Source organism: Chiloscyllium punctatum, chromosome 15 (assembly GCF_047496795.1).
Source record: "Chiloscyllium punctatum isolate Juve2018m chromosome 15, sChiPun1.3, whole genome shotgun sequence".
NCBI classification, from domain to species: Eukaryota; Metazoa; Chordata; class Chondrichthyes; order Orectolobiformes; family Hemiscylliidae; genus Chiloscyllium; species Chiloscyllium punctatum.
Genome location: NC_092753.1, coordinates 20834613 through 20905939, shown reverse-complemented (window position 1 = coordinate 20905939; position 71327 = coordinate 20834613). Strand labels below are relative to the sequence as shown.

Genomic DNA, 71327 nt, shown 5'->3' with positions numbered 1-71327 from the left:
CTTGTGCCCCAACTCCTGACTACTGTTGGAGGCCTGTACATGACTCCTTTCCCCTTTGTGGTTCCTCAATTCTACCCGTACAGATTCTACACCATCTGACACTACTTCGTTTCTTATTGTGATTTAATTTCATTTCTGACTAATAAGGCAAACCCACCCCCTCTAACTTTTCGATAGGATGTATATCCTTGAATATTCAGCTCCCAATCCTGATCCCCTTGCAGCTATGTCTCCATGTTTTACCTGTCAATTTCTATCTGTGCCATAAGGCTATTTACCCTATTCTTTTATATTGCGAGCGTTCAGATATAACACCTTCAGTCCTGTATTAACTGTCCCTATTATGACTGTCATTCATTGCGCAGCGTGCTTGAAGTTTGTGCTAACCCTTGCCATACGGTTTGCTGTATTTGTCTGTTTCGAGATTTCACTAACCTCCCCTGAGTTCTGCATTCTATCCTCATCTTTTCATTTGGGTTTTCTAATTTCCCCCATAACTGACTTTTTTTTTCCCTCTGGTCTTTTTAAACTTCCCAATTCTCTGGTTTCCTAATGCCCTTCATCACATTATATCCTTTCTCTTTTGCTTTTATGTCAGCCATTGTTACCTCATCCTCCCTGTACCATACATGCGCACACACAATTCGGTAGGACTCTGGTCCTAAATGAAGACCGTCCCATCAGAAGGTCCCTTCTTCCCAGTACTGCTGCCAATCTCTCTTATGAATTCAAACCCCATTTTTCCCCACACCAATCTTTGAGCCGCTTAATCTTATTGATTCTGTGGTAATTATCTCATGGTTCAGGTGGTAATCCAGAGATTATTACCTTTTTGGTTCTGCTTTTGGATTTAGCCTCTAGCTGTTCATACTTCCTTAGCAGAACCTCCACCCTAGTTTTATTGATGGACCACGACCACTGGATCTTTACAGTCCCACGCCAAATTCCTCTGCAGCCCAGATAAGATATTCCAAACCCGAGCACCAAGTCAGCAACACAACCTTTGGGATTCTAAATCCTGGTGACAGAACGATATGTATACCTCTAACTATACTATCCCCAATTACATCAGCATTTACAAGTGCAGCAACTCTACCTTCTGGATCCCTCTACCTGCCTCACAGCAACACCCTCCTGTCCCTGACCTCAGGCTTAATTCAAGTTAACTAGTCTAAGGAATGTGACTGTCTCCTGAAACATAGCATCCAGGTAACTCTCCCCCTTCTTGATGTGTCACAATGTTGGAAGCTCAGACTCCAGTTCATCGGAGTTTTTCCAGCAACCAACATTTACTACAAGCATGGTCACTGGGAACTGCAGTAGGATCCACCAACTTCCACATCATGGAGAAACAAGACACCACCTGACCCCCACTCCTTTTATTTAATTTATTTTTTTAATCCTTAACTGTGTTTGTATTTCTCTTTATGCAAGTTGTAACCAATAAATTAACGAAATTCAGTTTAATACCGATTCAAATTGCACAGACTCCTTATTGGCCAATCAAATCACAGCCCTCTTGTGATTTCACTTTTCTGACCTTTTCAAATCATAATCACCAGATGGCAGTTTTCAGGAAAGTAGAAAAGCCATGGATACAGTTGGGTGGATGGGTTACTTTTAGGAAGGTAGGAGGGATAGGCAGAGTGCAGGAGTGTCATGTGGCTCTCCCTACCTCAAACAGGAATCCTGTTTGGAAATTGTAGGGGGTGATTGACTTTCGGGGGAATGTAGCACTGACAGCCAAGTTTCTGGTACAGAGATTAGCTCTACTGTAACAAAACGTATGTTAGGATCCAAGTGATCGATTCTGAAAGTGGACCCTCTAATCAGAGGTACAGACAGATGTTTCTGCAGCCAGCAATGCATTATCAGAATGGTATGTTGCCTGCCGAGTGCTTGGTCAAGAATATCTCTGAGAGGTTGCAGAATATTCTCAAAGGAGGAAAGGGACTAAAAGGAGGTTGTTGTATACATTGGAACTAATGACACAGGAAAAGAAAAAGATAAGGTTCTGAAGAGAGAATATAGAAAATTAGACAGCAGGTTTAAAAAGTAAGTCCTTGAATAATGTCTGGATTACTCATCGTGTCATGTGAGAGTAGGAACAGGAGGGTAGAGCAGAAGAATACAATAGACAATAGATGCAGGAGTAGGCCATTCTGCCCTTCAAGCCTGCACCACCATTCAATATGATCATGGTTGATCATCCTTAATCAGTGTCCTGTTCCTGCCTTATCTCCATAGCCCTTGATTCCACCATCCTTGAAAGCTCTATCCAACTCTTTCTTAAATGAATCCAAAGATTGGGCCTCCACTGCCCTCTGCGGCAGAGCATTCCACACAGCCACCACTCTCTGGGTGAAGAAGTTTCTCCTCATCTCTGTCCTAAATGGTCTACCCCGTATTTTTAAGCTGTGTCCTCTGGTTCGGCACTCACCCATCAGCGGAAACATGTTTCCTGCCTCCAGATTGTCCAATCCTTTAATAATCTTGTGTCTCAATCAGATCCCCTCTCAGTCTTCTAAACTCAAGGGTATATAAGCCCAGTCGCTCCAGTCTTTCAGTGTAAGGTAATCCCGCCATTTCAGGAATTGACCTTGTGAACCTACGCTGCACTCCCTCAATAGCCAAAATGTCTTTCCTTAAATTTGGCGACCAGAACTGCACACAGTACTCCAGGTGTGGTCTCACCAGGGCCCTGTACAGCTGCAGAAGAACCTCTTTGCTTCTGTACTCAATCCCTATTGTTATGAAGGCCAGCATGCTGTACCTGCATGCTTACCTTCATTGACTGGTGTACAAGAACACCCAGATCTCTTTGTACTGCCCCTTTACCTAAATTGATTCCATTTAGGTAGTAATCTGCCTTCCTTTCCTTGCCACCAAAGTGGATAACCATACATTTATCCACATTAAACTGCATCTGCCATGCATCTGACCACTCACCTAACCTGTCCAGGTCACCCTGTAATCTCCTAACATCCTCATCACATTTCACCCTGCCACCCAGCTTGGTATAATCAACAAATTTGCTAATGTTATTGCTAATACCATCTTCTATATGATTAACATATATTGTAAAAAGCTGCAGTCCCAGTACTGATCCCTGCGGTACCCCACTGGTCACTGCCTGCCATTCTGAAATGGAGCAGTTTATCGCTACTCTTTGTTTCCTATCAGCCAACCAGCTTTCAATCCAAGTTAGTACTTTGCCCCGAATACCATGCACCTTAATTTTGCTCACTAACCTTCTATGTGGGACATTATCAAAAGCTTTCTGAAAGTCCAGGTACACTACATCCACTGGATCTCCCTCGTCCATCTTCAGAGTTACATCCTCAAAAAATTCCAGGAGGTTAGTCAAGCATGATTTCCCCTTCATAAATCCATGCTGACTCTGACCTATCCTGTTACTACTATCCAGATGTGTGAGGAGCTGATGCAGTAGAGAAGGCTATCCATTTTGGGGTAAAAGTGACCTGTATAAGAAGGATGGATTGCACCTGAATTGGAAAGGTGCTAATACGATATACTGGCAGGGAGATTTGCGAGAGCCACCCAGGAAGATTTAAACTAGTAAGGCTGGGATTCGTACCAAATGAGAGAATGAGTAAAGATATCAGTCGGAGGCTGGTGCTGTTGGGTAAAGGAGCAAATAAAATATTCGAGTATAGCGGACAATGAGATAGAACTGATAAATTCAACTGCATTTATTTCAATGCAAGAGGCATGACTGGTAAGGCAGATTAACAAAGGGCATGGTTGGGAACATGGGACTGGAATATCATAGCTATTACAGAGACATAGCTCAGGGATGGACAAGACTGGCGACTCAGTGTTTCAAAGTATAGATGCTACAGGAAGGGTGGGGAGGGGGGGTTGGGTGGGGTGCAAAAGAGAAAGCGGAATGGTGTTTTTACTTAGGGCTTAACATTAAGGCTGTACTTAGGAGGATATTCCATGGAGTAAATCTAAAGATTTACCCACTGGGGCCCATGCGGGTGCCCATGACTCCTCCTATGGTTTGGAGGAAGTGGGAGGATTGGAAAGAGAAGTTGTTCAGAGTGAGGACCAGTTCAGTCAGTCGAAGGAGGGTGTCAGTGGAAGGGTACTGGTTGGTTCGGTGGGAAAGGAAGAAGCAGAGGGCTTTGAGGCCTTCGTGATGGGGGATGGAGGTGTTTAAGAACTGGATATCCATGGTGAAGATAAGGCATTGGGGGCCAGGGAAGCGAAAATCCTGGAGGAGGTGGATGGCATGGGTGGTGTCCCGAACAGAGGTGGGGAGTTCTTGGACTAAGGGGGACAGGACCATGTCAAGGTATGCAGAGATGAGTTCGGTGGGGCAGGAGCAGGCTGAGACAATGGGTCGGCCGGGGCATTCAGGTTTGTGGATTTTGGGCAGGAGGTAGAAACTGGTGGTGAAGGGTTGTGGGATTATGAGGTTGTAGGCGGTGGATGGGAGATCCCCTGAGGTGATGAGGTTATGGATGGTCTGGGAGATGATGGTTTGGTGGTGGGAGGTGGCGTCATGGTCAAGGGGGCAATAGGAGGAGGTGTCCGCGAGCTGGCATTTAACATCAGCAATGTAAAGATCAGTGCGCCAAACTACCACCGCGCCTCCCTTGTCTGCCGGTTTGATAGTGAGGTTGGGGTTGGAGCGGAGGGAGTGGAGGGCTGCACGTTGCGTGGCTGAGAGGTTGGAGTGGGTAAGAGGGCCGGAGAAGTTGAGGCAGTTGATGTCGCGGCGGCAGTTGGCGATGGAGAGATCGAGAACGGGTAAGAGGCGCTATGAAGAGATCGAGGGCGGGTAAGAGGCAGCCATGAAGAGATCGAGCTTGGGTAAGAGGCAGCTGTGAAGAGATAGAGGGCGGGTAAGAGACCTCTCCGCCCCAACCCCCTCTCCGGCTTATCGCCCTCACCTTGTGGGCGGCACGGTGGCACAGTGGTTAGCACTGCTGTCTCACAGCGCCAGAGACCCCGGTTCAATTCCTACCTCGGGCGATTGACTGTGTGGAGTTTGCACGTTCTCCCCGTATCTGCGCGGGTTTGCTCCGCTTTCCTCCCACAGTCCAAAGAGGTGCAGGTCAGGTGAATTAGCCATGCTAAATTGCCCGTAGCGTTAGGTAACGGGGTATGGGTGGGTTATGCTTCGGCGGGGCGGTGTGGACTTGTTGGGACGAAGGGCCTGTTTCCACACTAACCTCCTTCCACCTCTCATATTCCCAAGTCCCTCCTCCCTACCTTTTATCTTAGCCTGCTTGGCACACCCTCCTCATTCCTGAAGTAGGGCTTATGCCCGAAACGTCGATTCTCCTGCTCCTTGGATGCTGCCTGACCTTCTGAGCTTTTCCAGCAACACATTTTTCAGCTGCAATCTTCATTGAAACAGGCTTAAAGTCCTGGTGTGATGGGAAGGGGTTGAGTGAGGGATATGTCAAGCCATGAGGTTGTGGATTGTTTTGGAGTAGAAATCGACTGCTGTCGATGGCCCACAGTGCCTCATGGGTGCCCAGTCTTGAGTGGCCATGTCTATTCAAAGGTAGACAAGCAGGAGGCTGGAAGAGCACAGCAATGCTAGGTACCATTAAGAGGTGGAGAAATCAACGTTTCAAGTTGTTGAAGAAATTCTCCAGACTCAGACATTAGGGAGCTCACCTTTGCTTCATACAGTCCGGTATTACTTCAAAGCGTTCCAGATCACTGTGGATTTATATAGTACAATAGAGAACTAGCTGCCAGTTGCTCAATCAGACACCAACTACAGGACAGTCACTAGAGGGCTACATGACAATACACCAGGCAGAGTCTGAGGTCGGCCTTATCTTAGACGGTACATAACAAGCTATTGTTCTCAGATCTTGAGTCAATGCACATTCCAGAGGCTAGATTTGCCCATTGATAAAATCTGGCAGGGCTGCGCTTTTGCTTAGCAGGTAGCTGCAGATAAAAAGCAGAAGTTCTGTGGGAAGAGTGGAATTTATGTGGTTAATGCAGAATGTACTAGTATGCTAGGGGTCACCCAGGGCAAGGGGCCAAGCCTGGTGAGAACAATATAATGTCTGAGTAAAATGGCTGCAAACAGGCAGGCTTGCAAAAACAGCTTCCACAATCCCTCCTTTTTGATCCAAAGATCAAAGCAACAAGTCAGGATCCCTGCCAAAAGGTGGAATGTACCTGGAGTGTGGGGGATTATCCGTTGGTGGATGCTCAGAATCAAAAGATTAAAGAAGGGCTGAACATGAAACGTTGATTTCTCCACCGTCCTGGTGCTGCCTGCCTCGCTGTGTTGTTCTAGCCTCCTGGTGCTGCCTGCCTTACTGTGTTGTTGCACCCTCCTGGTGCTGCCTGCCTTACTGTGTTTTTCAACGCTCCTGATGCTGCCTGCCTTACTGTGTTGTTGCACCCTCCTGGTGCTGCCTGCCTTACTGTGTTTTTCAACGCTCCTGATGCTGCCTGCCTTACTGTGTTGTTCCTCCCTCCTGGTGCTGTCTGTCTTTTGTGTTGTTCCACCCTCCTGGTCCTGCCAGCCTTGTTGTGCTGTTCCACCCTCCTGTTGCTGCCTGCCTTGCTGTGTTGTTCCACCCTCCTGGTCCTGCCTGCCATGTTGTGTTGTTCCACCCTCCTGGTCCTGCCTGCCTTGTTGTGTTGTTCCACCCTCCTGGTGCTGGCCGGCTTACTGTGTTGTTCCACCCTCCTGGTCCTGCCTGCCTTTCTGTGTTGTTCCACCCTGCTGTTGCTGCCTGCCTTGCTGTGTTGTTCCACCATCCTGGTGCTGCCTGCCTTGCTGTGTTGTTCCACCCTCCTGGTGCTGCCTGCCTTGTTGTGTTGTTCCACCCTCCTGGTGCTGCCTGCCTCACTGTGTTGTTCCACCCTCCTGGTGCTGCCTTGCTGTGTTGTTCCACCCTCCTGGTGCTGCCTGCCTCGTTGTGTTGTTTCACCCTCCTGTTGCTGCCTGCCTTGCTGTGTTGTTCCACCCTCCTGGTGCTGTCTGTCTTGCTGTGTTGTTCCACCCTCCTGGTGCTGCCTGCCTTACTGTGTTGTTCCACCCTCCTGGTCCTGCCTGCCTTACTCTGTTGTTCCAGCCTCCTGTTGCTGTCTGTGTTGTTGTGTTGTTCCACCCTCCTGGTACTGCCTGCCTTGTTGTGTTGTTCCACCCTCCTGGTGCTGCCTGCCTTGCTGTGTTGTTCCACCCTCCTGTTGCTGCCTGCCTTGCTGTGTTGTTCCACCCTCCTGGTGCTGTCTGTCTTGCTGTGTTGTTCCACCCTCCTGGTCCTGCCTGCCTTACTGTGTTGTTCCAGCCTCCTGGTGCTGTCTGTCTTGTTGTGTTGTTCCACCCTCCTGGTACTGCCTGCCTTGTTGTGTTGTTCCACCCTCCTGGTGCTGCCTGCCTTGCTGTGTTGTTCCAGCCTCCTGGTGCTGTCTGTCTTGTTGTGTTGTTCCACCCTCCTTGTACTGCCTGCCTTGTTGTGTTGTTCCATCCTCCTGGTGCTGCCTGCCTTGCTGTGTTGTTCCAACTTGCTGCTTGAATGTGTTGAATTCCAGCATCTGCTGTTTTTTGTCTATATTTTCGAATTCTGTCCCGTCTAGCACTGTGGTGGGGCCACGCAATGCAATAGAGGATATTCTCTCTGTGAAGAGGAGTCTGAGTTTTCAGAAGGATATTAAGGTGAATAAGTCCCCAGGGCCCAATGGTATCTACCCCAGGTTATTGAAAGAGGTAAGCGAAAAGATTGCTGGGGCCTTTACCAAGATCAGTTGCAGTGGAAGGAGCGACAGCAAGGACCAGAGGCCCGATGGAAAGGTGGGAGTAAAGTTTAGAAACTTGCTTCATGTATAGGCAGAGCACACACGAGCCAGAGCAGACACTTGACTGCTGAGTAAGTAAGGCTTTTTAATTGGGCGGTTGCTTTACCTAAAATACTCCTTGGGTAGTGTCGCCCACCCAAACTCCTCCTCTAACCAAAAAAAAAGGTTCTGTGCACCAATTGATAAGGTGACTGGTTTCGTTTTTTTTCAGTTTTCAGTCATCTTGTTGGGAATTTAGAACAGTGGGGATGGAGATTGGGGCAGTTCAATGTTCCTCCTGCAGAATGTGGGAGGTAAGGGTCACCACTTGTGTCCCTGCTGACTACATCTGCGGGAAGTGCATCCAACTCCAGCTCCTCGAAAACCGCGTTAGGGAACTGGAGCTGGAGCTGGATGAACTTCGGATCATTCAGGAGGCGGAGAGGGTTATTGAGAGGAGTTACAGGGAGGTAGTCACACTTCAGGTACAAGAAGGCAGATGGGTTACAGTCAGGGGACGGAAAGGGAACTGACAGGCAGTGCAGAGATCCCCTGTGGCCGTTCCCCTCAACAACAAGTATACCATATTGGAAACTGTTTGGAGGGAGCGACTTACCAGGGGTGAGCAATGTGGCACAGGGCTCTGGCACAGAGTCTGTCCCTGTTGCTCAGAAGGGAAAGGGGAAGAGGAGCAGAGCAGTAGTCATTGGGAACTCCATAGCTGGGGATACAGATAGGAGGTTCTGTGGGCACAGGAGGGACTCACGGTTGGTGTGTTTCCCCCCAGATTCGTGATGTCTCTGATCATGTTTTTGGGATCTTTGAGGGGGAGGAGGAGCAGCCCCAAGTCCACATAGGCACCAATGACATAGGTAGGAAGAGAAATGGGGATTTAAGGCATAACTTCCAGGAGCTAAGATGGAAACTTAGAGCTAGAACAGACAAAGTTGTTAGTTTTGGTTTGTTGCCTGTGCCATGTGCTAGTGAGGCGAGGAATAGAGAGAGAGAAAGAGAGAGAGAGAGAGGAGTTGAACACATGGCTACAGGGATGGTACAGGAGTAAGGGTTTGGTTTCCCGGATAATTGGGACTCATTCTGGGGAAGGTGGGACCTGTACAAACAGGATGGTCTTCACCTGAACCAGAGGGATACCAATATCCTGGGGGTGGGGGCATTTGCCAATGCTCTTCGGGGGAATCTAAACTAATTCAGCAAGAGGATGGTAACTGAAATTATAGTTCAAGTATATGGAAATTGAGATGAGTGAGGTCCGAAATAAGGTTTCAGGGTCACAAGAGGGTACTGGCAAGCAAAGAATTTGTTTGAAGTGTGTCTATTTCAATGCCTGGAGCATCCAGAATAAGGTGGGTGAATTTGCATCATGGGTTGTTACCTGGGATTTCAATGCTGTGACCATTTCAGAGACATGGATAGAGCAGAGACAGGAATGATTATTGCAGGTTCTGGGATTGAGATGTTTCAGGAAGAACAGAGAAGATGGTAAAAGAGGGAAAGGTGTGGCATTGTTAGTCAAGGGCAGTATTACGTTGGCAGAAAGGGCGTTTGATGAGGACTCATCTCCTGAGGTAGCATGGGCTGAGGTTAGAAACAGGAAAAAGAGAGGTCACCCTGTTGAGAGTTTGCTGTAGGCTTCCAAATAGATCCAGAGATGTTGAGGAAAGGATAGCAAAGATGATTCTCGATTGGAGTGAGAGTAACAGGGTAGTTGTTATGGGGACTTTAAGTTCCCAAATATTGACTGGGAATACTATAGTTCAAGTAGCTTGGATGGGTCAGTTTTTGTCCAGTGTGTGCAGGAGGGTTTCCTGACACAGTATGCAGACAGGCCAACAAGGGGCGAGGCCACATTGGATTTGATATTGGGTAACGAACCCAGCCAGGTGTTAGACTTGGAGGTAGGTTAGCATTTTAGTGATAGTGACCACATTTCGGTTATGTTTACCTTAGCGATGGAAAGAGGTAGGAATATACCGCAGGGCAAGAGTTATAGCTGGGGGAAAGGCAATTATGATGCGATTAGACAAGATTTAGGATGCATTGGATGGGGAAGGAAACTACAGGAAATGGACACGTTAGAAATGTGAACTTATTTAGGGAACAGCTCCTGCGTGTCTTAGATAAGTAATCAGCTGTCAGGCAGGGAGGAGGTTTTTGAGCGCGGGAGCCCTGGTTTATGAAGGAAGTTGAATCTCTGGTCAAGAAGCAAAAGGCTTACATCAGGATGAAATGTGATGGTTCAGTTAGGGTGAGTGAGAATTACACATTAGCCAGGAAAGACCTAAAGAGAGAGCTAAGAAGAACCAGGAGGGGACATGAGAAGTCATTGGTGGGTAGGATCAGGGAAAATCCTAAAGCTTTGTATAGGTATATCAGGAATAAAAGAATAACTAGAGTAAGATTCGGGACAATCAAGGGCAGTAGTGGGAAGTTGTGTGTGGAGTCAGAGGATATGGGGAAGTGCTAAATGACCATTTTTCATCAGTATTTACACTGGCAAAAGAAAAGGTTATCGTGGAGGATACAAAAGTGCAGGCTGCAAGACTAGTTAGGATTGCAGTACAGAAGGAGGAGGTGTTTGCAATTCTGGAAAGAGTGAATATAGATAAGTCCCCTGGACTGTATGGGATTTATCCTAGGATTCTCTGGGAAGCCAAGGAGGAGATTGCAGAGCCTTTGACTTTAATCTTTATGTCATCATTGTTGATAGGAGTAGTGCCAGAAGACTGGAGGACAGCAAATGTTGTTCCCTTGTTCAAAAAGGGGAGTAGAGACAACCCTGGAAATTATACACCAGGGAGCCTTACTTCAGTTGTGGATAAAGTGTTGAAAAGGGTAATAAGAGATAGAATTTATAATCATCTCAATAGAAATAAGTTGGTTAGGGATAGTCAACACGGTTTTGTGAAGGGAGGTCACGCCTCACAAACCTAAATGAGTTCTTTGAGAAGGTGACCAAACAGGTAGATGAAGGTAAAGAGGTTGATGTGGTGTATATGGATTTCAGAAAGATGTTTGATAACTTTGCCCATGGTCGGCTATTGCACAAAATACAGAGGCATGGGATTGAGGGTGAGTTAGCTGTTTGGATCAGAAATTGGCTAACTGAAAGAAGACAGAGGGTGGCGGTTGATGGGAAATGTTTATCCTGGAGTTCAGTTACTAGTGGTGTACTGCAAGGATCTGTTTTGGGTCCACAGCTGTTTGTCATTTTTATAAATGACCTGGATAGTTGTAGAAGGATGGTTTAGTAAATTTGCAGATGACACTAAGGTCGGTCGAGTTGTGGATAGTGCTGAAGGATATTGTGAGTTACAGAGAGACATAGATAAGCTGCAGAACTTGGCTGAGAAGTAGCAAATGGAGTTTAATGCAGAAACGTGTGAGGTGATTCACTTTGGAAGGAGTAACAGGAATGCCAAGTATTGGGCGAATGGTAAGATTCTTGGCAGTGTAGATGAGCAGAGAGATCTCGGTGTCCAGGTACATAGATCCTTGAAAGTTGCCACCCAGGTTGACAGGGCTGTTAAGAAGGCATACGGTGTGTTAGCTTTTATTAGTAGAGGGATTGAGTTTTGGAGTCATAAGGTCATGCTGCAGCTGTACAAAACTCTGGAGTGGCCACACTCGAAATATTGCGTACAGTTCTGGTCACTGTACAAAGCTCTGGTGCAGCCCCACTTGGAGTATTGTGTGCTGTTCTGGTCACCGCATTATAGGAAGGATGTGGAAGCTTTGGAAAGGGTTCAGAGGAGATTTACTAGGATGTTTCCTGGTATGGACGGAAAGTCTTACGAGGAAAAGTTGTGACTATTTTCGTTAGAGAGAAGAAGGTTGAGAGGTGACTAAATTGAGACATAGAAGATAATTGGAGGTTTTGATCAGGTGGACAGCAAGAGCCTTTTTCCTCGGATGGTGCTGGCTCGTACAAGGGGACATTGCTTTAAATTGAGGGCTCATAGATTAAGGACAGATGTCAGAGGTTGTTTCTTTACTCAGAGAGTAGGCAGGATGTGGAATGCACGGCCTGCAACATTTGTAGAGTCGCCAACTCTAAAGGGCATTTAAATGGTCTTTGGATATGAAATGGTCATTGGAATAGTGTAGGAATCCTAAAGAAGGGCTCATGCCCGAAACGTCGATTCTCCTGCTCCTTGGATGCTGCCTGACCTGCTGCACTTTTCCAGCAACACATTTTCAGCTCTGATCTCCAGCATCTGCAGTCCTCACTTTCTCTTTAATCAAAGGGAGGACAAGTCTGTCAAATCTGCTAGAATTCTTTGTGGAGGTAGCAAACAGACAATAGACAATAGACAATAGATGCAGGAGTAGGCCATTCTCCCCTTCGAGCCTGCACCGCCATTCAATATGATCATGGCTGATCATTCCTAATCAGTATCCTGATCCAGCCTTATCTCCATACCCCTTGACTCCACTATCTTTAAGAGCTCTATCCAATTCTTTCTTAAAAGAATCCAGAGACTGGGCCTCCACTGCCCTCTGGGGCAAAGCATTCCACACAGCCACCACTCTCTGGGTGAAGTAGTTTCTCCTCATCTCTGTCCTAAATGGTCTACCCCGTATTTTTAAGTTGTGTCCTCTGGTTCGGCACTCCCCCATCAACGGAAATATGTTCCCTCCTGCCAGAGTGTCCAGTCCTTTCATAATCCTATACGTTTCAATCAGATCCCCTCTCAGTCTTCTAAACTCAAGGGTATACAAGCCCAGTCGCTTCAGTCTTTCCGTGTAAGGCAATCCTGCCATTCCAGGAATTGACCTCGTGAACCTACGCTGCACTCCCTCAATAGCCAGAATGTCTTTCCTCAAATTTGGAGACCAGAACTGTACACAGTACTCCAGGTGTGGTCTCACCAGGGCCCTGTACAGCTGCAGAAGCACCTCTTTGCTTCTATACTCAATCCCTCTTGTTATGAAGGCCAGCATGCTATTAGCCTTCTTCACGACCTGCTGTACCTGCATGCTTGCCTTCATTGACTGGTGGACAAGAACACCCAGAACTCTCTGAACAGCCCCTTTACCTAATTTGATACCATTGAGGTAGTAATCTGCCTTCCTGTTCTTGCCACCAAAGTGGATAACCAGACATTTATCCACATTAAACTGCATCTGCCATGCATCTGCCCACTCACCTAACTTGTCCAGGTCACCCTGTAATCCCCTAACATCCTCATCACATTTCACCCTACCACCTAGCTTTGTGTCATCAGCAAATTTGCTAATGTTATTGCTGATACCATCTTCTATATCATTTACATATATTGTAAAAAGCTGCGGTCCCAGCACGGATCCCTGCGGTACCCCACTGGTCACTGCCTGCCATTTCAAAATGGAGCCGTTAATCACTACCCTTTGTTTCCTATTAGCCAACCAATTCTCTATCCAATCTAGTACTTTGCCCCCAATCCCGTGCGCCCTAATTTTACTCACTAACCTCTTGTGTGGGACTTTATCAAAAGCTTTCTGAAAGTCCAGGTACACCACATCCACTGGATCTCCCTCGTCCATCTTCCGAGTTACATCCTCAAAAAATTCAAGAAGATTAGTCAAGCATGATTTCGCCTTCATAAATCCATGCTGACTCTGTCCTATCCTGTTACTATTCTCCAGATGTGCCGTAATTTCATCAGGTTAGAACAAGGAGAGCCAATGGATGTTGTCTGCCTGGACTTCAAGAAGACCTTTAACAAGGTGACACATTGGAGGCTACTGAGTAAGATAAGGGCCCGTGGTGTCAGAGGCAAGGTGCTAGAATAGATAGAAGCCTGGCTTTCTGGCATAAAGCAGAGAGTGGGGATAAAAGGGTCCTTCTCAGGATGGCAGCTGGCGACAAGTGGTGTTCCGCAAGGCTCAGTGTTTGGACTACAACCTTTCACTTTATACATTAATAATCTAGATGAACGATCTGAGGGGATTCTGGCTAAGCTTACAGACAACATAAAGATAGGTAGAGGGACAGGTAGCATTGAGGAGACATGGAGGCTGCAGAAGCATTTGCACAATTTAGGAGAGTGGGCATAGAAGTGGCAGATGGAGTACAACACGGAAAAGTGTGTGGTCATGCACTTTGGTAGGAAGAATAGGGACATGGACTATTTTCTAAAGGTGGAGAAAATTCAGGAACTGGCACTGTGGTTAGCACTGCTGCCTCACACCACCAGAGACTTGGGTTCAATTCCCGCCTCAGGCGACTGAATGTGTGGAGTTTGCACGTTCTCCCCGTGTCTGCGTGGGTTTCCTCTGGGTGCTCCGGTTTCCTCCCACAGTCCAAAGATGTGCAGTTCAGGTGAATGGGCCATGCTAAATTGCCTGTAGTGTTAGGTAAGCGGTAAATGTAGGAGTAGGGTTAGGGGTATGGGTGAGTTGCGCTTTGGTGGGTCGGTGTGGACTTGTTGGGCCGAAGGACCTGTTTCCACACTGTAAGTAATCTAATCTAAAAAAGCCTGAAGTGCAGAGACTTGGGAGTTCTAGTCCAGGATTCTCTCAAGGTAAACTTGCAGGTTGAGTCAGTAGTTAGGAAGGCAAACGCAATTATGGCATTTATTATGAGATGACTTGAATATAAAAGCAGGGTCATACTTCTGAGGCCCTATAACTCTGGTCAGACCATATTTGGAGTACTGTGTGCAGTTTTGGGCCCCATCTTTCAGGAAGGATGTACTGGCCGTGGAGTGTGTTCAGAGGAGGTCCACGAGAATGGTCCCAGGAATGAAAAACCTAACATATGAGGAGTGTTTGAGGTCTCTGGGTTTATAATAGATGGTGTTTAGAAAGATCCGGGGTGGGGGTGGGGGTGGAGGGGCGGTGGGGATCTAATTGAAACATACGGAATACTGAATGGTCTGGACAGAGTGGGTGTTGGGAAAATGTTTCCATTGGCAAGAGAGATTAAGACCTGAGGACATAGCCTTAGAATCAAGGAAAGATTTTAGAATGGAAATAAGGTGAAACGTCTTCAGCCAGAGAGTAGTGCATCTGCGGAATTCATTACCACAGAAGGCTGTGGAGGCCAGGTCAGTGAGTATAAGACTGAGATAGGTTTTTGAGTATCAAGGGGATCAAGGGTTACGGGGAGAGAACAGGAGAATGGGGTTGAGAAACTTATTGGAGCAGACCCGATGGGGTGAATGGCCTAAATTCTGTTCCTATGTCTTATGGTTTTGTGGTCTTATTCTGTCCATAGAAATGGCCCTGACCTTCCTCTTGGTTTCCACGTCAACATATCCCCTTGCTTCCTGGTCAACATCTCTGCCTCAGGCTTACAGCTGTGTTCCAGTGAAGCTCAGCTGGATGAACAGTACCTTATTTTCTGCTTGCGAGCTCGACAGCCCTCTAGACTCAATACCAAGTTCAACAATTTAAGGGCTTGAGGCGCCTTCCCCCAACTCCCAGACATCAGGCTTTATGATCATGTGTTCTGCGATTACACACAACCCATTGGTAGCCATTAATAGATTGGCATGGTGGCTCAGTGGTTAGCACTGCTGCCTCACAGCACCAGGCTCCCAGGTTTGATTCCAGCCTCAGGCGACTGTCTATGTGGAGTTTGCACATTCTCCCTGTGTCTGTGTTGGTTTCCATCCAACGATATGCAGGTAAGGTGAATTGGCCATGCTAAATAGTCCATAGTGTTAGGTACATTAGTCAGAGGGAAATGGGTCTTGGTGGGTTACTCTTCGGGGGGTTGCTGTGGACTTGTTGGGCCGAAGGTCTGTTTCCACACTGCAGGTAATCTAATCTAATCAGCAGCCATTCTTTCTCCCAAGGTGATTGTTAACAACTATCTAACTGCTCCTCTTTTTGGGCTTTGCCTCCACCTATCATTTACTGCTTACGTCCTACCCCAGTCTATCTTCTGCATAAAAACTAACTTTATCTGAACTACCATCAGTTCTGAAGAAGGGTCTACTGGACCTGAAAAGTTAACTCTGATTTCTTATCACAGTTGCTGCCACACGTACTGAGCTTTTCCAGCAATTTCTGTTTCTGTTCCTATCTCATGCTTCCGAATTCCGATCTATTGCGCCCAGTCCTGACCTCTTCCCCTGTCACAATTTTTTCCTCCCCATTCAGGATCACTCCACTGACCTCTTTGCTCACCCCTACCTAGTCCAAGTCTCTATCCCTAGATCTCTTCCTTACTTCTCCACATCTCCCAGTTTCTTTGGCCCTGGACCTGATCAATCCCCACCCTGCTGTGTTCCCCTGAAGTCCGTGCGTACATGTTTTAAAGCGTCACATGGTGAGCATGCTCCATGGTAACAGCAAATGCCACTGTTGAGTCAAAGAAATGTTCAGAGGTCGAATGGTACACGTGTGTTGACATCATTCCAAGATGGCCACCATGTGCATGGTTGGATTTACAAGGAGGTGACACTTGGAGGACCAGAACCATGAGGAAAGAAAAAGGGGCCAGGAAGAGGCATCAGCAGCCACTATCTGAATGAATGACACTGGTTCAGTGTCTTTGAGAAATGTTCCACTGTCTCCCACCCATTGTCCTGTAACAAGATAGTACCTATCCCCAAATCTCCAACATTAATGCTCGAAAGATTCAGGGTTTGTCTGCACAGGTTCATTTCTTAAAATTGTCACTCTATCTCTGCCTGCATCTCTCTATGTCTCGATTAAATGGCTTCTGTCTATGTCCTGATCTTTGTTTCTGTTTCTGTCTAATTTTGTCTCTCTCCCTCTCTCTGTTTCCGTGCCAGTGAGGAGCACATGTACATGCCAAATGCTTCTAACTCTTGTCTGCTGGAGGAAAGATATCTTTGTTTCCCCCCATCTCCAACTCGCCACACCTTGTTAAAGAAGGTTAAAGCAACAATAACATGTAAAATATGGTGTTAATTAGGATGTGAAAGGGAGACTTTTGTGCTCTCTGTTATGTGCTAAGTAGACAAGACACAAACTCTCCACACATGTGGGAGCACGATAGAGGATGTCCAAAAAATGAAGAGCAGATCGAATCTTTTATGTCCACAAATGTTGATAGAACAACAGAATTTCTTAAGCATTATAGAACGTAGAACGGTACAGCACAGTACAGACCCTTCGGCTCTCGATGTTGTGCTGACCTTTTATCCTACTTAAGATCGAACTAACCTACATGCCCCTCGTTGTATCATCTTCCATGTGCCTATCCAAGAGTTGGTTAAATGTCCCTAATGTCTCTGACTCTACCACCACGCCTGGCGGTGCATTCTACACACCCACCACTCTCTGAGAAAAGAACCTCCCTCTGACACCTCCCCTTTACCTTCCTCCAATCACCTTAAAATTATGCCCTCTTGTGATAGCCATTTCTGCCCTGGGAAAAAGTCTCTGGCTATCCACTCTATCTAACCCCCTCAACATCTTGTACATCTCTATCAAATCATCTCTCATCCTTCTTTGCTCCAATGAGAAAAGCTTGAGCTCCCACAACCTCTCTTCATATGACAAGCCCTCCAATCCAGGCAGTATGTTGGTAACCCTCCTCTCCACCCTCTCTAAAGCATCTACATCCTTCCGATAATCAGGCAACCAAGAGTGGTCTAAGTAGGGTTTTATAGAGCTGCAGCATAACCTCATGGCTCTTAAACTCAATCCCCCTGCTGATGAAAACCAATATGCCATCTTAACAACCCTATCAACTTGGGTGGCAACTTTGAGGGACTCCTTAGTTCTACGCGCTAAAGCTTTTCCATGCCCCCTTCTAGCTCTCCTCAGTCCATCCTTCAGTTCCTTCCTGGCTGCCTTGTAGCCCTCTAGAGTCCTGTCTGATCCTTGCCTCCTCAACCTTAAGTAAGCTTATTTCTTCCTCTTGACTGGATGTTCCATATCCCTTGTCACCCAAGATTCCTTCACCCTACCATCCTTTTCTTGCCTCAGTGGGACAAACCTATCCAGCATTTGCAGTAAGTGCTCCTTCCACATTATCGACATTCATTTCCCTGAGAACATCTGTTCCCAATTTATGCTCCACAGTTCATGCCTAATAGCTTTGTAATTCCCCCTTTCCCAAATTAAATACCTCCCCACACTATCTGCTCCAATTCTTCTCCATGACCGTAGTAAAGATCAGGGAGTTAGGATCACTATCACTGAAATGCTCTCCCATTGAAAGATCTGACACCAGACCTGGTTCGTTTCAAGCACCAAATCCAACATGGCCTCCCCTCTTGTCAGCCTATCTACATCCTGGACACACCTGACAAAATCTGCTCCATCCAAACTCTTTGCATTAAGTCAGATCCAATCAATATTGAGGAAGTTGAAGTCACCCATGGTAACAACCCTGCTACTTCTGCACTGTTCCAAAAATCTGCCTCCCAATGTGCTCCTCCGTGTCTCTGTTGCTGTGTGGAGGTCTATAGGAAACTCCCAATAAAGTGACTGCTCCTTTCCTGTTTCTGACTTCCACCATAATTATTCAGTTGGCAAACTCTCTTCAACAACCTACCTTTCTGCAGCTGTGATACTATCCCTGATTAGGAATCCCACTCCCCCACCTCTTTTACCTCCCTCCTTATTCCTTTTGAAACACTTGAACCCTGGAACATCCAACAACCATTCCTGTCCCTGTGATATCCAAGCCTCTATAATGGCCACAGGACTTCAGCTCCAAGTACAGATCCATGCTCTAAGTTCATTATCCTTATTCCTGACACGTCTTGCATTAAAATGGACATACTTCACCCCATCACACCGACTGCAACTTTGTCCTGTCAACTGTCTGTCTTTCCTCACAGACTCTCTGCACACTCTATCTACCTGTACACCTGTTACCCCATCCTCAAATCTGTAACTCTGGTTACCACAACCACTCCCCTCTGAATTCTTTGTTGATGATGGAAGGATATTATCCTGCTTTCAAGCAGAAGAATGAGGGCTTTTTAAAAACTTCTGAGATGAAATCTTAATGACTTCATAGAATCCCTACAGTGTGGAAGGAGGCCATTCGGCCAATTTAGTCCAAACCAACCCTCAGAAGAGAGCCCTGCCCAGAGGTGGCACGGTGGCTCAGTGAGGGGTGGCACGGTGGCTCAGTGGTTAGCGCTGCTGCCTCACAGTGCCAGGGACGCGGCTTCGATTCCATCTTCAGGCGACTGCCTGTGTGGAGTACACACATTCTCCCTGTGTCTGCGTGGGTTTCCTATGGGTTCTCCGGGTTCCACTCACAATCCAAAAGATGTGCCGGCTTGGTGAATTGGTTGTGCTAAATTGCCCATAATGCAAGGTGCATTAGTCAGGTGTAAATATAGGATAGGGGAATGCGTCTGGGTGGGTTACTCTTTGAAGGGTTGGTATGGACTTGTTGGGCCAAAGGACCTGTTCCCACTCTGTAGGAAATCTAATCTAATCTAATCAGACCCAACTCCCACCTTATCCCCGTAACCCTGCATTTCTCAAAGTCAGTCTACCTAGCTTACAGTTCCTTGGCGATTTAGCATGGTCAATCCACCTAAGCTGTGCATCTTTGGACTGTGGGTGGAAACCGGACCACCTGGAAAAAACCCTGCAGATTCGGGGAAAATGTGGAAACTCCACACAATCGCTGGAGGATGGGATCAAGTCCATCTCTCTGGCAGTCCGAACCAGTGAACCATCATGCTACCCACAAACCTTTCACTAAATCTTTTAGTTTCATATCGCACACAATCTGGTTCTGTATGGATGTTGGAAGTGTTTACTCAAGAGTAAGGAGATTTCTCAGAATAGTTGAGAAACCCTCATTTGAAAGTAAGTAACATCAAATAAAATCAGAATCTCTACAGTGTGGAAGCAAACTATTCAGCCCATTATGTCCACACCAACCTTATCCCTGTAATTTCCACAACTAATGGCAATTTAACGTGGCCATCCCACTGAACCTGCACAACTTGGCACTGTGGGAGGAAATCAGAGTATGTGCAAACAAACTGAGGCTAGAATTGAACTTTGCCCCTGGCACTGTGAGGCAGTAGTGCTAACCACTAAGCCACTGTGCTGTCTTGTCACTTTGGTAAGGTCAGAAACTTGTGTTTACATGGGATACCTGAGCTTTGAGTTCATTCTAGTTGTTGGACCCCTCACATTGATCGCCCGAGACACACAACTCCGCCGACTACAACTGCAAAGAGGGACAGGTTCCTGAAACATCGAGAGATACTTGCTTGCCGACATCCAGGTCAGACCAGACCAGACTTGATGTCAGTGTCATCCATCATTTACTTTGGGGAATCAATGGAAAGTTATTGAAAATATAACTTTCAAATAGACCATTTCAGCTCTTATTAAAGAACATTCATGCCATTCCCAACATTCCTTATTGTCAGGTTGTCAGGACGATTGATATTCTCATACAGAAAACCAGATGAAATGTTGTTTTAGTTACAAGATTTTTTTTTTGGTTTGAATTCACATGTTCGTTATTTTTAAAAAAGGATCAAGAAATTATCCCAAGGAGACTTCAGAACATCTCTCAGCTCTTCTCTGAATTTCCTCTGGGTTGCTGCATAAATGCACGTGTTTGTACAGGAACTTAAATACACAAGCAGATATCCTGTTTCCGTGGCGATATATCCTGGATTGGAGTTATCACCTTGATAGTAGACATTGCTTGATAGTCTGGTGGCTGCAAAACTTCCAACAGATGTTAACCACAACAGAATAAAGGTGCCTGACACAGTGAAGAGTAATATGATGGATTTCCTCCGACCTCTCACCTCTGGATCACTCTGACTCTCGGTGCTTTTAGCTCGGAGTCCCTTGAGTGTTCTGTTAGCCAATAAAATACGTCTGACAGTCAAAGAATTAAACAAGGTCATGAGAGCAAAAGGAAGCAGAACAACTGACAATGACTGCATCCAACTCTACACTGACCATGCAGGTATTGTATAAACAGCTGCTTTTGTCCTGCACCCTCAGTGCACATTGTTACTTATTTGTTCAGCTTCATATGAAAACAACATAGGAATACCCTTTAAACAAGTCAAGACTGAAGATGTTGCTATTACTGTAGTTGCAATTCTCTTGGTCCAGTACTTTTCCTTAAAGTCATGACAACAGATCGCCACAAATCGATCAAATGTGAATGTGACTGTGAACCACACTGACATATCCAGCGTAGCAAAAGCTATGTACAAGATAAACTTACAAACAGCAGTGTAAGACAGAAAGGAATATGGAAAGTGATAATTAAATATCAAGTAAACAATCACATTGAAGATCATGACAAATAGATCTGCTACTGCCATGCCCACCATGTAGACAGAGATGCATTTCGAAAGGCCACAATTTCCTCTGGAGAGAATCATAATTGTCATAACATTTGCTGCAAGAAACGGACAGAGAAGTGGAAAATTATTGTGTACTTCACATCGTAAGTTCATGTCTGTTATATCTTACTTAGGCTTTCAGGTGTTCTGCTTAGTCACGTACATTAATACGAAGGTGGAAACTGAAAGTGTTATCAGGATGAAAAGTGGCCTCATAATCTATGCTTGTTCCAGTCGAGTTTGGCTGGAATTTGCCAAGGAAGTGATAATGGATGGACAAATGGTGGCAGATCTCTGAATGCTAAGGTAGTCAGCATATTTCTTCCTCTTCTCTTCATGCCTCAGCTTGTGGCCTTCTGCATAAAGGGTGGTGATCTTCAAAGGTGAGTCACTCAGCAGATACTTACAAATCAGGTGACTTGACCAATACTCCATATAGAATGGTGCTCAATGAGCTACTTTAGCAGACTAGCATGATCTGAGTGGATTTGTGCCACTCAGGTGACATACGATTACTGTCACCAGTAGCACAGAATGTCACCATCTCTGCTTATCATTCAATGACATGAGCATATTTAAATTCCCCATGATAAACATTTAGGCTGGACAAGAAACTGAACTGGACTTATGTTATGGACCCCGTTAAAACATTTAAGAAGGTAGCCTAGACCTTAACATTTTTTGTTAACTTAGGCAGATGGAAGGTGGATATTCCAGGACTCAAGCATCTGGTCAAACCACTCAGTTTTAAACAAAACAGAATTTGTTTACAGCCTCCTGAATGAAACATGAACAGAAAAGAGAACAGAATGTAGAGTGTAGAGTATCAACCAATCTGTAAATCCATCCGAATCTATCTGGAAAACTAGCCATCCGGATACATGAACATGAAAGACATGACCCTCTTTCACTTGGATTCTTTCATGCAGATGAGGAAGGACACCACTTCAACTGGGACAACACATCCATCCTAGGACATGCCCAACAGAGACATGCACGAGAATTCCTAGAAGCATGGCATTCCAACTGGAACTCTATCAATAAACACATTGACTTGGATCATATTTACCAACCCCCTGAGAAAAAGAACAGGAAATGATATCACCATAGGAAATTACATCACCACAGGAAATGGCACTACTAACCCAAGGAAACCTAAACATGTAAATAGAAAGTGGGCTGCACCCCCAGTACTTCATCCGGAGGTTAAAGTATGGTGATGAAATGTCTGACAATGAACATTCCAGCTGAGCGAGCAAACCTACATCCAGAACCTCAACCTGAGCTACAAATCGACTCAAAGACCAGCTGATCTTACTAATTGGTGGAGCAGGCTCGAAGGGCCTACTCTTGCTCCTAGTTCTTATGTTCTTAAAGGCTTTAGTTACTACCTTCCCAGCTTAGTACTTTCCAGCTTATTTCCGCATAATTTCCCAGCTGATCGTAATAACTCTTGCAGGTCATTTTGATTCACTTCCTGAAGGTAACTCAATAATTTACCTCAATTTTTGACAACTTCCTCATTGTCCAATTTAATTTGAGGAATGTCCAATTCAGAATCCTCTGAACTAGTTCTTCACTCTGTGTTGTAACTCGTTTCACATTCCCCTTTTGCTTTCCTTCCTGATCAAAATATCTTTTGATTATATTCACATGACATACTCGACGAGATTTCTTTCAGTCTGGAGTCTTTATCAAATGGGTCACCTCACTCGCTCTCATTTTAACGGAATAAGGTCCATTAAACCTTCATTTAAAAGGTTCACCTACCATTGGAAGTAACTTTATCTCCAATAGCAAAATTGCAAGTTTTTAACTCATTGGCTACTTCCTGTTTCATTATATGTTGTGATGTTTTTTTAAAAGCTATGTAGCCAGCACCCCCACTCCATTTAGTCATTCCATAAAATTTGACACATAGTTCAAACATGTGGTCTCTGAATTCTGGCTTACCAATTTCTCCTTAATCAATTTTAGTGGCCCTCTCACTTCATGCCCAAAAACTAATTCAAATGGATTGAATTTGTTCGATTTACGGATAGTACAAATGGAAATCCTTTACCCTAATCATCTGGGTATTGTTGACTATAAGCCCTGAACATGGTCTTTGATATCAAATGAAACCTTTCCAGCACTCCCTGTGATTCTGGATGGTATGCATTGGATTTGAATTGTTTTATTCCCAAGCTGTCCATTTCTTCCTTGAATAATTTTGATGTGAAGTTTAACCCTTTATCTGATTGTATCTTTTTGGGTAGCCCGTACAGAGTCATAGAGTCATAGAGATGTACAGCATGGAATCAGACCCTTCAGTCCAACTTGTCCATGCCAACCAGATATCCCAATCTAATCTAGTTCCACCTGGGAGCACCTGGCCCATATCCTCCCAACCCTTCCTATTCATATACCCTTCCAGATGCCCTTTAAATGTTATAATTGTATCAGCCTCAATCACTTCCTCTGGCAGCTCATTCCACACATGCACCACCCACTGCATGAAAAAGTTGCCCCTTGAGTCTTATATCTTTCTCCTCTCACCCTAAACCTATGCCCTCTAGTTCTGAACTCCCCCACCTCAGGGAAAAGACCTTGTCTATTTACCGTATCCATGCCCCTCATGATTTTACAAACCTCTATAAGGTCACCCCTCAGCCTCCGATATTCCAGGGAAAGCTGCCCCAACCTATTCAACTTTGCCCTATACCTTAAGTCCTCCAACCTTGACAACATCCTTGTAAATCTTTTCTGAGTCCTTTCAAGTTTCACAACATCTTTGAATCACAGAATTGCACGCAATATTCCAAAAGTGGCTTAACCAATGTCCTGTACAGCCTCAACATGACCTCCCAACTCCTGTACTCAATACTCTGACCAATAAAGGAAAGCATACCAAACGCCTTCTTCACTATCCTATCTACCTGCAACTCCAGTTTCAAGAAGCTATGAACCTGCACTCCAAGGTCTCTTTGTTCAGCAACACTCCCTTGGACCTTACCATTAAGGGCAGTAGTCCTGCTGAGATTTGCTTTCCTAAAATGCAGCACCTCTTATTTATCTAAATTAAACTCCATCTGCCACTCCTCAGCCCATTCTTGTGAAAACTTTGAATAACTCTTCTACAATACTTTTAGCTGTGATATTGCCTCATGGAATGTCTCCAGAAATCTAGTGGACACATCCATCAATGTTACCAAACATTGATTCCCACCTTTTGTTTCAGGTTGGGGTCTTACATAATCAATCAAGACTCTTGTGGAAAGTTCCTCAAATGCAGGAATGGGTATTAAAGGTATAGATTTTATTATTGCCTGTGTTTTTTTCCAAATACTTGACATGTACGGCATGTCTGGAAAAATTCACCTACAGACTTGTGCAGTCCAGGTCAGTAATAATATTTTGTATTTTAGCACAGGTTGGACTGAAGGGTCTGTTTCCATGCTGTACATCTCTATGACTCTATGACTCTAAATGACCTCCTACTGGTAGTTCATGCACCTCCAGTAACACCTCCTTTCTATAACCCACTGTCAATACAACTTGACGAACTTCTGCCCATTTCTCATCCTCCTGAATACGTGATGGTCTCCATTTCCTCATTAAGACATTATTTTTAAGATAGTAGTACACAGGGATACATTCAGTTTCTCTTCTGTGTATGCTTTTCGATACATGTGCTTCAGTTTTTATCTTCCTGCTGTAACTCAGTTAATTTCTCTGAGCTAAAGATGTCTGCTTTGTCATCCATCTGCTCCTGTTTTGTTCTCAACCATCTGATCAAACCAGCGTGTCTGATAATTTCATTTCATATTTCTTACTTCTCTTTGATCTCTCCTGTTTGAACTACTGACATTGTGACCTCCTTACCACACAGTCAGAAACAATCCCAGGGCATGCTTCTTGTAACAGCTCAGTTGCCTGATTGTCCACTGGGCTTATCAACCACAGTAGGCAGCACTCCTACCTGTGAACCAGCTATATCGTTAGCAAGGACAAATTGTATTCCTGGAGCTGAGAGTTTTTCCAGTACTTCGACTGACACTTCTCCACTTTGCACTCTAACCTCACTTTACATACTTGAGCCCTCTTGTCTCACCGTGAGTTCCACTTACTAGCACATTTTCTGGCACTGGTCCTTCAGAGGTATATATCTCATCATTCAAAATCTTGCTGTTCCTGAATATGTGAGTAAACTTTACCTTCACAAGTAGATGGTTTTAGAAGATCTGGCACTTCCTCCTGAACCAACCTCCGATCAGCTTGTACTTTCCGGTCTCCATTGTGCTTTCCTTTACAACTCCAACAAAATTCACTGGCTTATCCGAGTTTCCAGTGCTTTTCTTTACTGACCAACACTGTGAGTTCATGTGGCCTCCTTTATTGCAGTGAAAGCACCAGAGATTTTTAACTTCTCTTTCCCCATCACGGTTTTCTTTTTACCCTGTGGTAGGTTATCCTTACAATCTTCACTGAGGTCTACAGTTCCCTTATCATGTGAGGATTTCTCTCTTCCCCCAGTTTCTATCCCTCATGGGTTGAAATTGTTGGAAACCAAACTTTGATTTATGAACCATCTCGCAATCATCAGCCATTTCAGCTGCTCGTTGTTTTAACTCTCTGTTCTTCCATGAGTTCTCATTATTGCTGGAAGTGCATTTCTGAACTCCTACAAAATAATCATCCCTGGAAGAATGTCATGGGTATGCTCTATTTTTAGTGCCTTTCTCCACCTATCAAATGTACGTTGTTTGATCCTTTAAAACTGAAGAGTATTTTTGACCAAGGTCCCTCCTTAGGATTCCTGAAATGTTATCTGTAGTGTTCTGGCACAAGCTCATATGTACTTAAGATGTCTTTCTTCACATCCTCATATTCCCCAGATGCCTCTTGGGATAGTGATTCAAATACCTCACTAGCTCTACCTACCAGCTTTGTTTGGATCAACAAAACCCACATGGTCACCGGCCACTTCATTTGTTTAGCCACTTGCTCAAATGAGGTGAAAAAGGCTTCTACATCTTTCTCATCAAATTTAGACAATGTTTGTATATATTTGAACAGATCCCCACCAGGCCTTTTGTTATGATGGGTTTGGTCATCCTCATTAAGCTTACCTTCTGCATTCACCTCTACCCTTTTAAGCCAACTTTTCTTTGTAAGTACCAATTTCTGAAGTTCAAACTCTCTCTCTTTCTCCCTTTCCTCTCTCTGTCCTTTTCTTTTTGTTCTGCTCAGGCGATCCATTCTTTTTTTCTTTCCTCTGCTTTTAATTGAAATTCAAACAGTTTCATGTCTTCTTCCTCTTCTTTGTCTTCTAACTGTTGTTGCCTAACTTGCAATTTGAATTTTTCTAACTCCACTGCACTTGCCTCTTTCTTTGATATATCCAAGCACTTGACCAACTCCATGACCATTTCAGCTTTGGTTTTGGGACAAACCCAATCCTAACGTATTTGTTAATTCTAAAAGTATGTCCTTCCTCTGTCTTTCTAAACTTTCTTGGCAAATTTGGGAAACACCTTCAAACCCCAAGATGTCCTTAGTAATGTCAAGAGTCATTTCCAAAGATTCTAATGGCATTTGCAGCACATTTAAATGTTGAGCGATTTTGGTAATAACCACATCCTTTTTCATAGATGCAGCAATTTCAGCTGCAGCTTGACTGTCATTTCCAGCGGCGTTGCCTTTTTCACCTTCTGGAAAGCTTTCCAATCATGCAAATATGAGTCCATCATTACCGTTCACGTTGGTGTCATTATCAATCTAACCTGTTACTTTACCTTGCTACCACACTGTTACATGGGGTCATGGAACTAGAGACAGTTTATAGCAAAGAAAGAAGCATTGTCATTGTGTCAGTAAAAACCAAATCAACTCTTGTCCAACACCAGGTCAGATCTTCAGGCTAACGTTCTCACAACTGAGCTATTTCAGACAATATTCCACTATTCCTGTGATCCGTTTGACTAACATCACAAATGCTATCTCAATTAATAATCTTGTTGCTTCAAAGATAATCAGTTCAGTTCATCAGTCACGATCTTCTCTTAACGAGTCCATGCTGACTCTCCTGGATTAAAATTTCACACTCTATTTGATCATTTCTATTGTAGCTCAGAGATTTTCCAATCATTTTCTCACCACAGAAAATATAATAGCAGCTGGTCTCCACTCATTATTTCTAACTTGAACTGTCCGATACAAGGGGAACAAACCAGGGTGGGCTGTCCTAGAGGAGGCCGGAAGGTGTGTCAGGGTGGACTGAGAGCTGGAAGGGGCATGAGGTAGACCGAGAGCTGGAAGAGGTGTAGGGGCAGGCTGCTTAGAGTGGCTGGGAGGTGGGAGGGACTGGTGGGTTGCTTGTGGTTTATATTGTATACATTTTTAAAAACGTAATTCGACTGTCTTGTATGTACAAATATTATTGGTAGTGTTTTGTAATGATTGAAAGTGGGATTTGAGGTTTGTCCTCATTTCCCTGAAAACTGGTTGAACTGGGAGGGTTGGGGCCTGGCTTTGCCACTCCTTTCCCTCGTAAAATTGCTGTTTCTCTGTGTACAGCTGTTAATGTTAATTCTTTTGCAAACTGCGTATTGTTTAAGAAGACAAAAACAAATATAGACTACAGGGAAATAAATGGTGACATCTTGCAAAATGTTGAGATTACAGAGGAGGAAGTGCTGGATGTCTTGAAACGGTTAAAGGTGGATAAATCCCTAGGACCTGATCAGGTGTACACGAGAACTCTGTGGGAAGCTGGAGAAGTGATTGCTGGGCCTCTTGCTGAGATAGTTGTATCATCGATAGTCACAGGTAAGATGCCAGAAGACTGGAGATTGGCAAACGTGGTGTCACTGTTTAAGAAGGGTGGTAAAGACAAGCCAGGGAACTATAGACTGGTCAGCCTGAACTCAGTGGTGGGCAAGTTATTGGAGGGAATTCTGAGGGACAGGATGTACATGTATTTGGAAGGGCAAGGACTGATTAGGAATAGTCAACATGGCTTTGTGTGAGAGAAATCATGTCAGGCAAACTTGATTGAGTTTTTTTGAAGCAGTAACAAAGAGGATTGACGAGGACAGAGTGGTAGATGTAATCTATATGGACTTCAGTAAGGCATTCGACAAGGTTCCCCATGGGAGACTGGTTAGCAAATTTAGATCACAAGGAATACAGGGAGAACGAGCCATTTGGATACAGAACTGGCTCAAGGGTAGAAGACAGAGGGTGGCGTGGGTGGTTGTTTTTTAGACAGGAGGCCTGTGACCAGTGGAGTGCCTCAAGGATCGGTGCTGGGTCCACTACTTTTTGTCATTTACATAAATGATTTGGATGTGAGCATAAGAGGTACAATTAGTAAGTTTGCGGATGACACCAAAATTGGAGATGTAGTGGACAGCAAAGAGCGTTACCTCAGATTACAACAGGATCTGGACCAGATGGGCCAATCGACTGAGAAGTGGCAGATAGAGTTTAATTCAGAAAAATGTGAGGTGCGGCATTTTCGGAAAGCAAATCTTAGCAGGACTTATACACTTAATGGTAAGGTCCTAGAGAGTGTTGTTGAACAAAGAGACCTTGGAGTGCAGGTTCATAGCTCCAAAAAAGTGGAGTCGCAGGTAGACAGGATAGCAAAGGAGGCGTTTCGTACGCTTTCCTTTATTGGTCAGAGTATTGAGGACAGGAGTTGGGAGGTCATGTTGCGGCTGTTGGAATATTGCGTGCAATTCTGGTCTCCTTCCTATCAGAAAGATTTTGTGAAACTTGAAAGGGTTCAGAAAAGATTTACAAGGATGTTGCCAGGGTTGGAAGATCGGAGCGACAGGGAGAGGCTGAACAGGCTGGGGCTGTTTTCCCTGGAGCGTCGGAGGCTGAGGGGTGACCTTATAGAGGTGTATAAAATTATGAGGGGCATGGATAGGATAAATAGACAAAGTCTGCTCCCTGGGGTCGAGGAGACCAGAAGTAGAAGGCATAGGTTTAGGGTGACAGGGGAAAGATATAAAAGTGACTGAAGGGGCAACATTTTATGCAGAGGGTGGTACGTGTATGGAATGAGCTGCCAGAGGATGTGGTGGACACTGGTATAATTGCAACATTTAAGAGGCATTTGGGTGGGTATATGAATAGGAAGGGTTCGGAGGGATATGGGCCGGGTGCTGGCAAGTGGGACTAGATTGGGTTGGGATATCTGGCCGGCATGGACGGGTTGGACCAAAGGGTCTGTTTCCATTCAGTACATCTCTGTGACTCTATGACTCTAACTTAAACATCATACACCAGGTTATAGTCCAACAGATTTAATGGGAAGCTCTAGATTTTGGACAACCACCTGATGAAGGAGCAGCGCTCCGAAAGCTAGTGCTTCCAATTAAACGTGTTGGACTATAACCTGGTGTTGTGTGATTTTTAACTTTCTATGCCCCAGTCCAACACTGGCTTCTCCAAATCATGCCCTCCTGTGAAAACCACTTACTGCTGACTGACACCTCCCCCTCTTTTACAAAGTAAAAGAGAAAACTGCAAATCTATCATCGGGATCGAACTTCAAATTAAATATTCCTCGAGAGAGTTTTGTTTCTGGAACTGTTACCCGGAATCCCCTCCTCTCCACAATTACTGCAGCGAGGTCTCATTCTGACAGATCCTTTTGTCTTCCAAAAACCCTTCCTAAGTTTTAACACCCGAAAGAACTACGGACGCTGTAAGTCAGAAACCAAACCCGAAGTTGGTGGTAAAGCTGTATGAAGAGAAATCAGAGTTCACGTTTCAGTCCGGTGAACCTTTCTGAGATCTTCACAAGTTTTAATTGTGTGATCGTTCCAGGTTTGGCCTGGGATTTTTGTGCTATTTTTCTTATTGATTGATTTCACATGATGAGAAATCCAAAATGCTGCTTTGTGTGTATTAAAAAGTGAGGCGGGGCATCATGAGACCAACCCTCACAGTAATTCTCAATTCTACCATTTCGCTGCAAAATTTCCAACCAAACAACAACGAAATTTAGAGTCAAGAACTATTATTGCACATCAGCTGATTTGTCGGGCATTGTGGGCTGTTGTGATGGTGGTATAGTGGTGAGCATAGTTTCCTTCCAAGGAGTTGCCTTGGGTTCTATTCCCAGCCATCGCAAGCTGCCAACTTTAAACCACTCAACAATAAAACACAAAAAGAGCCGGTGCATTCAGTGGTAATTAAACACTTCCATCTGCCAGACCTTTGTAGTGAAACCACAATTTTGAAGTTGATGTTGCGCCCTAGCGGATTCAGGAGTCAGGTCAATACACGGTTCAAATAGACTGGAGTCAGGGCAGCATTCCTTGGTTTTTCATTTTATTTCAAAAGAAATGTTTCCGGATTTCACTCCTTTCAACATAACTCTCAGGTTTTTTTGTGAAATACAGCTTAATATCAAGTGAAATGTGGGTGGGAAGTTCACAAATATCCAAAGAACATTATTTATTACATCGAATCGGTAATTTTATTTTTTAATTGAAATGTACACCAATCTGATTGTGTCGTGCACAGACAGAATCTGTTTTGCTCACTTCATTCACCCGGACAGACTCTTGAGTATTTCTGCGGGTTGGTTGCAATTCCCACTTGTGGCCAGTAGTGGTCACTAACTTGTGGAACAATGAAGTTCCCTGATCAGAGAGAATGAGAGAACAGACAATAATTGTTGCCCTTGTGTTGGATGGTGCAGGTCAGAAACAAAAGACTGCACCATGTTCTTCGCAGACTGCAACACATTGTCGCTGAGGATGCGCACCTCGCCAAGACCTTCCCTCTGCCTCCACTGCTCAGCTTTAGATCGCCACCAAACCTGAAACAGATCATTGTTCACAGCAAACTGCCTAGCCTTCAGGACCACATTGACCATGACACCATATAACCCTGTCAGGGCAGCTGCTGCAAGATGTGTCAGAGTGTCAACACAGATACCACCATTGCACGTGGGGACACACCCACCATGTACGCGGCAGGTACTTGGCCAAAATTGCCTATCTCAGAAGATGCAGGCAGCCTCAATGTCATGTAGAGATGGAAGTGTTTAATTACCACTGAATGCACTGGCTCTTTTTGTTTATTATTGTTGAGTGGTTCAAAGCTCAGAGCATGCGATAGCGAGGAATTGAACCCAAATCAACTGCTTGGAAAACAGCTATGCTCACCTTTATACCACCATCGCGACAGCCAGCAGCGCCCAAGAAATCAGCTGATGTGCAAAAATAGTTCTTGACTCTAAATTTCGTTGTTGTTTTGTTGGAAATTTTGCAGTGAAATATTAGAATTGAGAAGTCATCAAAGACCGAGTTTTACTGAGTGGATCGGTCTCCTGATGCCCCGCCTCACTTTTTAATACACACAAAGCAGCATTTCGGATTTCTCATCATCTGAAATCAATCGATAACAAAATTAGCACGAAAATCCCAGGGCAATCCTGGAATGATCACACAATTAAAACTTTTTAAATTCACAGAAAATTGGCAGAACAGTGTCGAGAGTGTGTTGCTGGAAACGCACAGCAGGGAAATCGATGTTTCGGGCTCCAGCATCTGCAGACCTCCCTGTCTCCGAGCAGAACAGTGTTATCCGCTCAGGTTTAAGCAGAACGTCCGCAGCTACTCCCGCGGGTCCAACGAAACACAAAGCGCTATCCGGGAGGGCAAACGTAGTGGGTGGGGTCAGCAAGCACAGAGTAGGGTGATCCCGGTTCGTGAGGGGAAAAAGAAAACGTAGTGCGGTGAAATTGACATAGGAAGTGAAATTGACAAAGGACGTGAAATTGACATTGTCAGAGCAACCCTGCGCAGGAAGGAGGTAGAGGGGCATGGAGGGGCGGTGGGCAAGATGAAAAGGACGGGGTCAAGGGAGGGCACAGACGGATGCGTAAGGGAATGAACAAGTGTTAACCTTGATGGTGTAGTGGGAAGATGAAGGTCGGATCTGCTGGCAATGATAGTCTCCACTGGATTAGTGGTGCTGGAAGAGCACAGCAGTTCAGGCAGCATCCAACGAGCAGCGAAATCAACGTTTCGGGCAAAAGCCCTTCATCAGGAATAAAGGCAGTGAGCCTGAAGCATGGAGAGATAAGCTAGAGGAGGGTGGGGGTGGGGAGAGAGTAGCACAGAGTACAATGTGTGAGTGGGGGAGGAGATGATGGTGATAGGTCAAGGAGGAGAGGGTGGAGTGAATAGGTGGAAAAGAAGATTGGCAGGTCGGACAAGTCAAGGAGTTAGTAACTGAGCTGCAAGTTTGAAACTAGGATGAGGTGGGGGAAGGGGAAATGAGGAAGCTGTTGAAGTCCACATTGATGCCCTGGGGTTGAAGTGTTCCGAGGCGGAAGATGAGGCGTTCTTCCCCCAGTCGTCTGGTGGTGAGGGAGCGGTGGTGAAGGACGCCCAGGACCTCCATGTCCTCGGCAGAGTGGGAGGGGAAGTTGAAATGTTGGGCCACGGGGCGGTTTGGTTGATTGGTGCGGGTGTCTCGGAGATGTTCCCTGAAGCGCTCTGCTAGGAGGCGCCCAGTCTCCCCAATGTAGAGACCACATCGGGAGCAACGGATACAATAAATGATATTGGTGGATGTGCAGGTGAAACTTTAATGGATGTGGAAGGCTCCTTTAGGGCCTTGGATAGAGGTGAGGGAGGAGGTGTGGGCACAGGTTTTACAGTTCCTGCGGTGGCAGGGGAAAGTGCAAGAATGGGAGGGTGGGTCATAGGGGGGAGTGGACCTGACCAGGTAGTCACGGAGGGAACGGTCTTTGCGGAAGGCGGAAAGGGGTGGGGAGGGAAATATATCCCTGGTGGTGGGGTCTTTTTGGAGGTGGCGGAAATGCCGACAGATGATTTGGTTGATGCGAAGGTTGGTAGGGTGGAAGGTGAGCACCAGGGGCGTTCTGTCCTTGTTACGGTTGGAGGGGTGGGGTCTGAGGGCGGAGGTGCGGGATGTGGACGAGATGCGTTGGAGGGCATCTTTAACCACGTGGGAAGGGAAATTGCGGTCTCTAAAGAAGGAGGCCATCTGGTGTGTCCTATGGTGGAACTGGTCCTCCTGGGAACAGATACGGCAGAGGCGGAGAAATTGGGAATACGGGATGGCATTTTTGCAAGAGATAGGGTGGGAAGAGGTGTAATCCAGGTAGCTATGGGAGTCAGTGGGTTTGTAAAAAATGTCAGTGTCAAGTCAGTCGTCACTAATGGAGATGGAGAGGTCCAGGAATGGGAGCGAGGTGTCAGAGATAGTCCAGGTAAATTTAAGGTCAGGGTGGAATGTGTTGGTGAAGTTGATGAATTGCTCAACCTCCTCACGGGAGCACGAGGTGGCGCCAATGCAGTCATCTATGTCGCGGAGGAAGAGGTGGCGAGTGGTTTCCCTTCCCACGTGGTTAAAGATGCCCTCCAACGCATCTCGTCCACATCCCGCACCTCCGCCCTCAGACCCCACCCCTCCAACCGTAACAAGGACAGAACGCCCCTGGTGCTCACCTTCCACCCTACCAACCTTCGCATCAACCAAATCATCCGTCGGCATTTCCGCCACCTCCAAAAAGACCCCACCACCAGGGATATATTTCCCTCCCCATCCCTTTCCGCCTTCCACAAAGACCGTTCACTCCGTGACTACCTGGTCAGGTCCACACCCCCCTACGACCCACCCTCCCATTCTGGCACTTTCCCCTGCCACCGCAGGAAAAGTAAAACCTGTGCCCACACCTCCTCCCTCACCTCTATCCAAGGCCCTAAAGGAGCCTTCCACATCCATCAAAGTTTCACCTGCACATCCACCAATATCATTTATTGTATCCGTTGCTCCCGATGTGGTCTCCTCTACATTGGGGAGACTGGGCGCCTCCTAGCAGAGCGCTTTAGGGAACATCTCCGAGACACCCGCACCAATCAACCAAACCGCCCCGTGGCCCAACATTTCAACTCCCCCTCCCAATCTGCCGAGGACATGGAGGTCCTGGGCCTCCTTCACCGCCGCTCCCTCACCACCAGACGACTGGGGGAAGAACGCCTCATCTTCCGCCTCGGAACACTTCAACCCCAGGGCATCAATGTGGACTTCAACAGCTTCCTCATTTCCCCTTCCCCCACCTCATCCTAGTTTCAAACTTGCAGCTCAGTTACTAACTCCTTGACTTGTCCGACCTGCCTATCTTCTTTTCCACCTATTCACTCCACCCTCTCCTCCTTGACCTATCACCTTCATCTCCTCCCCCACACACCCATTGTACTCTGTGCTACTCTCTCCCCACCCCCACCCTCCTCTAGATTATCTCTCCATGCTTCAGGCTCACTGCCTTTACTCCTGATGAAGGGCTTTTGCCCGAAACGTTGATTTCGCTGCTCGTTGGATGCTGCCTGAACTGCTGTGCTCTTCCAGCACCACGAATCCAATGATAGTCTCCAGCTTAGCGTCATGAGAACCCGGAATCAGTGTGTGTGTGTGGCGGGGGGGGGGGGCGGGGAGCTGTCTGTGTGTGTGGGTGCATGTTTGGGTGTGTGTGTCTGCCTGTGTGGGTGCATGCGTGTGTGTGTGGCTGCATGAGTGTGAGTGGGTGCATGTGTGGGTGTGTGTCCTGTGTGTGTGTGTCTGCATGTGGGGGTGCATGCGTGTGTGTGTTTCTGTGTGTGTGTTGCTGCATGTGTGTGTGTGTGTGGGTGGGTGGGTGGGTGCATGTGTGGGTGTGTGTGGGTGTGTGTGTGTGTCTGTGTGTGTGTGCATGTAGGGATATGCGGGTCATTGAGAGTGTGTGTAGTTGCATGTGTGTGAGTGTACTGGGGTATCAGTTTGTGAGAAGGTGCGTGAGTGGCTGTGAATGTGGAAGTGTTTGAGTGAGTTTATGAGAGAGAGCTTGTGTTTGAGAGAGGGTATGCATGTGTGTGTGGGTCGGTAGGAGTGTGCTTTTGTGTGTGTGCGTGTACTTGTGAGTGTCCGTGAAATAGTATACAGTGCAGTGTTGTCACGTGTCGTGTGACGTGAACCAAAGTGCCCAATAAAGTCATCCCCATGGGTACTGAACTTGACTATCAGCCTCTGCTTGGCCACTTTGCATTGTTGGCTGTCCCATAGTCTGCCTTGGAGGATTGTCACCCAGGGGTCCGAGACCGAAAGGCACAGAGCGCTGAAGTGCTCTCCGACTGGGAGGCTAGAACCAGTCTGACTCAAGATTGGGACACAGACAGACTTTAACCTCACACCTTTAGTGCATTGTCTGAGCTGAGATGGCATCTCTTGTTAGACAACCTGAAGTTATCTCGACAACGTAACTTTGAAAAGATTCTGAGGTAATTATATTAAAGAACGGATACTAGTAAACCCATTATAAAAGATGAAAGGCTTAACCTAAATGTGTTTAATATATCATTTCAGCTGCATTAAACTGTAATCCTTTTGCTATAAATACTGCGTCTTATGGTCCTTCTTATCATCAGGTTGATCTACATCGGATACACTCCATCCATTCTTTATCCTTCAAAGAAAATAAGTCACCTTCATCAGACACTACCTTCCCGAAACAAATCCATGATGACTATATCGGATGATGACGTGAAGGAGCCTGTGGTGGACTGGGGAGGACAAAGTTTAAAATCACACAATACCAGGTTATCGTCCAAGTAGCTTTCGGAGCACTCCTAAAACTAGTGCTTCCAAGTAAAGCTGTTGGACTGTAATCTGGTGTTGTGTGATTTTTAACTTTATCCTGGATTAAACTTTCACTCACTGTGTGGTCACTTCTATCATCTCTCAGAGTTTTATCGAATCATTTTCTCATACTGGAAATATAAAAGCAGCTGGTGTCCACTCCTCCTATTTCTGACCTGCACCTAAAACAATAACATTACCGATTCGATATGAGAAATAAGGTTGTTTGGATATTTGTGAACTGTCCACCCACATTTCACTTGATATTAGGCTGTAGTTCACAAAAAACAAAATGAGAGTAATGTTGAAATGAGTGAAATCCGGAAACATTTCTTTCGAAATAAGATGGAAAACCAAGGAATTCTGCCATGACTCGTGTTTCTTTGAACCGTGTTCGACTTGACTCCTTAATCCTCCTGGGCACATCCTCAACTTCAAAGTTGTGTCTGCACTCCAGAGGTCTGGCAGACTCAATGTGATGTGCAGACGGAGGTGTTTCATTCCCACTGAATCGATCGGCTCTTTTGGTTGTGGAGTGGTGTTAAAATGCACTGCTTGCGATGGCCGGGAATCGAACCCGGGTCAACTGCTTGGAAGGCAGCTATGCTCACCACTATACCACCATCGCTACAGGCTGAAGCGCTCTAGAAATCAGCTGATGTGCCATAATAGTTCTTGACTCGAAATTTCGTTGTTGTTTTGTTGGAAATTTTGCAGTGAAATATTAGAATTGAGAAGTCATCAAAGACCGAGTTTTACTGAGTGGATCGGTCTCCTGATGCCCCGCCTCACTTTTTAATACACACAAAGCAGCATTTCGGATTTCTCATCATCTGAAATCAATCAATAACAGAAATAGCACGAAAATCCCAGGGCAACCCTGGAACGATCACACAATTAAAACTTGTCAAGTTCTCAGAAAGGTTCACCGGACCGAAACGTGAACTCTGATTTCTCTTCATACAGCTTTACCACCGACTTCGGGTTTGGTTTCTGATTTACAGCGTAGACATAGTCATCGAGATAGAGATGTGCAGCTCGGAAACAGACCCTTCGGTCCAACCTGCCCATGCCGACCAGATATCCCAACCCAATCTAGTCCCACCTGCCAGCACCCGGCCCATATCCTTCCAAACCCTTCCTATTCATATATCCATCCAAATGCCTGGAAAATGTTGCAATTGTACCAGCCTCCGCCACTTCCTCTGGCAGCTCATTCCACACACGTACCACCCTCTGGATGAAAGCGTTGACCCTTTGGTCGCTTTTATATCTTTCGCCTCTCACACTAAACCTATGCCCTCTAGTTCTGGACTCCCCGACCCCAGGGAAAAGACTTTGTCTATTTATCCTATCCATGCCCCACGTAATTCTGCAGTTCTTTCAGTTTCTAAAACTTCTCAAGAGTTTTCTTAGAAAACAAAAACGGCAAAAACAGAGGAACCATTAGACTGAGGCCACGCTGCAGTAATTGTGGAGAGGAGGGAATTCCGGGTAACAGTTCGGGAAGCAGAACCCTCTCGAGGAATATGTATTAATTTGAAGTTCGATCCCGTTGATAGATTTGCAGGTTTCTCTTTTACTTTGTAGAAGAGGGGGAGGTGTCAGTCAGCAGTAATGGGTTTTCACAGGAGGGCATGATTTGGAGATGCCAGTGTTGGACTGGGGTATAGAAAGTTAAAAATCACACAACACCAGGTTATAGACCAACAGGTTTAATTGGAAGCACTAGCTTTCGGAGCGCTGCTCCTTCATCAGGTGGTTGTCCGAAATCTAGAGCTTCCAATTAAATCTGTTGGACTATAACCTGGTGTCGTGTGATGTTTAACTTCACAGCAAGGGGTAGTCATGGGCAGCTGTTTAGTGAAGGTCGCTTCCACTGATGTGGGAAGGCAGTGCACGCAAAACCCTCCCTGCCCTAGATAGGTAACCTGAACCAAGATGGGCTTTCCAAGGTCAGGGGGTGCAGAGTGCTGAGGCCGCTGTCATCGTTTAGTTCCCATGGGTCCCAAGTCCTTGGGATGCCGTGGCGCCTTAATGATGAATGGGATTGTGTGCAACCGAGACAGGGTCGTGGCAGAACAGTGTCGAGAGTGTGTTGCTGGAAACGCACAGCAGGGAAATCGATGTTTCGGGCTCCAGCATCTACAGACCTCCCTGTCTCCGAACACAACAGTGTTATCCGCTCAGGTTTAAGCAGATCGTCCGCAGCTACTCCTGCGGTTCCAACGAAACACAAAGCGCTATCCGGGAAGGCAAACGTAGGGGGTGGGGTCAGCAAGCACAGCGTAGGGTGATCCCGGTTCGTGAGGGGAAAAAGAAAACGTAGTGCGGTGAAATTGACATAGGAAGTGAAATTGACAAAGGACGTGAAATTGACATTGTCAGAGCAACCCTGCGCAGGAAGGAGGTAGAGGGGCATGGAAGGGCGGTGGGCAAGATGGAAAGGACGGGGTCAAGGGAGGGCACAGACGGCTGTGTAAGGGCATGAGCAAGTGTTACCCTTCATGGTGTCGTGGGGGGATGAAGATCGGGTCTGCAGGCAATGATAGTCTCCAGCTGAGAGTCGTGAGAACCCGGAATCAGTGTGTGTGGTGGGGGGGCGGGGGGGACTGTGTGTGTGTGTGTGTGTGTATATGTGTGTGTGTGTGTGTGTGTGTCTGCGTGTGTGGGTGCATGCGTGTGTGTGTGGCTGCATGTGTGTGTGTGTGTGTGGGTGCATGTGTGGGTGTGTGTGGCTGTGTGTGTGTGTGTCTGTGTGTGTGTGTATGCATGTAGGGATATGCGGGTGTGTGAGAGTGTGTGTAGGTGCATGTGTGTGAGTGTACTGGGGTATCAATTTGTGAGAATGTGCGTGAGTGGCTGTGAATGTGGAAGTGTTTGAGTGAGTTTATGAGAGAGAGCTTGTGTTTGAGAGAGGGTATGCATGTGTGTGTGGGTCGGTAGGAGTGTGCTTTTGTGTGTGTGCGTGTACTTGTGTAGTGTCCGTGAAATAGTATACAGTGCAGTGTTGTCACGTGTCGTGTGACATGAACCAAAGTGCCCAGTTAAAGTCATCCCCATGGGTACCGAACTTGACTATCAGCCTCTGCTTGGCCACTTTGCATTGTTGGCTGTCCCATAGTCTGCCTTGTAGGATTGTCACCCAGGGGTCCGAGACCGAAAGGCACAGAGCGCTGAAGTGCTCTCCGACTGGGAGGCGAGAACCAGTCTGACTCAAGATTGGGACACAGACAGACTTTAACCTCACACCTTTAATGCATTGTCTGAGCTGAGATGGCATCTCTTGTTAGACAACCTGAAGTTATCTCGACAACGTAACTTTGAAAAGGTTCTGAGGTTCTTATATTAAAGAACGGAAACTAGTAAACCCATTATAAAAGATGAAAGGCTTAACCTAAATGTGTTTAATATATCATTTCAGCTGCATTAAACTGTAATCCTTTTGCTATAAATACTGCGTCTTATGGTCCTTCTTATCATCAGGTTGATCTACATCGGATACACTCCATCCATTCTTTATCCTTCAAAGAAAATCAGTCACCTTCATCAGACACTACCTTCCCTTAACAAATCCATGATGACTATATCGGATGATGACGTGGAGGAGCCTGTGGTGGACTGGGGAGGACAAAGTTCAAAATCACACAATACCAGGTTATCGTCCAAGTAGCTTTCGGAGCACTCCTAAAATTAGTGCTTCCAAGTAAAGCTGTTGGACTGTAATCTGGCGTTGTGTGATTTTTAACTTTATCCTGGATTAAACTTTCACTCACTGTGTGGTCACTTCTATCATCTCTCAGAGTTTTATCGAATCATTTTCTCATACTGGAAATATAAAAGCAGCTGGTGTCCACTCCTCCTATTTCTGACCTGCACCTAAAACAATAACATTACCGATTCGATATGAGAAATAACGTTGTTTGGATATTTGTGAACTGTCCACCCACATTTCACTTGATATTAGGCTGTAGTTCACAAAAAACAAAATGAGAGTAATGTTGAAATGAGTGAAATCCGGAAACATTTCTTTCGAAATAAGATGGAAAACCAAGGAATTCTGCCATGACTCGTGTTTCTTTGAACCGTGTTCGACTTGACTCCTTAATCCTCCTGGGCACATCCTCAACTTCAAAGTTGTGTCTGCACTCCAGAGGTCTGGCAGACTCAATGTGATGTGCAGACGGAGGTGTTTCATTCCCACTGAATCGATCGGCTCTTTTGGTTGTGGAGTGGTGTTAAGATGCACTGCTTGCGATGGCCGGGAATCGAACCCGGGTCAACTGCTTGGAAGGCAGCTATGCTCACCACTATACCACCATCGCGACAGGCTGAAGCGCTCTAGAAATCAGCTGATGTGCCATAATAGTTCTTGACTCGAAATTTCGTTGTTGTTTTGTTGGAAATTTTGCAGTGAAATATTAGAATTGAGAAGTCATCAAAGACCGAGTTTTACTGAGTGGATCGGTCTCCTGATGCCCCGCCTCACTTTTTAATACACACAAAGCAGCATTTCGGATTTCTCATCATCTGAAATCAATCAATAACAGAAATAGCACGAAAATCCCAGGGCAACCCTGGAACGATCACACAATTAAAACTTGTCAAGTTCTCATAAATGTTCACTGGACCGAAACGTGAACTCTGATTTCTCTTCATACAGCTTAACCACCGACTTCGGGTTTGGTTTCTGATTTACAGCGTAGACATAGTCATCGAGATAGAGATGTACAGCTCGGAAACAGACCCTTCGGTCCAACCTGCCCATGCCGACCAGATATCCCAACCCAATCTAGTCCCACCTGCCAGCACCCGGCCCATATCCTTCCAAACCCTTCCTATTCATATACCCATCCAAATGCCTGGAAAATGTTGCAATTGTACCAGCCTCCGCCACTTCCTCTGGCAGCTCATTCCACACACGTACCACCCTCTGGATGAAAGCGTTGACCCTTTGGTCGCTTTTATATCTTTCGCCTCTCACACTAAACCTATGCCCTCTAGTTCTGGACTCCCCGACCCCAGGGAAAAGACTTTGTCTATTTATCCTATCCATGCCCCACATAATTCTGCAGTTCTTTCAGTTTCTAAAACTTCTCAAGAGTTTTCTTAGAAAACAAAAACGGCAAAAACAGAGGAACCATTAGACTGAGGCCACGCTGCAGTAATTGTGGAGAGGAGGGAATTCCGGGTAACAGTTCGGGAAGCAGAACCCTCTCGAGGAATATGTATTAATTTGAAGTTCGATCCCGTTGATAGATTTGCAGGTTTCTCTTTTACTTTGTAGAAGAGGGGGAGGTGTCAGTCAGCAGTAAGGGGTTTTCACAGGAGGGCATGATTTGGAGATGCCAGTGTTGGACTGGGGTATAGAAAGTTAAAAATCACACAACACCAGGTTATAGACCAACAGGTTTAATTGGAAGCACTAGCTTTCGGAGCGCTGCTCCTTCATCAGGTGGTTGTCCGAAATCTAGAGCTTCCAATTAAATCTGTTGGACTATAACCTGGTGTCGTGTGATGTTTAACTTCACAGCAAGGGGTAGTCATGGGCAGCTGTTTCGTGAAGGTCGCTTCCACTGATGTGGGAAGGCAGTGCACGCAAAACCCTCCCTGCCCTAGATAGGTAACCTGAACCAAGATGGGCTTTCCAAGGTCAGGGGGTGCAGAGTGCTGAGGCCGCTGTCATCATTTAGTTCCCATGGGTCCCAAGTCCTTGGGATGCCGTGGCGCCTTAATGATGAATGGGATTGTGTGCAACCGAGACAGGGTCGTGGCAGAACAGTGTCGAGAGTGTGTTGCTGGAAACGCACAGCAGGGAAATCGATGTTTCGGGCTCCAGCATCTACAGACCTCCCTGTCTCCGAGCAGAACAGTGTTATCCGCTCAGGTTTAAGCAGAACGTCCGCAGCTACTCCTGCGGTTCCAACGAAACACAAAGCGCTATCCGGGAAGGCAAACGTAGGGGGTGGGGTCAGCAAGCACAGCGTAGGGTGATCCCGGTTCGTGAGGGGAAAAAGAAAACGTAGTGCGGTGAAATTGACATAGGAAGTGAAATTGACAAAGGACGTGAAATTGACATTGTCAGAGCAAACCTGCGCAGGAAGGAGGTAGAGCGTCATGGAGGGGCGGTGGGCAAGATGGAAAGGACGGGGTCAAGGGAGGGCACAGACGGCTGTGTAAGGGCATGAGCAAGTGTTACCCTTCATGGTGTCGTGGGGGGATGAAGGTCGGGTCTGCAGGCAATGATAGTCTCCAGCTGAGAGTCGTGAGAACCCGGAATCAGTGTGTGTGGGGGGGGCGGGGGGGACTGTGTGTGTGTGTGTGTGTATATGTGTGTGTGTGTGTGTGTGTGTGTCTGCGTGTGTGGGTGCATGCGTGTGTGTGTGGCTGCATGTGTGTGTGTTTGGGTGCATGTGTGGGTGTGTGTGGCTGTGTGTGTGTGTGTCTGTGTGTGTGTGTATGCATGTAGGGATATGCGGGTGTGTGAGAGTGTGTGTAGGTGCATGTGTGTGAGTGTACTGGGGTATCAATTTGTGAGAATGTGCGTGAGTGGCTGTGAATGTGGAAGTGTTTGAGTGAGTTTATGAGAGAGAGCTTGTGTTTGAGAGAGGGTATGCATGTGTGTGTGGGTCGGTAGGAGTGTGCTTTTGTGTGTGTGCGTGTACTTGTGTAGTGTCCGTGAAATAGTATACAGTGCAGTGTTGTCACGTGTCGTGTGACATGAACCAAAGTGCCCAGTTAAAGTCATCCCCATGGGTACCGAACTTGACTATCAGCCTCTGCTTGGCCACTTTGCATTGTTGGCTGTCCCATAGTCTGCCTTGCAGGATTGTCACCCAGGGGTCCGAGACCGAAAGGCACAGAGCGCTGAAGTGCTCTCCGACTGGGAGGCTAGAACCAGTCTGACTCAAGATTGGGACACAGACAGACTTTAACCTCACACCTTTAATGCATTGTCTGAGCTGAGATGGCATCTCTTGTTAGACAACCTGAAGTTATCTCGACAACGTAACTTTGAAAAGGTTCTGAGGTTCTTATATTAAAGAACGGAAACTAGTAAACCCATTATAAAAGATGAAAGGCTTAACCTAAATGTGTTTAATATATCATTTCAGCTGCATTAAACTGTAATCCTTTTGCTATAAATACTGCGTCTTATGGTCCTTCTTATCATCAGGTTGATCTACATCGGATACACTCCATCCATTCTTTATCCTTCAAAGAAAATCAGTCACCTTCATCAGACACTACCTTCCCTTAACAAATCCATGATGACTATATCGGATGATGACGTGGAGGAGCCTGTGGTGGACTGGGGAGGACAAAGTTCAAAATCACACAATACCAGGTTATCGTCCAAGTAGCTTTCGGAGCACTCCTAAAACTAGTGCTTCCAAGTAAAGCTGTTGGACTGTAATCTGGTGTTGTGTGATTTTTAACTTTATCCTGGATTAAACTTTCACTCACTGTGTGGTCACTTCTATCATCTCTCAGAGTTTTATCGAATCATTTTCTCATACTGGAAATATAAAAGCAGCTGGTGTCCACTCCTCCTATTTCTGACCTGCACCTAAAACAATAACATGACCGATTCGATATGAGAAATAACGTTGTTTGGATATTTGTGAACTGCCCACCCACATTTCACTTGATATTAGGCTGTAGTTCACAAAAAACAAAATGAGAGTAATGTTGAAATGAGTGAAATCCGGAAACATTTCTTTCGAAATAAGATGGAAAACCAAGGAATTCTGCCATGACTGATGTTTCTTTGAACCGTATTCGACTTGACTCCTTAATCCTCCTGGGGACATCCTCAACTTCAAAGTTGTGTCTGCACTCCAGAGGTCTGGCAGACTCAATGTGATGTGCAGACGGAGGTGTTTCATTCCCACTCAATCGATCGGCTCTTTTGGTTGTGGAGTGGTGTTAAAATGCACTGCTTGCGATGGCCGGGAATCGAACCCGGGTCAACTGCTTGGAAGGCAGCTATGCTCACCACTATACCACCATCGCTACAGGCTGAAGCGCTCTAGAAATCAGCTGATGTGCCATAATAGTTCTTGACTCGAAATTTCGTTGTTGTTTTGTTGGAAATTTTGCAGTGAAATATTAGAATTGAGAAGTCATCAAAGACCGAGTTTTACTGAGTGGATCGGTCTCCTGATGCCCCGCCTCACTTTTTAATACACACAAAGCAGCATTTCGGATTTCTCATCATCTGAAATCAATCAATAACAGAAATAGCACGAAAATCCCAGGGCAACCCTGGAACGATCACACAATTAAAACTTGTCAAGTTCTCAGAAAGGTTCACCGGACCGAAACGTGAACTCTGATTTCTCTTCATACAGCTTTACCACCGACTTCGGGTTTGGTTTCTGATTTACAGCGTAGACATAGTCATCGAGATAGAGATGTGCAGCTCGGAAACAGACCCTTCGGTCCAACCTGCCCATGCCGACCAGATATCCCAACCCAATCTAGTCCCACCTGCCAGCACCCGGCCCATATCCTTCCAAACCCTTCCTATTCATATACCCATCCAAATGCCTGGAAAATGTTGCAATTGTACCAGCCTCCGCCACTTCCTCTGGCAGCTCATTCCACACACGTACCACCCTCTGGATGAAAGCGTTGACCCTTTGGTCGCTTTTATATCTTTCGCCTCTCACACTAAACCTATGCCCTCTAGTTCTGGACTCCCCGACCCCAGGGAAAAGACTTTGTCTATTTATCCTATCCATGCCCCACGTAATTCTGCAGTTCTTTCAGTTTCTAAAACTTCTCAAGAGTTTTCTTAGAAAACAAAAACGGCAAAAACAGAGGAACCATTAGACTGAGGCCACGCTGCAGTAATTGTGGAGTGGAGGGAATTCCGGGTAACAGTTCGGGAAGCAGAACCCTCTCGAGGAATATGTATTAATTTGAAGTTCGATCCCGTTGATAGATTTGCAGGTTTCTCTTTTACTTTGTAGAAGAGGGGGAGGTGTCAGTCAGCAGTCAGGGGTTTTCACAGGAGGGCATGATTTGGAGATGCCAGTGTTGGACTGGGGTATAGAAAGTTAAAAATCACACAACACCAGGTTATAGACCAACAGGTTTAATTGGAAGCACTAGCTTTCGGAGCGCTGCTCCTTCATCAGGTGGTTGTCCGAAATCTAGAGCTTCCAATAAAATCTGTTGGACGATAACCTGGTGTCGTGTGATGTTTAACTTCACAGCAAGGGGTAGTCATGGGCAGCTGTTTAGTGAAGGTCGCTTCCACTGATGTGGGAAGGCAGTGCACGCAAAACCCTCCCTGCCCTAGATAGGTAACCTGAACCAAGATGGGCTTTCCAAGGTCAGGGGGTGCAGAGTGCTGAGGCCGCTGTCATCGTTTAGTTCCCATGGGTCCCAAGTCCTTGGGATGCCGTGGCGCCTTAATGATGAATGGGATTGTGTGCAACCGAGACAGGGTCGTGGCAGAACAGTGTCGAGAGTGTGTTGCTGGAAACGCACAGCAGGGAAATCGATGTTTCGGGCTCCAGCATCTACAGACCTCCCTGTCTCCGAACAGAACAGTGTTATCCGCTCAGGTTTAAGCAGAACGTCCGCAGCTACTCCTGCGGTTCCAACGAAACACAAAGCGCTATCCGGGAAGGCAAACGTAGGGGGTGGGGTCAGCAAGCACAGCGTAGGGTGATCCCGGTTCGTGAGGGGAAAAAGAAAACGTAGTGCGGTGAAATTGACATAGGAAGGGAAATTGACAAAGGACGTGAAATTGACATTGTCAGAGCAACCCTGCGCAGGAAGGAGGTAGAGCGTCATGGAGGGGCGGTGGGCAAGATGGAAAGGACGGGGTCAAGGGAGGGCACGGACGGCTGTGTAAGGGCATGAGCAAGTGTTACCCTTCATGGTGTCGTGGGGGGATGAAGGTCGGGTCTGCAGGCAATGATAGTCTCCAGCTGAGAGTCGTGAGAACCCGGAATCAGTGTGTGTGGTGGGGGGGCGGGGGGGACTGTGTGTGTGTGTGTGTGTATATGTGTGTGTGTGTGTGTGTGTGTCTGCGTGTGTGGGTGCATGCGTGTGTGTGTGGCTGCATGTGTGTGTGTGTGGGTGCATGTGTGGGTGTGTGTGGCTGTGTGTGTGTGTGTCTGTGTGTGTGTGTATGCATGTAGGGATATGCGGGTGTGTGAGAGTGTGTGTAGGTGCATGTGTGTGAGTGTACTGGGGTATCAATTTGTGAGAATGTGCGTGAGTGGCTGTGAATGTGGAAGTGTTTGAGTGAGTTTATGAGAGAGAGCTTGTGTTTGAGAGAGGGTATGCATGTGTGTGTGGGTCGGTAGGAGTGTGCTTTTGTGTGTGTGCGTGTACTTGTGTAGTGTCCGTGAAATAGTATACAGTGCAGTGTTGTCACGTGTCGTGTGACATGAACCAAAGTGCCCAGTTAAAGTCATCCCCATGGGTACCGAACTTGACTATCAGCCTCTGCTTGGCCACTTTGCATTGTTGGCTGTCCCATAGTCTGCCTTGCAGGATTGTCACCCAGGGGCCCGAGACCGAAAGGCACAGAGCGCTGAAGTGCTCTCCGACTGGGAGGCGAGAACCAGTCTGACTCAAGATTGGGACACAGACAGACTTTAACCTCACACCTTTAATGCATTGTCTGAGCTGAGATGGCATCTCTTGTTAGACAACCTGAAGTTATCTCGACAACGTAACTTTGAAAAGGTTCTGAGGTTCTTATATTAAAGAACGGAAACTAGTAAACCCATTATAAAAGATGAAAGGCTTAACCTAAATGTGTTTAATATATCATTTCAGCTGCATTAAACTGTAATCCTTTTGCTATAAATACTGCGTCTTATGGTCCTTCTTATCATCAGGTTGATCTACATCGGATACACTCCATCCATTCTTTATCCTTCAAAGAAAATCAGTCACCTTCATCAGACACTACCTTCCCTTAACAAATCCATGATGACTATATCGGATGATGACGTGGAGGAGCCTGTGGTGGACTGGGAGGACAAAGTTCAAAATCACACAATACCAGGTTATCGTCCAAGTAGCTTTCGGAGCACTCCTAAAACTAGTGCTTCCAAGTAAAGCTGTTGGACTGTAATCTGGTGTTGTGTGATTTTTAACTTTATCCTGGATTAAACTTTCACTCACTGTGTGGTCACTTCTATCATCTCTCAGAGTTTTATCGAATCATTTTCTCATACTGGAAATATAAAAGCAGCTGGTGTCCACTCCTCCTATTTCTGACCTGCACCTAAAACAATAACATGACCGATTCGATATGAGAAATAACGTTGTTTGGATATTTGTGAACTGCCCACCCACATTTCACTTGATATTAGGCTGTAGTTCACAAAAAACAAAATGAGAGTAATGTTGAAATGAGTGAAATCCGGAAACATTTCTTTCGAAATAAGATGGAAAACCAAGGAATTCTGCCATGACTGATGTTTCTTTGAACCGTATTCGACTTGACTCCTTAATCCTCCTGGGGACATCCTCAACTTCAAAGTTGTGTCTGCACTCCAGAGGTCTGGCAGACTCAATGTGATGTGCAGACGGAGGTGTTTCATTCCCACTGAATCGATCGGCTCTTTTGGTTGTGGAGTGGTGTTAAAATGCACTGCTTGCGATGGCCGGGAATCGAACCCGGGTCAACTGCTTGGAAGGCAGCTATGCTCACCACTATACCACCATCGCTACAGGCTGAAGCGCTCTAGAAATCAGCTGATGTGCCATAATAGTTCTTGACTCGAAATTTCGTTGTTGTTTTGTTGGAAATTTTGCAGTGAAATATTAGAATTGAGAAGTCATCAAAGACCGAGTTTTACTGAGTGGATCGGTCTCCTGATGCCCCGCCTCACTTTTTAATACACACAAAGCAGCATTTCGGATTTCTCATCATCTGAAATCAATCAATAACAGAAATAGCACGAAAATCCCAGGGCAACCCTGGAACGATCACACAATTAAAACTTGTCAAGTTCTCAGAAAGGTTCACCGGACCGAAACGTGAACTCTGATTTCTCTTCATACAGCTTTACCACCGACTTCGGGTTTGGTTTCTGATTTACAGCGTAGACATAGTCATCGAGATAGAGATGTGCAGCTCGGAAACAGACCCTTCGGTCCAACCTGCCCATGCCGACCAGATATCCCAACCCAATCTAGTCCCACCTGCCAGCACCCGGCCCATATCCTTCCAAACCCTTCCTATTCATATACCCATCCAAATGCCTGGAAAATGTTGCAATTGTACCAGCCTCCGCCACTTCCTCTGGCAGCTCATTCCACACACGTACCACCCTCTGGATGAAAGCGTTGACCCTTTGGTCGCTTTTATATCTTTCGCCTCTCACACTAAACCTATGCCCTCTAGTTCTGGACTCCCCGACCCCAGGGAAAAGACTTTGTCTATTTATCCTATCCATGCCCCACGTAATTCTGCAGTTCTTTCAGTTTCTAAAACTTCTCAAGAGTTTTCTTAGAAAACAAAAACGGCAAAAACAGAGGAACCATTAGACTGAGGCCACGCTGCAGTAATTGTGGAGAGGAGGGAATTCCGGGTAACAGTTCGGGAAGCAGAACCCTCTCGAGGAATATGTATTAATTTGAAGTTCGATCCCGTTGATAGATTTGCAGGTTTCTCTTTTACTTTGTAGAAGAGGGGGAGGTGTCAGTCAGCAGTAAGGGGTTTTCACAGGAGGGCATGATTTGGAGATGCCAGTGTTGGACTGGGGTATAGAAAGTTAAAAATCACACAACACCAGGTTATAGACCAACAGGTTTAATTGGAAGCACTAGCTTTCGGAGCGCTGCTCCTTCATCAGGTGGTTGTCCGAAATCTAGAGCTTCCAATTAAATCTGTTGGACTATAACCTGGTGTCGTGTGATGTTTAACTTCACAGCAAGGGGTAGTCATGGGCAGCTGTTTCGTGAAGGTCGCTTCCACTGATGTGGGAAGGCAGTGCACGCAAAACCCTCCCTGCCCTAGATAGGTAACCTGAACCAAGATGGGCTTTCCAAGGTCAGGGGGTGCAGAGTGCTGAGGCCGCTGTCATCATTTAGTTCCCATGGGTCCCAAGTCCTTGGGATGCCGTGGCGCCTTAATGATGAATGGGATTGTGTGCAACCGAGACAGGGTCGTGGCAGAACAGTGTCGAGAGTGTGTTGCTGGAAACGCACAGCAGGGAAATCGATGTTTCGGGCTCCAGCATCTACAGACCTCCCTGTCTCCGAGCAGAACAGTGTTATCCGCTCAGGTTTAAGCAGAACGTCCGCAGCTACTCCTGCGGTTCCAACGAAACACAAAGCGCTATCCGGGAAGGCAAACGTAGGGGGTGGGGTCAGCAAGCACAGCGTAGGGTGATCCCGGTTCGTGAGGGGAAAAAGAAAACGTAGTGCGGTGAAATTGACATAGGAAGTGAAATTGACAAAGGACGTGAAATTGACATTGTCAGAGCAAACCTGCGCAGGAAGGAGGTAGAGCGTCATGGAGGGGCGGTGGGCAAGATGGAAAGGACGGGGTCAAGGGAGGGCACAGACGGCTGTGTAAGGGCATGAGCAAGTGTTACCCTTCATGGTGTCGTGGGGGGATGAAGGTCGGGTCTGCAGGCAATGATAGTCTCCAGCTGAGAGTCGTGAGAACCCGGAATCAGTGTGTGTGGGGGGGGCGGGGGGGACTGTGTGTGTGTGTGTGTGTATATGTGTGTGTGTGTGTGTGTGTGTCTGCGTGTGTGGGTGCATGCGTGTGTGTGTGGCTGCATGTGTGTGTGTGTGTGGGTGCATGTGTGGGTGTGTGTGGCTGTGTGTGTGTGTGTCTGTGTGTGTGTGTATGCATGTAGGGATATGCGGGTGTGTGAGAGTGTGTGTAGGTGCATGTGTGTGAGTGTACTGGGGTATCAATTTGTGAGAATGTGCGTGAGTGGCTGTGAATGTGGAAGTGTTTGAGTGAGTTTATGAGAGAGAGCTTGTGTTTGAGAGAGGGTATGCATGTGTGTGTGGGTCGGTAGGAGTGTGCTTTTGTGTGTGTGCGTGTACTTGTGTAGTGTCCGTGAAATAGTATACAGTGCAGTGTTGTCACGTGTCGTGTGACATGAACCAAAGTGCCCAGTTAAAGTCATCCCCATGGGTACCGAACTTGACTATCAGCCTCTGCTTGGCCACTTTGCATTGTTGGCTGTCCCATAGTCTGCCTTGCAGGATTGTCACCCAGGGGTCCGAGACCGAAAGGCACAGAGCGCTGAAGTGCTCTCCGACTGGGAGGCTAGAACCAGTCTGACTCAAGATTGGGACACAGACAGACTTTAACCTCACACCTTTAATGCATTGTCTGAGCTGAGATGGCATCTCTTGTTAGACAACCTGAAGTTATCTCGACAACGTAACTTTGAAAAGGTTCTGAGGTTCTTATATTAAAGAACGGAAACTAGTAAACCCATTATAAAAGATGAAAGGCTTAACCTAAATGTGTTTAATATATCATTTCAGCTGCATTAAACTGTAATCCTTTTGCTATAAATACTGCGTCTTATGGTCCTTCTTATCATCAGGTTGATCTACATCGGATACACTCCATCCATTCTTTATCCTTCAAAGAAAATCAGTCACCTTCATCAGACACTACCTTCCCTTAACAAATCCATGATGACTATATCGGATGATGACGTGGAGGAGCCTGTGGTGGACTGGGGAGGACAAAGTTCAAAATCACACAATACCAGGTTATCGTCCAAGTAGCTTTCGGAGCACTCCTAAAACTAGTGCTTCCAAGTAAAGCTGTTGGACTGTAATCTGGTGTTGTGTGATTTTTAACTTTATCCTGGATTAAACTTTCACTCACTGTGTGGTCACTTCTATCATCTCTCAGAGTTTTATCGAATCATTTTCTCATACTGGAAATATAAAAGCAGCTGGTGTCCACTCCTCCTATTTCTGACCTGCACCTAAAACAATAACATGACCGATTCGATATGAGAAATAACGTTGTTTGGATATTTGTGAACTGCCCACCCACATTTCACTTGATATTAGGCTGTAGTTCACAAAAAACAAAATGAGAGTAATGTTGAAATGAGTGAAATCCGGAAACATTTCTTTCGAAATAAGATGGAAAACCAAGGAATTCTGCCATGACTGATGTTTCTTTGAACCGTATTCGACTTGACTCCTTAATCCTCCTGGGGACATCCTCAACTTCAAAGTTGTGTCTGCACTCCAGAGGTCTGGCAGACTCAATGTGATGTGCAGACGGAGGTGTGTGTGTCTGTGTGTGTGTGTATGCATGTAGGGATATGCGGGTGTGTGAGAGTGTACTGGGGTATCAATTTGTGAGAATGTGCGTGAGTGGCTGTGAATGTGGAAGTGTTTGAGTGAGTTTATGAGAGAGAGCTTGTGTTTGAGAGAGGGTATGCATGTGTGTGTGGGTCGGTAGGAGTGTGCTTTTGTGTGTGTGCGTGTACTTGTGTAGTGTCCGTGAAATAGTATACAGTGCAGTGTTGTCACGTGTCGTGTGACATGAACCAAAGTGCCCAGTTAAAGTCATCCCCATGGGTACCGAACTTGACTATCAGCCTCTGCTTGGCCACTTTGCATTGTTGGCTGTCCCATAGTCTGCCTTGCAGGATTGTCACCCAGGGGTCCGAGACCGAAAGGCACAGAGCGCTGAAGTGCTCTCCGACTGGGAGGCTAGAACCAGTCTGACTCAAGATTGGGACACAGACAGACTTTAACCTCACACCTTTAATGCATTGTCTGAGCTGAGATGGCATCTCTTGTTAGACAACCTGAAGTTATCTCGACAACGTAACTTTGAAAAGGTTCTGAGGTTCTTATATTAAAGAACGGAAACTAGTAAACCCATTATAAAAGATGAAAGGCTTAACCTAAATGTGTTTAATATATCATTTCAGCTGCATTAAACTGTAATCCTTTTGCTATAAATACTGCGTCTTATGGTCCTTCTTATCATCAGGTTGATCTACATCGGATACACTCCATCCATTCTTTATCCTTCAAAGAAAATCAGTCACCTTCATCAGACACTACCTTCCCTTAACAAATCCATGATGACTATATCGGATGATGACGTGGAGGAGCCTGTGGTGGACTGGGGAGGACAAAGTTCAAAATCACACAATACCAGGTTATCGTCCAAGTAGCTTTCGGAGCACTCCTAAAACTAGTGCTTCCAAGTAAAGCTGTTGGACTGTAATCTGGTGTTGTGTGATTTTTAACTTTATCCTGGATTAAACTTTCACTCACTGTGTGGTCACTTCTATCATCTCTCAGAGTTTTATCGAATCATTTTCTCATACTGGAAATATAAAAGCAGCTGGTGTCCACTCCTCCTATTTCTGACCTGCACCTAAAACAATAACATGACCGATTCGATATGAGAAATAACGTTGTTTGGATATTTGTGAACTGCCCACCCACATTTCACTTGATATTAGGCTGTAGTTCACAAAAAACAAAATGAGAGTAATGTTGAAATGAGTGAAATCCGGAAACATTTCTTTCGAAATAAGATGGAAAACCAAGGAATTCTGCCATGACTGATGTTTCTTTGAACCGTATTCGACTTGACTCCTTAATCCTCCTGGGGACATCCTCAACTTCAAAGTTGTGTCTGCACTCCAGAGGTCTGGCAGACTCAATGTGATGTGCAGACGGAGGTGTTTCATTCCCACTGAATCGATCGGCTCTTTTGGTTGTGGAGTGGTGTTAAAATGCACTGCTTGCGATGGCCGGGAATCGAACCCGGGTCAACTGCTTGGAAGGCAGCTATGCTCACCACTACACCACCATCGCTACAGGCTGAAGCGCTCTAGAAATCAGCTGATGTGCCATAATAGTTCTTGACTCGAAATTTCGTTGTTGTTTTGTTGGAAATTTTGCAGTGAAATATTAGAATTGAGAAGTCATCAAAGACCGAGTTTTACTGAGTGGATCGGTCTCCTGATGCCCCGCCTCACTTTTTAATACACACAAAGCAGCATGTCGGATTTCTCATCATCTGAAATCAATCAATAACAGAAATAGCACGAAAATCCCAGGGCAACCCTGGAACGATCACACAATTAAAACTTGTCAAGTTCTCAGAAAGGTTCACCGGACCGAAACGTGAACTCTGATTTCTCTTCATACAGCTTTACCACCGACTTCGGGTTTGGTTTCTGATTTACAGCGTAGACATAGTCATCGAGATAGAGATGTGCAGCTCGGAAACAGACCCTTCGGTCCAACCTGCCCATGCCGACCAGATATCCCAACCCAATCTAGTCCCACCTGCCAGCACCCGGCCCATATCCTTCCAAACCCTTCCTATTCATATACCCATCCAAATGCCTGGAAAATGTTGCAATTGTACCAGCCTCCGCCACTTCCTCTGGCAGCTCATTCCACACACGTACCACCCTCTGGATGAAAGCGTTGACCCTTTGGTCGCTTTTATATCTTTCGCCTCTCACACTAAACCTATGCCCTCTAGTTCTGGACTCCCCGACCCCAGGGAAAAGACTTTGTCTATTTATCCTATCCATGCCCCACGTAATTCTGCAGTTCTTTCAGTTTCTAAAACTTCTCAAGAGTTTTCTTAGAAAACAAAAACGGCAAAAACAGAGGAACCATTAGACTGAGGCCACGCTGCAGTAATTGTGGAGAGGAGGGAATTCCGGGTAACAGTTCGGGAAGCAGAACCCTCTCGAGGAATATGTATTAATTTGAAGTTCGATCCCGTTGATAGATTTGCAGGTTTCTCTTTTACTTTGTAGAAGAGGGGGAGGTGTCAGTCAGCAGTAAGGGGTTTTCACAGGAGGGCATGATTTGGAGATGCCAGTGTTGGACTGGGGTATAGAAAGTTAAAAATCACACAACACCAGGTTATAGACCAACAGGTTTAATTGGAAGCACTAGCTTTCGGAGCGCTGCTCCTTCATCAGGTGGTTGTCCGAAATCTAGAGCTTCCAATAAAATCTGTTGGACTATAACCTGGTGTCGTGTGATGTTTAACTTCACAGCAAGGGGTAGTCATGGGCAGCTGTTTAGTGAAGGTCGCTTCCACTGATGTGGGAAGGCAGTGCACGCAAAACCCTCCCTGCCCTAGATAGGTAACCTGAACCAAGATGGGCTTTCCAAGGTCAGGGGGTGCAGAGTGCTGAGGCCGCTGTCATCGTTTAGTTCCCATGGGTCCCAAGTCCTTGGGATGCCGTGGCGCCTTAATGATGAATGGGATTGTGTGCAACCGAGACAGGGTCGTGGCAGAACAGTGTCGAGAGTGTGTTGCTGGAAACGCACAGCAGGGAAATCGATGTTTCGGGCTCCAGCATCTACAGACCTCCCTGTCTCCGAACAGAACAGTGTTATCCGCTCAGGTTTAAGCAGAACGTCCGCAGCTACTCCTGCGGTTCCAACGAAACACAAAGCGCTATCCGGGAAGGCAAACGTAGGGGGTGGGGTCAGCAAGCACAGCGTAGGGTGATCCCGGTTCGTGAGGGGAAAAAGAAAACGTAGTGCGGTGAAATTGACATAGGAAGGGAAATTGACAAAGGACGTGAAATTGACATTGTCAGAGCAACCCTGCGCAGGAAGGAGGTAGAGCGTCATGGAGGGGCGGTGGGCAAGATGGAAAGGACGGGGTCAAGGGAGGGCACGGACGGCTGTGTAAGGGCATGAGCAAGTGTTACCCTTCATGGTGTCGTGGGGGGATGAAGGTCGGGTCTGCAGGCAATGATAGTCTCCAGCTGAGAGTCGTGAGAACCCGGAATCAGTGTGTGTGGTGGGGGGGCGGGGGGGACTGTGTGTGTGTGTGTGTGTATATGTGTGTGTGTGTGTGTGTGTGTCTGCGTGTGTGGGTGCATGCGTGTGTGTGTGGCTGCATGTGTGTGTGTGTGGGTGCATGTGTGGGTGTGTGTGGCTGTGTGTGTGTGTGTCTGTGTGTGTGTGTATGCATGTAGGGATATGCGGGTGTGTGAGAGTGTGTGTAGGTGCATGTGTGTGAGTGTACTGGGGTATCAATTTGTGAGAATGTGCGTGAGTGGCTGTGAATGTGGAAGTGTTTGAGTGAGTTTATGAGAGAGAGCTTGTGTTTGAGAGAGGGTATGCATGTGTGTGTGGGTCGGTAGGAGTGTGCTTTTGTGTGTGTGCGTGTACTTGTGTAGTGTCCGTGAAATAGTATACAGTGCAGTGTTGTCACGTGTCGTGTGACATGAACCAAAGTGCCCAGTTAAAGTCATCCCCATGGGTACCGAACTTGACTATCAGCCTCTGCTTGGCCACTTTGCATTGTTGGCTGTCCCATAGTCTGCCTTGCAGGATTGTCACCCAGGGGTCCGAGACCGAAAGGCACAGAGCGCTGAAGTGCTCTCCGACTGGGAGGCGAGAACCAGTCTGACTCAAGATTGGGACACAGACAGACTTTAACCTCACACCTTTAATGCATTGTCTGAGCTGAGATGGCATCTCTTGTTAGACAACCTGAAGTTATCTCGACAACGTAACTTTGAAAAGGTTCTGAGGTTCTTATATTAAAGAACGGAAACTAGTAAACCCATTATAAAAGATGAAAGGCTTAACCTAAATGTGTTTAATATATCATTTCAGCTGCATTAAACTGTAATCCTTTTGCTATAAATACTGCGTCTTATGGTCCTTCTTATCATCAGGTTGATCTACATCGGATACACTCCATCCATTCTTTATCCTTCAAAGAAAATCAGTCACCTTCATCAGACACTACCTTCCCTTAACAAATCCATGATGACTATATCGGATGATGACGTGGAGGAGCCTGTGGTGGACTGGGAGGACAAAGTTCAAAATCACACAATACCAGGTTATCGTCCAAGTAGCTTTCGGAGCACTCCTAAAACTAGTGCTTCCAAGTAAAGCTGTTGGACTGTAATCTGGTGTTGTGTGATTTTTAACTTTATCCTGGATTAAACTTTCACTCACTGTGTGGTCACTTCTATCATCTCTCAGAGTTTTATCGAATCATTTTCTCATACTGGAAATATAAAAGCAGCTGGTGTCCACTCCTCCTATTTCTGACCTGCACCTAAAACAATAACATGACCGATTCGATATGAGAAATAACGTTGTTTGGATATTTGTGAACTGCCCACCCACATTTCACTTGATATTAGGCTGTAGTTCACAAAAAACAAAATGAGAGTAATGTTGAAATGAGTGAAATCCGGAAACATTTCTTTCGAAATAAGATGGAAAACCAAGGAATTCTGCCATGACTGATGTTTCTTTGAACCGTATTCGACTTGACTCCTTAATCCTCCTGGGGACATCCTCAACTTCAAAGTTGTGTCTGCACTCCAGAGGTCTGGCAGACTCAATGTGATGTGCAGACGGAGGTGTTTCATTCCCACTGAATCGATCGGCTCTTTTGGTTGTGGAGTGGTGTTAAAATGCACTGCTTGCGATGGCCGGGAATCGAACCCGGGTCAACTGCTTGGAAGGCAGCTATGCTCACCACTATACCACCATCGCTACAGGCTGAAGCGCTCTAGAAATCAGCTGATGTGCCATAATAGTTCTTGACTCGAAATTTCGTTGTTGTTTTGTTGGAAATTTTGCAGTGAAATATTAGAATTGAGAAGTCATCAAAGACCGAGTTTTACTGAGTGGATCGGTCTCCTGATGCCCCGCCTCACTTTTTAATACACACAAAGCAGCATTTCGGATTTCTCATCATCTGAAATCAATCAATAACAGAAATAGCACGAAAATCCCAGGGCAACCCTGGAACGATCACACAATTAAAACTTGTCAAGTTCTCAGAAAGGTTCACCGGACCGAAACGTGAACTCTGATTTCTCTTCATACAGCTTTACCACCGACTTCGGGTTTGGTTTCTGATTTACAGCGTAGACATAGTCATCGAGATAGAGATGTGCAGCTCGGAAACAGACCCTTCGGTCCAACCTGCCCATGCCGACCAGATATCCCAACCCAATCTAGTCCCACCTGCCAGCACCCGGCCCATATCCTTCCAAACCCTTCCTATTCATATACCCATCCAAATGCCTGGAAAATGTTGCAATTGTACCAGCCTCCGCCACTTCCTCTGGCAGCTCATTCCACACACGTACCACCCTCTGGATGAAAGCGTTGACCCTTTGGTCGCTTTTATATCTTTCGCCTCTCACACTAAACCTATGCCCTCTAGTTCTGGACTCCCCGACCCCAGGGAAAAGACTTTGTCTATTTATCCTATCCATGCCCCACGTAATTCTGCAGTTCTTTCAGTTTCTAAAACTTCTCAAGAGTTTTCTTAGAAAACAAAAACGGCAAAAACAGAGGAACCATTAGACTGAGGCCACGCTGCAGTAATTGTGGAGAGGAGGGAATTCCGGGTAACAGTTCGGGAAGCAGAACCCTCTCGAGGAATATGTATTAATTTGAAGTTCGATCCCGTTGATAGATTTGCAGGTTTCTCTTTTACTTTGTAGAAGAGGGGGAGGTGTCAGTCAGCAGTAAGGGGTTTTCACAGGAGGGCATGATTTGGAGATGCCAGTGTTGGACTGGGGTATAGAAAGTTAAAAATCACACAACACCAGGTTATAGACCAACAGGTTTAATTGGAAGCACTAGCTTTCGGAGCGCTGCTCCTTCATCAGGTGGTTGTCCGAAATCTAGAGCTTCCAATTAAATCTGTTGGACTATAACCTGGTGTCGTGTGATGTTTAACTTCACAGCAAGGGGTAGTCATGGGCAGCTGTTTCGTGAAGGTCGCTTCCACTGATGTGGGAAGGCAGTGCACGCAAAACCCTCCCTGCCCTAGATAGGTAACCTGAACCAAGATGGGCTTTCCAAGGTCAGGGGGTGCAGAGTGCTGAGGCCGCTGTCATCATTTAGTTCCCATGGGTCCCAAGTCCTTGGGATGCCGTGGCGCCTTAATGATGAATGGGATTGTGTGCAACCGAGACAGGGTCGTGGCAGAACAGTGTCGAGAGTGTGTTGCTGGAAACGCACAGCAGGGAAATCGATGTTTCGGGCTCCAGCATCTACAGACCTCCCTGTCTCCGAGCAGAACAGTGTTATCCGCTCAGGTTTAAGCAGAACGTCCGCAGCTACTCCTGCGGTTCCAACGAAACACAAAGCGCTATCCGGGAAGGCAAACGTAGGGGGTGGGGTCAGCAAGCACAGCGTAGGGTGATCCCGGTTCGTGAGGGGAAAAAGAAAACGTAGTGCGGTGAAATTGACATAGGAAGTGAAATTGACAAAGGACGTGAAATTGACATTGTCAGAGCAAACCTGCGCAGGAAGGAGGTAGAGCGTCATGGAGGGGCGGTGGGCAAGATGGAAAGGACGGGGTCAAGGGAGGGCACAGACGGCTGTGTAAGGGCATGAGCAAGTGTTACCCTTCATGGTGTCGTGGGGGGATGAAGGTCGGGTCTGCAGGCAATGATAGTCTCCAGCTGAGAGTCGTGAGAACCCGGAATCAGTGTGTGTGGGGGGGGCGGGGGGGACTGTGTGTGTGTGTGTGTGTATATGTGTGTGTGTGTGTGTGTGTGTCTGCGTGTGTGGGTGCATGCGTGTGTGTGTGGCTGCATGTGTGTGTGTGTGGGTGCATGTGTGGGTGTGTGTGGCTGTGTGTGTGTGTGTCTGTGTGTGTGTGTATGCATGTAGGGATATGCGGGTGTGTGAGAGTGTGTGTAGGTGCATGTGTGTGAGTGTACTGGGGTATCAATTTGTGAGAATGTGCGTGAGTGGCTGTGAATGTGGAAGTGTTTGAGTGAGTTTATGAGAGAGAGCTTGTGTTTGAGAGAGGGTATGCATGTGTGTGTGGGTCGGTAGGAGTGTGCTTTTGTGTGTGTGCGTGTACTTGTGTAGTGTCCGTGAAATAGTATACAGTGCAGTGTTGTCACGTGTCGTGTGACATGAACCAAAGTGCCCAGTTAAAGTCATCCCCATGGGTACCGAACTTGACTATCAGCCTCTGCTTGGCCACTTTGCATTGTTGGCTGTCCCATAGTCTGCCTTGCAGGATTGTCACCCAGGGGTCCGAGACCGAAAGGCACAGAGCGCTGAAGTGCTCTCCGACTGGGAGGCTAGAACCAGTCTGACTCAAGATTGGGACACAGACAGACTTTAACCTCACACCTTTAATGCATTGTCTGAGCTGAGATGGCATCTCTTGTTAGACAACCTGAAGTTATCTCGACAACGTAACTTTGAAAAGGTTCTGAGGTTCTTATATTAAAGAACGGAAACTAGTAAACCCATTATAAAAGATGAAAGGCTTAACCTAAATGTGTTTAATATATCATTTCAGCTGCATTAAACTGTAATCCTTTTGCTATAAATACTGCGTCTTATGGTCCTTCTTATCATCAGGTTGATCTACATCGGATACACTCCATCCATTCTTTATCCTTCAAAGAAAATCAGTCACCTTCATCAGACACTACCTTCCCTTAACAAATCCATGATGACTATATCGGATGATGACGTGGAGGAGCCTGTGGTGGACTGGGGAGGACAAAGTTCAAAATCACACAATACCAGGTTATCGTCCAAGTAGCTTTCGGAGCACTCCTAAAACTAGTGCTTCCAAGTAAAGCTGTTGGACTGTAATCTGGTGTTGTGTGATTTTTAACTTTATCCTGGATTAAACTTTCACTCACTGTGTGGTCACTTCTATCATCTCTCAGAGTTTTATCGAATCATTTTCTCATACTGGAAATATAAAAGCAGCTGGTGTCCACTCCTCCTATTTCTGACCTGCACCTAAAACAATAACATGACCGATTCGATATGAGAAATAACGTTGTTTGGATATTTGTGAACTGCCCACCCACATTTCACTTGATATTAGGCTGTAGTTCACAAAAAACAAAATGAGAGTAATGTTGAAATGAGTGAAATCCGGAAACATTTCTTTCGAAATAAGATGGAAAACCAAGGAATTCTGCCATGACTGATGTTTCTTTGAACCGTATTCGACTTGACTCCTTAATCCTCCTGGGGACATCCTCAACTTCAAAGTTGTGTCTGCACTCCAGAGGTCTGGCAGACTCAATGTGATGTGCAGACGGAGGTGTTTCATTCCCACTCAATCGATCGGCTCTTTTGGTTGTGGAGTGGTGTTAAAATGCACTGCTTGCGATGGCCGGGAATCGAACCCGGGTCAACTGCTTGGAAGGCAGCTATGCTCACCACTATACCACCATCGCTACAGGCTGAAGCGCTCTAGAAATCAGCTGATGTGCCATAATAGTTCTTGACTCGAAATTTCGTTGTTGTTTTGTTGGAAATTTTGCAGTGAAATATTAGAATTGAGAAGTCATCAAAGACCGAGTTTTACTGAGTGGATCGGTCTCCTGATGCCCCGCCTCACTTTTTAATACACACAAAGCAGCATTTCGGATTTCTCATCATCTGAAATCAATCAATAACAGAAATAGCACGAAAATCCCAGGGCAACCCTGGAACGATCACACAATTAAAACTTGTCAAGTTCTCAGAAAGGTTCACCGGACCGAAACGTGAACTCTGATTTCTCTTCATACAGCTTTACCACCGACTTCGGGTTTGGTTTCTGATTTACAGCGTAGACATAGTCATCGAGATAGAGATGTGCAGCTCGGAAACAGACCCTTCGGTCCAACCTGCCCATGCCGACCAGATATCCCAACCCAATCTAGTCCCACCTGCCAGCACCCGGCCCATATCCTTCCAAACCCTTCCTATTCATATACCCATCCAAATGCCTGGAAAATGTTGCAATTGTACCAGCCTCCGCCACTTCCTCTGGCAGCTCATTCCACACACGTACCACCCTCTGGATGAAAGCGTTGACCCTTTGGTCGCTTTTATATCTTTCGCCTCTCACACTAAACCTATGCCCTCTAGTTCTGGACTCCCCGACCCCAGGGAAAAGACTTTGTCTATTTATCCTATCCATGCCCCACGTAATTCTGCAGTTCTTTCAGTTTCTAAAACTTCTCAAGAGTTTTCTTAGAAAACAAAAACGGCAAAAACAGAGGAACCATTAGACTGAGGCCACGCTGCAGTAATTGTGGAGAGGAGGGAATTCCGGGTAACAGTTCGGGAAGCAGAACCCTCTCGAGGAATATGTATTAATTTGAAGTTCGATCCCGTTGATAGATTTGCAGGTTTCTCTTTTACTTTGTAGAAGAGGGGGAGGTGTCAGTCAGCAGTAAGGGGTTTTCACAGGAGGGCATGATTTGGAGATGCCAGTGTTGGACTGGGGTATAGAAAGTTAAAAATCACACAACACCAGGTTATAGACCAACAGGTTTAATTGGAAGCACTAGCTTTCGGAGCGCTGCTCCTTCATCAGGTGGTTGTCCGAAATCTAGAGCTTCCAATTAAATCTGTTGGACTATAACCTGGTGTCGTGTGATGTTTAACTTCACAGCAAGGGGTAGTCATGGGCAGCTGTTTCGTGAAGGTCGCTTCCACTGATGTGGGAAGGCAGTGCACGCAAAACCCTCCCTGCCCTAGATAGGTAACCTGAACCAAGATGGGCTTTCCAAGGTCAGGGGGTGCAGAGTGCTGAGGCCGCTGTCATCATTTAGTTCCCATGGGTCCCAAGTCCTTGGGATGCCGTGGCGCCTTAATGATGAATGGGATTGTGTGCAACCGAGACAGGGTCGTGGCAGAACAGTGTCGAGAGTGTGTTGCTGGAAACGCACAGCAGGGAAATCGATGTTTCGGGCTCCAGCATCTACAGACCTCCCTGTCTCCGAGCAGAACAGTGTTATCCGCTCAGGTTTAAGCAGAACGTCCGCAGCTACTCCTGCGGTTCCAACGAAACACAAAGCGCTATCCGGGAAGGCAAACGTAGGGGGTGGGGTCAGCAAGCACAGCGTAGGGTGATCCCGGTTCGTGAGGGGAAAAAGAAAACGTAGTGCGGTGAAATTGACATAGGAAGTGAAATTGACAAAGGACGTGAAATTGACATTGTCAGAGCAAACCTGCGCAGGAAGGAGGTAGAGCGTCATGGAGGGGCGGTGGGCAAGATGGAAAGGACGGGGTCAAGGGAGGGCACAGACGGCTGTGTAAGGGCATGAGCAAGTGTTACCCTTCATGGTGTCGTGGGGGGATGAAGGTCGGGTCTGCAGGCAATGATAGTCTCCAGCTGAGAGTCGTGAGAACCCGGAATCAGTGTGTGTGGGGGGGGCGGGGGGGACTGTGTGTGTGTGTGTGTGTATATGTGTGTGTGTGTGTGTGTGTGTCTGCGTGTGTGGGTGCATGCGTGTGTGTGTGGCTGCATGTGTGTGTGTGTGGGTGCATGTGTGGGTGTGTGTGGCTGTGTGTGTGTGTGTCTGTGTGTGTGTGTATGCATGTAGGGATATGCGGGTGTGTGAGAGTGTGTGTAGGTGCATGTGTGTGAGTGTACTGGGGTATCAATTTGTGAGAATGTGCGTGAGTGGCTGTGAATGTGGAAGTGTTTGAGTGAGTTTATGAGAGAGAGCTTGTGTTTGAGAGAGGGTATGCATGTGTGTGTGGGTCGGTAGGAGTGTGCTTTTGTGTGTGTGCGTATACTTGTGTAGTGTCCGTGAAATAGTATACAGTGCAGTGTTGTCACGTGTCGTGTGACATGAACCAAAGTGCCCAGTTAAAGTCATCCCCATGGGTACCGAACTTGACTATCAGCCTCTGCTTGGCCACTTTGCATTGTTGGCTGTCCCATAGTCTGCCTTGCAGGATTGTCACCCAGGGGTCCGAGACCGAAAGGCACAGAGCGCTGAAGTGCTCTCCGACTGGGAGGCTAGAACCAGTCTGACTCAAGATTGGGACACAGACAGACTTTAATCTCACACCTTTAATGCATTGTCTGAGCTGAGATGGCATCTCTTGTTAGACAACCTGAAGTTATCTCGACAACGTAACTTTGAAAAGGTTCTGAGGTTCTTATATTAAAGAACGGAAACTAGTAAACCCATTATAAAAGATGAAAGGCTTAACCTAAATGTGTTTAATATATCATTTCAGCTGCATTAAACTGTAATCCTTTTGCTATAAATACTGCGTCTTATGGTCCTTCTTATCATCAGGTCGATCTACATCGGATACACTCCATCCATTCTTTATCCTTCAAAGAAAATCAGTCACCTTCATCAGACACTACCTTCCCTTAACAAATCCATGATGACTATATCGGATGATGACGTGGAGGAGCCTGTGGTGGACTGGGAGGACAAAGTTCAAAATCACACAATACCAGGTTATCGTCCAAGTAGCTTTCGGAGCACTCCTAAAACTAGTGCTTCCAAGTAAAGCTGTTGGACTGTAATCTGGTGTTGTGTGATTTTTAACTTTATCCTGGATTAAACTTTCACTCACTGTGTGGTCACTTCTATCATCTCTCAGAGTTTTATCGAATCATTTTCTCATACTGGAAATATAAAAGCAGCTGGTGTCCACTCCTCCTATTTCTGACCTGCACCTAAAACAATAACATTACCGATTCGATATGAGAAATAACGTTGTTTGGATATTTGTGAACTGTCCACCCACATTTCACTTGATATTAGGCTGTAGTTCACAAAAAACAAAATGAGAGTAATGTTGAAATGAGTGAAATCCGGAAACATTTCTTTCGAAATAAGATGGAAAACCAAGGAATTCTGCCATGACTCGTGTTTCTTTGAACCGTGTTCGACTTGACTCCTTAATCCTCCTGGGGACATCCTCAACTTCAAAGTTGTGTCTGCACTCCAGAGGTCTGGCAGACTCAATGTGATGTGCAGACGGAGGTGTTTCATTCCCACTGAATCGATCGGCTCTTTTGGTTGTGGAGTGGTGTTAAAATGCACTGCTTGCGATGGCCGGGAATCGAACCCGGGTCAACTGCTTGGAAGGCAGCTATGCTCACCACTATACCACCACCGCTACAGGCTGAAGCGCTCTAGAAATCAGCTGATGTGCCATAATAGTTCTTGACTCGAAATTTCGTTGTTGTTTTGTTGGAAATTTTGCAGTGAAATATTAGAATTGAGAAGTCATCAAAGACCGAGTTTTACTGAGTGGATCGGTCTCCTGATGCCCCGCCTCACTTTTTAATACACACAAAGCAGCATTTCGGATTTCTCATCATCTGAAATCAATCAATAACAGAAATAGCACGAAAATCCCAGGGCAACCCTGGAACGATCACACAATTAAAACTTGTCAAGTTCTCAGAAAGGTTCACCGGACCGAAACGTGAACTCTGATTTCTCTTCATACAGCTTTACCACCGACTTCGGGTTTGGTTTCTGATTTACAGCGTAGACATAGTCATCGAGATAGAGATGTGCAGCTCGGAAACAGACCCTTCGGTCCAACCTGCCCATGCCGACCAGATATCCCAACCCAATCTAGTCCCACCTGCCAGCACCCGGCCCATATCCTTCCAAACCCTTCCTATTCATATACCCATCCAAATGCCTGGAAAATGTTGCAATTGTACCAGCCTCCGCCACTTCCTCTGGCAGCTCATTCCACACACGTACCACCCTCTGGATGAAAGCGTTGACCCTTTGGTCGCTTTTATATCTTTCGCCTCTCACACTAAACCTATGCCCTCTAGTTCTGGACTCCCCGACCCCAGGGAAAAGACTTTGTCTATTTATCCTATCCATGCCCCACGTAATTCTGCAGTTCTTTCAGTTTCTAAAACTTCTCAAGAGTTTTCTTAGAAAACAAAAACGGCAAAAACAGAGGAACCATTAGACTGAGGCCACGCTGCAGTAATTGTGGAGAGGAGGGAATTCCGGGTAACAGTTCGGGAAGCAGAACCCTCTCGAGGAATATGTATTAATTTGAAGTTCGATCCCGTTGATAGATTTGCAGGTTTCTCTTTTACTTTGTAGAAGAGGGGGAGGTGTCAGTCAGCAGTAAGGGGTTTTCACAGGAGGGCATGATTTGGAGATGCCAGTGTTGGACTGGGGTATAGAAAGTTAAAAATCACACAACACCAGGTTATAGACCAACAGGTTTAATTGGAAGCACTAGCTTTCGGAGCGCTGCTCCTTCATCAGGTGGTTGTCCGAAATCTAGAGCTTCCAATTAAATCTGTTGGACTATAACCTGGTGTCGTGTGATGTTTAACTTCACAGCAAGGGGTAGTCATGGGCAGCTGTTTCGTGAAGGTCGCTTCCACTGATGTGGGAAGGCAGTGCACGCAAAACCCTCCCTGCCCTAGATAGGTAACCTGAACCAAGATGGGCTTTCCAAGGTCAGGGGGTGCAGAGTGCTGAGGCCGCTGTCATCATTTAGTTCCCATGGGTCCCAAGTCCTTGGGATGCCGTGGCGCCTTAATGATGAATGGGATTGTGTGCAACCGAGACAGGGTCGTGGCAGAACAGTGTCGAGAGTGTGTTGCTGGAAACGCACAGCAGGGAAATCGATGTTTCGGGCTCCAGCATCTACAGACCTCCCTGTCTCCGAGCAGAACAGTGTTATCCGCTCAGGTTTAAGCAGAACGTCCGCAGCTACTCCTGCGGTTCCAACGAAACACAAAGCGCTATCCGGGAAGGCAAACGTAGGGGGTGGGGTCAGCAAGCACAGCGTAGGGTGATCCCGGTTCGTGAGGGGAAAAAGAAAACGTAGTGCGGTGAAATTGACATAGGAAGTGAAATTGACAAAGGACGTGAAATTGACATTGTCAGAGCAAACCTGCGCAGGAAGGAGGTAGAGCGTCATGGAGGGGCGGTGGGCAAGATGGAAAGGACGGGGTCAAGGGAGGGCACAGACGGCTGTGTAAGGGCATGAGCAAGTGTTACCCTTCATGGTGTCGTGGGGGGATGAAGGTCGGGTCTGCAGGCAATGATAGTCTCCAGCTGAGAGTCGTGAGAACCCGGAATCAGTGTGTGTGGGGGGGGCGGGGGGGACTGTGTGTGTGTGTGTGTGTATATGTGTATGTGTGTGTGTGTGTGTCTGCGTGTGTGGGTGCATGCGTGTGTGTGTGGCTGCATGTGTGTGTGTGTGGGTGCATGTGTGGGTGTGTGTGGCTGTGTGTGTGTGTGTCTTTGTGTGTGTGTATGCATGTAGGGATATGCGGGTGTGTGAGAGTGTGTGTAGGTGCATGTGTGTGAGTGTACTGGGGTATCAATTTGTGAGAATGTGCGTGAGTGGCTGTGAATGTGGAAGTGTTTGAGTGAGTTTATGAGAGAGCTTGTGTTTGAGAGAGGGTATGCATGTGTGTGTGGGTCGGTAGGAGTGTGCTTTTGTGTGTGTGCGTGTACTTGTGTAGTGTCCGTGAAATAGTATACAGTGCAGTGTTGTCACGTGTCGTGTGACATGAACCAAAGTGCCCAGTTAAAGTCATCCCCATGGGTACCGAACTTGACTATCAGCCTCTGCTTGGCCACTTTGCATTGTTGGCTGTCCCATAGTCTGCCTTGGAGGATTGTCACCCAGGGGTCCGAGACCGAAAGGCACAGAGCGCTGAAGTGCTCTCCGACTGGGAGGCTAGAACCAGTCTGACTCAAGATTGGGACACAGACAGACTTTAACCTCACACCTTTAATGCATTGTCTGAGCTGAGATGGCATCTCTTGTTAGACAACCTGAAGTTATCTCGACAACGTAACTTTGAAAAGGTTCTGAGGTTCTTATATTAAAGAACGGAAACTAGTAAACCCATTATAAAAGATGAAAGGCTTAACCTAAATGTGTTTAATATATCATTTCAGCTGCATTAAACTGTAATCCTTTTGCTATAAATACTGCGTCTTATGGTCCTTCTTATCATCAGGTTGATCTACATCGGATACACTCCATCCATTCTTTATCCTTCAAAGAAAATCAGTCACCTTCATCAGACACTACCTTCCCTTAACAAATCCATGATGACTATATCGGATGATGACGTGGAGGAGCCTGTGGTGGACTGGGAGGACAAAGTTCAAAATCACACAATACCAGGTTATCGTCCAAGTAGCTTTCGGAGCACTCCTAAAACTAGTGCTTCCAAGTAAAGCTGTTGGACTGTAATCTGGTGTTGTGTGATTTTTAACTTTATCCTGGATTAAACTTTCACTCACTGTGTGGTCACTTCTATCATCTCTCAGAGTTTTATCGAATCATTTTCTCATACTGGAAATATAAAAGCAGCTGGTGTCCACTCCTCCTATTTCTGACCTGCACCTAAAACAATAACATTACCGATTCGATATGAGAAATAACGTTGTTTGGATATTTGTGAACTGTCCACCCACATTTCACTTGATATTAGGCTGTAGTTCACAAAAAACAAAATGAGAGTAATGTTGAAATGAGTGAAATCCGGAAACATTTCTTTCGAAATAAGATGGAAAACCAAGGAATTCTGCCATGACTCGTGTTTCTTTGAACCGTGTTCGACTTGACTCCTTAATCCTCCTGGGGACATCCTCAACTTCAAAGTTGTGTCTGCACTCCAGAGGTCTGGCAGACTCAATGTGATGTGCAGACGGAGGTGTTTCATTCCCACTCAATCGATCGGCTCTTTTGGTTGTGGAGTGGTGTTAAAATGCACTGCTTGCGATGGCCGGGAATCGAACCCGGGTCAACTGCTTGGAAGGCAGCTATGCTCACCACTATACCACCACCGCTACAGGCTGAAGCGCTCTAGAAATCAGCTGATGTGCCATAATAGTTCTTGACTCGAAATTTCGTTGTTGTTTTGTTGGAAATTTTGCAGTGAAATATTAGAATTGAGAAGTCATCAAAGACCGAGTTTTACTGAGTGGATCGGTCTCCTGATGCCCCGCCTCACTTTTTAATACACACAAAGCAGCATTTCGGATTTCTCATCATCTGAAATCAATCAATAACAGAAATAGCACGAAAATCCCAGGGCAACCCTGGAACGATCACACAATTAAAACTTGTCAAGTTCTCAGAAAGGTTCACCGGACCGAAACGTGAACTCTGATTTCTCTTCATACAGCTTTACCACCGACTTCGGGTTTGGTTTCTGATTTACAGCGTAGACATAGTCATCGAGATAGAGATGTGCAGCTCGGAAACAGACCCTTCGGTCCAACCTGCCCATGCCGACCAGATATCCCAACCCAATCTAGTCCCACCTGCCAGCACCCGGCCCATATCCTTCCAAACCCTTCCTATTCATATACCCATCCAAATGCCTGGAAAATGTTGCAATTGTACCAGCCTCCGCCACTTCCTCTGGCAGCTCATTCCACACACGTACCACCCTCTGGATGAAAGCGTTGACCCTTTGGTCGCTTTTATATCTTTCGCCTCTCACACTAAACCTATGCCCTCTAGTTCTGGACTCCCCGACCCCAGGGAAAAGACTTTGTCTATTTATCCTATCCATGCCCCACGTAATTCTGCAGTTCTTTCAGTTTCTAAAACTTCTCAAGAGTTTTCTTAGAAAACAAAAACGGCAAAAACAGAGGAACCATTAGACTGAGGCCACGCTGCAGTAATTGTGGAGAGGAGGGAATTCCGGGTAACAGTTCGGGAAGCAGAACCCTCTCGAGGAATATGTATTAATTTGAAGTTCGATCCCGTTGATAGATTTGCAGGTTTCTCTTTTACTTTGTAGAAGAGGGGGAGGTGTCAGTCAGCAGTAAGGGGTTTTCACAGGAGGGCATGATTTGGAGATGCCAGTGTTGGACTGGGGTATAGAAAGTTAAAAATCACACAACACCAGGTTATAGACCAACAGGTTTAATTGGAAGCACTAGCTTTCGGAGCGCTGCTCCTTCATCAGGTGGTTGTCCGAAATCTAGAGCTTCCAATTAAATCTGTTGGACTATAACCTGGTGTCGTGTGATGTTTAACTTCACAGCAAGGGGTAGTCATGGGCAGCTGTTTCGTGAAGGTCGCTTCCACTGATGTGGGAAGGCAGTGCACGCAAAACCCTCCCTGCCCTAGATAGGTAACCTGAACCAAGATGGGCTTTCCAAGGTCAGGGGGTGCAGAGTGCTGAGGCCGCTGTCATCATTTAGTTCCCATGGGTCCCAAGTCCTTGGGATGCCGTGGCGCCTTAATGATGAATGGGATTGTGTGCAACCGAGACAGGGTCGTGGCAGAACAGTGTCGAGAGTGTGTTGCTGGAAACGCACAGCAGGGAAATCGATGTTTCGGGCTCCAGCATCTACAGACCTCCCTGTCTCCGAGCAGAACAGTGTTATCCGCTCAGGTTTAAGCAGAACGTCCGCAGCTACTCCTGCGGTTCCAACGAAACACAAAGCGCTATCCGGGAAGGCAAACGTAGGGGGTGGGGTCAGCAAGCACAGCGTAGGGTGATCCCGGTTCGTGAGGGGAAAAAGAAAACGTAGTGCGGTGAAATTGACATAGGAAGTGAAATTGACAAAGGACGTGAAATTGACATTGTCAGAGCAAACCTGCGCAGGAAGGAGGTAGAGCGTCATGGAGGGGCGGTGGGCAAGATGGAAAGGACGGGGTCAAGGGAGGGCACAGACGGCTGTGTAAGGGCATGAGCAAGTGTTACCCTTCATGGTGTCGTGGGGGGATGAAGGTCGGGTCTGCAGGCAATGATAGTCTCCAGCTGAGAGTCGTGAGAACCCGGAATCAGTGTGTGTGGGGGGGGCGGGGGGGACTGTGTGTGTGTGTGTGTGTATATGTGTATGTGTGTGTGTGTGTGTCTGCGTGTGTGGGTGCATGCGTGTGTGTGTGGCTGCATGTGTGTGTGTGTGGGTGCATGTGTGGGTGTGTGTGGCTGTGTGTGTGTGTGTCTTTGTGTGTGTGTATGCATGTAGGGATATGCGGGTGTGTGAGAGTGTGTGTAGGTGCATGTGTGTGAGTGTACTGGGGTATCAATTTGTGAGAATGTGCGTGAGTGGCTGTGAATGTGGAAGTGTTTGAGTGAGTTTATGAGAGAGCTTGTGTTTGAGAGAGGGTATGCATGTGTGTGTGGGTCGGTAGGAGTGTGCTTTTGTGTGTGTGCGTGTACTTGTGTAGTGTCCGTGAAATAGTATACAGTGCAGTGTTGTCACGTGTCGTGTGACATGAACCAAAGTGCCCAGTTAAAGTCATCCCCATGGGTACCGAACTTGACTATCAGCCTCTGCTTGGCCACTTTGCATTGTTGGCTGTCCCATAGTCTGCCTTGGAGGATTGTCACCCAGGGGTCCGAGACCGAAAGGCACAGAGCGCTGAAGTGCTCTCCGACTGGGAGGCTAGAACCAGTCTGACTCAAGATTGGGACACAGACAGACTTTAACCTCACACCTTTAATGCATTGTCTGAGCTGAGATGGCATCTCTTGTTAGACAACCTGAAGTTATCTCGACAACGTAACTTTGAAAAGGTTCTGAGGTTCTTATATTAAAGAACGGAAACTAGTAAACCCATTATAAAAGATGAAAGGCTTAACCTAAATGTGTTTAATATATCATTTCAGCTGCATTAAACTGTAATCCTTTTGCTATAAATACTGCGTCTTATGGTCCTTCTTATCATCAGGTTGATCTACATCGGATACACTCCATCCATTCTTTATCCTTCAAAGAAAATCAGTCACCTTCATCAGACACTACCTTCCCTTAACAAATCCATGATGACTATATCGGATGATGACGTGGAGGAGCCTGTGGTGGACTGGGAGGACAAAGTTCAAAATCACACAATACCAGGTTATCGTCCAAGTAGCTTTCGGAGCACTCCTAAAACTAGTGCTTCCAAGTAAAGCTGTTGGACTGTAATCTGGTGTTGTGTGATTTTTAACTTTATCCTGGATTAAACTTTCACTCACTGTGTGGTCACTTCTATCATCTCTCAGAGTTTTATCGAATCATTTTCTCATACTGGAAATATAAAAGCAGCTGGTGTCCACTCCTCCTATTTCTGACCTGCACCTAAAACAATAACATTACCGATTCGATATGAGACATAACGTTGTTTGGATATTTGTGAACTGTCCACCCACATTTCACTTGATATTAGGCTGTAGTTCACAAAAAACAAAATGAGAGTAATGTTGAAATGAGTGAAATCCGGAAACATTTCTTTCGAAATAAGATGGAAAACCAAGGAATTCTGCCATGACTCGTGTTTCTTTGAACCGTGTTCGACTTGACTCCTTAATCCTCCTGGGGACATCCTCAACTTCAAAGTTGTGTCTGCACTCCAGAGGTCTGGCAGACTCAATGTGATGTGCAGACGGAGGTGTTTCATTCCCACTGAATCGATCGGCTCTTTTGGTTGTGGAGTGGTGTTAAAATGCACTGCTTGCGATGGCCGGGAATCGAACCCGGGTCGACTGCTTGGAAGGCAGCTATGCTCACCACTATACCACCATCGCTACAGGCTGAAGCGCTCTAGAAATCAGCTGATGTGCCATAATAGTTCTTGACTAGAAATTTCGTTGTTGTTTTGTTGGAAATTTTGCAGTGAAATATTAGAATTGAGAAGTCATCAAAGACCGAGTTTTACTGAGTGGATCGGTCTCCTGATGCCCCGCCTCACTTTTTAATACACACAAAGCAGCATTTCGGATTTCTCATCATCTGAAATCAATCAATAACAGAAATAGCACGAAAATCCCAGGGCAACCCTGGAACGATCACACAATTAAAACTTGTCAAGTTCTCAGAAAGGTTCACCGGACCGAAACGTGAACTCTGATTTCTCTTCATACAGCTTTACCACCGACTT

At 46.2% G+C, this 71327-nt stretch overlaps 10 non-coding genes across 10 annotated transcripts; all 10 read right to left on the bottom strand.

Annotated features, from left to right (window-relative positions):
* Positions 1 to 36273: 36273 nt before the first annotated feature.
* On the bottom strand, positions 36274 to 36345 carry trnag-ucc (transfer RNA glycine (anticodon UCC)). The gene has a single exon. It is a non-coding gene; the product is annotated as a tRNA-Gly (tRNA).
* A 3625-nt stretch (positions 36346 to 39970) lies between these two features.
* Positions 39971 to 40042, bottom strand: trnag-ucc (transfer RNA glycine (anticodon UCC)). The gene has a single exon. It is a non-coding gene; the product is annotated as a tRNA-Gly (tRNA).
* A 3619-nt stretch (positions 40043 to 43661) lies between these two features.
* On the bottom strand, positions 43662 to 43733 carry trnag-ucc (transfer RNA glycine (anticodon UCC)). The gene has a single exon. It is a non-coding gene; the product is annotated as a tRNA-Gly (tRNA).
* A 3618-nt stretch (positions 43734 to 47351) lies between these two features.
* trnag-ucc (transfer RNA glycine (anticodon UCC)) lies at positions 47352 to 47423 on the bottom strand. The gene has a single exon. It is a non-coding gene; the product is annotated as a tRNA-Gly (tRNA).
* Positions 47424 to 52463: 5040 nt separating this feature from the next.
* Positions 52464 to 52535, bottom strand: trnag-ucc (transfer RNA glycine (anticodon UCC)). The gene has a single exon. It is a non-coding gene; the product is annotated as a tRNA-Gly (tRNA).
* A 3618-nt stretch (positions 52536 to 56153) lies between these two features.
* trnag-ucc (transfer RNA glycine (anticodon UCC)) lies at positions 56154 to 56225 on the bottom strand. Its single transcript has one exon. It is a non-coding gene; the product is annotated as a tRNA-Gly (tRNA).
* A 3617-nt stretch (positions 56226 to 59842) lies between these two features.
* On the bottom strand, positions 59843 to 59914 carry trnag-ucc (transfer RNA glycine (anticodon UCC)). The gene has a single exon. It is a non-coding gene; the product is annotated as a tRNA-Gly (tRNA).
* Positions 59915 to 63530: 3616 nt separating this feature from the next.
* On the bottom strand, positions 63531 to 63602 carry trnag-ucc (transfer RNA glycine (anticodon UCC)). The gene has a single exon. It is a non-coding gene; the product is annotated as a tRNA-Gly (tRNA).
* A 3614-nt stretch (positions 63603 to 67216) lies between these two features.
* Positions 67217 to 67288, bottom strand: trnag-ucc (transfer RNA glycine (anticodon UCC)). Its single transcript has one exon. It is a non-coding gene; the product is annotated as a tRNA-Gly (tRNA).
* Positions 67289 to 70902: 3614 nt separating this feature from the next.
* trnag-ucc (transfer RNA glycine (anticodon UCC)) lies at positions 70903 to 70974 on the bottom strand. Its single transcript has one exon. It is a non-coding gene; the product is annotated as a tRNA-Gly (tRNA).
* Positions 70975 to 71327: the final 353 nt, after the last annotated feature.